Below are 66992 nucleotides of genomic sequence, written 5' to 3'. Positions count from 1 at the left end.
TAGACGCCGACTTCTGCTGGTACTGGTGGGTGCTCGACCTCCCTCTGCCCCGACTCCGCCACTGCCCCTCCCGCCCCCTTCCAACCCCTTCCCCAAATCCCCACCCCGGCCCCGCCTCCTCCCCTGAGCGTGCTGCATTCCTGCTCCTCCCCGCTCCCTCCTGGAGCTTGTTAGGCCACGAAAGGGCGGTTTTGCTGTGGCAAACGCTGGCAGGAGAAGCAGGGCTGCGGCGCGCTCAGGGGAAGAGGGGGTGTGGAGAGGGGAGCTTGGCTGCCAGTGGCTGCAGAGCACCCACGAATTTTTCCCCGTGGGTGCTCCAGCCCCGGACCACCCACGAAGTTGGTGCCTATGGTGAGCAGCCCCCCATCAGCTCCGCTCCCACTCCCAGCGCCTCCCACCCACTGCCGATCAACGCCTCTCCCTCTCCCCCCCCCCCCCCCGCATCTCCTGATCAGCTGTTTTGTGGCGTGCAGGAGGCTCTGGGAGGGGAGAAGGGGAGCGAGGGCAGGCAGGCTCAGGGGAGGGGGCGGGAAGTGGTGGAGTGGGGGCAGGGCCTGTGGCAGAGCCAGGGATTGAGCAGTGAGCACCCCCCGGCACATTGGAAAGTTGGCGCCTGTAGCTCCAGCCCCGGAGTAGGTGCCTGTACAAGGAACTGCATATTAACTTCTGAAGAGCCGCATGTGGCTCCGGAGCCACAGGTTTCCCCCCCCCCTCCCCGATCTACTGCAGGGTGTGTACCCATAGGGGCTGCCTCTACCAAGCAGTGCGGGTACAGAGGCTGCACTGTGCTGGCAACACTGCACAAGGCCCGGACCCGAAGCCTCTTGCAATTCGAGCAGTGACTTACTCAGCGGGGGTAAGGAAGCCAGCCGAGGCTGCTCTCTGCTACGGTGCAAGGTACCTGGGCGCCCTCATGGCTAGTCATGAATCCGGGCTTTGGGCCTGATTCTCAGTTACACCAAGGCCTCTTCCCCCCCACCAGCAACCTCAGGGGGCCTTAAAGCGTCATTACACCCGCAGCCCGAGTGGCTTTAGACTCGCTGAGATTGAGGCCTGTATCTGCCGATGGTTTGGGGCATCCGTTCAGCACAAACCAGAGGGGAAAGCGCCACCTCCCACGGCACCTGGCTTTTCCCTGGAGGTCTCCCATCCAGTCCCCTCACCGCCCCCATCCCGTGGAGGTTGAGCTCAGCGCAGTCTGACTGCAGCATGACCGGCCTTCGCTTTCAACCCGTCCCTCTGCCAGGCCTCTGATGAGCTGAGAGTAGGTCAGTGACGTTTGACATGGCCGCACTCTTCACATGTCCCTTTTCCAGGTGCACCCTGCCCTTTTCACCTCTGTTCCGGTGCAGACAGCTCACTGACAGACAATGATTGCACACCCCGTGGCTTGGCTGCTGGTTAATTTCCCTTGCTCTTAATCGACCCGGAGTTGCTTTGTTTTTTCCTTTTCCTCCAAAAGACACAAGCCATCTGCCATTTAACGCCCTTCGAGTCTGTCTTTACAAGTGTGCAGTTTTGCGCTAATTAAGAGATTTGCACCTGTGGCTAATAACACCAGCGGCTCCGCTTCCGATTGGCCTTAGATACTGCCTAGGCTTCTAGGTGGGTTAATGAGAGATGAGTCCTGCTTCTTGGGATTCGAAAAAGGGATCCGACCCTGAGAGAACAAGACTATGCACAGACACAATAGTGAGCATTCTGGAAGGGGATCTACATACTCATGCTTCAGGGCTTAAACCTACCTCTAATAGTGGGGGTCAGGAGGAAATGTTTCCCGGGGCAGATTATTCCGTAACTGGCTACTACAAGGTTTCTGGAATCTGCCTCTGAATCAGCTAATATTGGCTCAATGGATTCCTGGTCTGATCCAGAGGACAGTTCCTCTCTCATAATCAGCGGGTTAACCCCTCCCATCATGACCAGCAGTGGGCGCACTGAGTCTGCAGGCGTGTCAGAAACTGGTTAGGAGAGGCTGGTTAGAAACCGAGCTGTAGGATGCGGCTGCTCCTTGCCCTTGCCCTTGCCTGGGGAGAGCAGGTTGCCAGCGTGGTGCTTACAGACGAGAAGCTGAGTGCCTGAGAATCACGGTCTGCTCCTCAGCTGTGCAAGCAGCCGTGCGTGTGTTGCAGCCGGGTGCATGGAGATCTGAGTGATGGAGGCTGTTGTTCCATTTGTTCCTTTGCTGGAGTGTTTGAGTGCAGGGGGGGGGGGGAGGCTGCAGATGCCAGCCAGGAGCCGGAGCTCAGCATCTCAGCAGGCTGCACTGAAATGGGAGCCGCGGATGACTGTGCTGGATGCAATCAGCGTGAATCTTGGGGGCGGAGGGGGGATGCATGAGGAAATTAAGGGAAAGCACAGCTGTCGGCATGGAGGTGGTAGGAGAAGCCGGCTGGAGGGTAGTCGTGGGCCTCTCCCTTTCCGTTCTATGGAGAAAGGTTAAAGATAGTGGTGGGGGACCAACTCCCAAATCTCTCCCCCCCCCCCCCCCCCCGAAGGGTGTGTGACTGAGCACATCTCCTCTCCCAAGGGTATTTATGCGTCTGGCTGACCGCCCTCCCCAGCTGAGTGACGCAAGCCCTTCGCCGGCCGCAGCCCTGCTTGGGCACGTTCGCGGCTGGCACGGATCCCTCCCTCCTCTGCCCTGGGGCCATGGTAGCGGGATGCAGAGTTATCGCTTCTCAGCCAGCTGCTTGAACTTGGCCGGGGGCAGTCGTGGCCGCTGTGGGATACGGCTTCGATGCTCTGGGTTGCAGCGAGCTGGGGGGCTCTTTAGGCCGTGGGGATCTATGTCGCACCCCCTAGCTTGGTTAGCAGCCTCAGCAGCGGGGACTAAACATCCCCAGTCAAGAGCGACCAGGGGTTAGGCCCCAAAGCCCTTGGAAGTCATTGGAAAGTCTCCAGCTGATCAGGCCCGTAGGCAGGAAGCTGTATGGGGCGAGGGGAGCGCCTGCTGCGGGGGCGGCGAAGACTTTCTCACGCTCTCCCTCCTAGCGTAGCAGCCTCGTTGCTCTTTGCACCTTGGAAATGGGCCTTTTCCAGGGCTGATCCCAAAGCCGAGCCAAGGGACCGGGATCTGCCAGGAACCCATTGTGAGGGTTTTTTTTCCTTGAAGCAGTCGGCTCTGATTCCATGCCCAGCAGCCCTTATCGTGTGGCTGTGAATTGGGGAGGGGAAGTTGCAGGCTTGGGTTTAATTGTATCCATTTGGGGACCCTCACACCGCCTGGGCTCCAGCCCAATCCCCTGGACGTGTGCCCTGCAATGAAACAGCCCCTTAGTCTTCAGCAGCAGCGGAGACATGCCCTCCATGTCACTTTGGGTCCCACAGGGCCCTACCAAATTCACAGGCCATTGTGGTCAATTTCATGGCCATAGGATTTTAAAAGTCATAAATTTCATGATTTCAGCTATTTAAATCTGAAATGTCGCGGTGTTGTAATTATAGGGGTCCGGACCCAATAAAGAATTGTGGGGGAGCAGGGGGTCGCAAGGTGATTGTGTGTGGGGGGGTCACAGTACTGCTACCCTTACTTCTGTGGCGCTGCCTTCAGAGCTGGGCTCCCAGCCAGCCGCTGCCGCTCTCCAGCCGCCCAGCTTTGAAGTCGGCCCAGAAGTAAGGTTGGCAATACTGCAGCCCCCCTAAAATAACCTTGTGACACCCCCCCCTCACAACTCCCTTTTGGGTCAGGACCCCCAATTTGAGAAACGCTGGTCTCCCCTGTGAACTCTGTAGAGTAAGGGGTAAAAGCACACAAAAGACCAGATTTCATGGTCGTGACTTTGGTAGGGCCCTACCCATATCATCTCCCTTCTTCCCAGGGGGGGTTGCGAGGCGAAAACGCATTGCTGACGGTGCGCAGCTCACTCCTGTGATGGTAGGGGCCAGATCAGCACCTCGGTAAGCAGCAGGAGCAAAGCCTCTTGGAACAAGCTCTGTGTTTGGCAAGGGCGGTGCCCTTCCAACCCTCATGTATTACCCTGCTGGGTACATGACTGGCTCTCTAGCGCCTCCTTTCTCTGCAGCGGCCCCCGGCGGGGCAGGATCTGGTGTCAATGACTAAACCTGTGAGTTGATGAGACGATGCAAGCAAGGTCGCCGCCTTCCTGAAATGCTCCTTGTTCGTGTATCTGACAAACAAAGTGAAGTGTTAATTATTTACGGTGCTTCGGCATCTCCCGGCAAGCGTTTTGTAGCCTGTTTTGTCACAGGAAGGGAGATGAAACCTCCCTGTCGCGCGCTCTTGTTCAGTCGTAGCGCACACAGGTGGCGGGAGGCAGCTGATGAACTGAGCAAGATTCTGCTGCAGTGGGAAGGAAAGCGACTAGTGAAACTCCGTCTGTCTTCTGTCCCCGCTCCCCAGGGATGGGGTGCTGAAGGGAGACAAGTTTTGGGTGTAGTGATGACTAGGACTCTAAATTGTGGTTAATTACCCTGTGGTCCCCCCCCCCGAGAATTGTTCCCTTGCCACACAAGTCAGTATCACTGTCTCCATATTACAGGTGGGGAAACTGAGGCACAGCAGCCCCGTGCCTTGCCCAAGGAGTCAGTACTAGAGTGGGGGAATTGACCCTGGATCGTCTGAATGCTGGCTCAGTGCCTTAACCGCACAGCCATCTTGCCTCTCCGTAGCTGGCGGCTTTAATTCAAAGCTGATTGTTCGAGCTGCAAACTCCAGCTGGGATCTGACAGTCCGGCTGTGGCCCGGTCATGTTCTGCTTCTAAGAGCTGCAGCCAGGCCGTAGTTCTGAGCGGCGTGAGCTCTGCGCCGCTAGCAGGAGACAGGGGGATGGGTGTATCAGTACAGCCGGCTGGATAGGAGGTGAGGAGGTGGAGTAAGACGGTGAGATGGTTTTATATTTGTCACTTTTCTGGCTGGAACTGCCTCTTGAAAGGAAAACGCCCCCATTTAAATCTCTTCTGAGCTGAGCTGGTACCTGTGAGTCACACCGGTCCACCTACCCACCCAGGCTCAGCGCCGCAGTGCTACTGAGTCATGCTTTTCCCTGCCACGCTCCTGCGCTGGGAGCGACTCCCCATCCATAGCTAGAGCCTCTCGGTACCAGGTACCAATGAATCTTTTCTCTCCCCCCCCCCCCCCCGCTGCCCTCTGGGAGGCAGAGTAGAACCTTGCTAATCCCTGCGCCCCCTAATTCCCACACAGACTGACCAGCAACCAGGAGAGTGTGTGTTCTCCATTACAGCCCCTTTTGCATTGCTCTGGGCCCTTAACGTGGGTGGAAATGACCCCCTGAGATGATCCCATGCCCAGAAGGCATCCCCAGCTGACCCAGAACAGGTGCCGGCCCTACGCCCAGGCTCTGGTGTAGCGGGTGTGTTGGGGACATGGGCAGAGGCTGTGGACTGTGGTTATTCTCTGCTTCCCAGGGGAACATAGGCCGCAGATTGCAGCAGCCCCAAGGCTGCTCTGGTTTACGCTAGGGGCTGGGTAGAGACCTGCCCAGCTCCAGAAGATGGGGAGCACAAAGGAGGCTTAAAGATATCGAACCGTCCCCCAGCTCCTGTTCAGGGACCGGGTCACTGAGACTAGGCCGTAGGCCTCCACTGCTCTTGGGGGAGACTGGATTTGTCAGGTCTCAGCTCGCAGTGTTCAGAGCCGAGCCCACAGTGCCTGATCCACTACCCAGGAGACAGGTTGTTTGCTCGGGATGTGGGGAAGAGTGAAACGAACCTGCGCTCGCCAAATAACTGAACAAAGTACATTCCAGGCTGCATTAGTCCGGCTGTTCTTTTCTAATGGCTCGCGTGCTCTAGCCCGGTCGAGCGCAGTGGTGCGCCTGTTCGGTAGCGGGCGCTAGCTACGGTTTTCTGTTTGTTTCTTCCCAAATCCCCAGACGGTGTCGGCTGTCGGGCCCTGCTGCTGCTCTGAAGTGCTGCCCCTGCCCTCGCTGGCGCCTCACAGGCTGGGACGCAGAGCTGGGGGGCTTTGGACGCGCTGCCCCCGCCCTCGCTGGCGCCTCACGGGCTGGGACGCGGAGCTGGGGGGCTTTGGACGCGCTGCCCCCGCCCTCGCTGGCGCCTCACGGGCTGGGACGCGGAGCTGGGGGGCTTTGGACGCGCTGCCCCTGCCCTCGCTGGCGCCTCACGGGCTGGGATGCAGCGCTGGGGGGCTTTGGACGCGCTGCCCCTGCCCTCGCTGGCGCCTCACGGGCTGGGATGCAGCGCTGGGGGGCTTTGGACGCGCTGCCCCTGCCCTCGCTGGCGCCTCACGGGCTGGGATGCAGAGCTGGGGGGGCTTTGGAAGTTCCCAGCTCAAATGTGTTTGCTGAAAAGCATCTCACCATGATGCCTTACAGAGATGGGCCTAGAGCCTCAAAGGTTCTTTAGGTGCCTAACCCACATTTATGTCCATGGGAGTTGGGCACCTAAATTCTTAATTGCTTCACCAAGTGCAAAGGGGGGGGATCTCAGAGCTGATCACTCAGCGCTGGGGTTTTTTAAGGTAGAGTCCAGGCCACGTGGATCAGCTGCTGCTGAGGATGGCTTGTGGCCGGGCTGTATCTTCGAGGGGGGAGATTAGCAGCAGGTGCTGACCATTCTAACAGGCCTAGCCTGGCTATGCATCTTAAGCGGCTCTGAGAGAACCTCGGGGGTGGGTGGCCAGGGTTTTTTTTGTTACTCGCTGACCAAGTTCACAGGCAATGTCTGTTGTTCTCTTCCGAGGAGAGACTGTTGTGGGGGTCGCAGAGCTCATGTGAGCGGAATCCTTTGCACGGCCAGAAGGGAACGTCTCTCATGCAGCGTTCACCGGGCCTGAGCACAGAGACGGAGACCTGAGTAAGGGCTTTGTGTGGGGCCGGGGCCCAACCTTTCCACCTCCTCCTATGGGCTACAGAGCGACATCTTGTTCAGCAGGAGCCCCTTGCTCTCCTTCACACAGGATGAATGGGTTTGTACAGCACCTAGCGCGATCCTAGTCCAGGACAGGGGCACCACCGTGCTACTGCAATATACATTATAAACCGCATTCCTGCTGCCGGCGTCGCCGGTGCTGCTCCCCCCTGCCCGCCGCTGCAGCCTTTGCCAGCTTATCTGCATGTTTGCATGGGGCGGCCTTGGCACTTCAGCACCCCTCCTGCTGCGGGAAATGTGTGTGGCCTGGGGGTGGGGGAACCAAGACTGGAAATAAATGTTTAAGGGTGAGAGTAATTAACCCCTGGGACCATGGGGTGGGGTGGATTTGCCGTCTCTGCTGCTTTTCAGCTCAAGATTGGCTGGTTTTCTAAAAGCTCTGCTCCAGGCGTTGTGTGGGGGCTGGTCTCTGGTCTGGGCCATGCAGGAGGTCAGACTAGATGAGCACAATGGTCCCTTCTGGCCTTGGATGCTATGTGGCACCCTCTGCCATATTTGGGGGAGCAGGGGTGTGGTCTACTAGGAAAGGGGGAGAAGTGGGAGTCAGGACTCCTGGGTTCTGTTCCTGACACTGAGGGTGTGGGGGAATGGGAGCTGGTTTATCTATTCCCAGCTGCGTGTCCTAATTTAGAGACCTTGAGCAAGATATGTCCCCTTCTTCGTCCTGCCTTGAGGTAGGGGACTGGCCTAGATGACCTAGGGAGGTGCCTTCCACGCCTACATTTCTGTGAGGCTCCATCTGCAACATGGGGATAAAAACCTTGTGAACTGTCATTAACCCTGGGGAAACATGTTGGCCTTCTATGGCAGGTGCTGGAGAAGGGGCGGACGTTGTGTGACAGGATGGCTGGGGGCTACAGTAAGAAGCCCTTGGCTGGGGCCAGCCCAGCATGGAACAGCCTGGTCTGCTTCACCATTGCGGGGGCGGGAAGCTGTGAGATAGTGTCTCTTCTGCAGCCCGGGAGGATGGCGACTCATCGGCCAGGGTGTGGCTGGCCCTTCAGGTGATCAACCAAAGGCCTGAATAGCTTCTGAAGAGGGGGTCCCATTTCCCAGCACTCCGTGAGTGTTGCGGGGGGGGGAAGGAAAATGGTGGGGTGGCTTGTTCCACCGCGCTGTCGTCTCCCTGGCTGCGTGCCCCATGCGGCAGGAGAGGTGTTAGCATTCTGCGCAGCACAGCGCTGCCCTTGGAACGACCTTGCAGCTGAGCCGCATGGAGGCTGTTGCGGCCTCTGACACGTTCTGCGCACTGATGCGGCTCCTGCAGCTGGCTGGACTCGGCTGAGGGAGGGGGAATATTCAAACACAGAACTGCATGGATCCCGCGAGCTGGGAGGAGCGGGGAGAGCCGTGTGCTGGGACAGGATTGGATATGAATTACCTTCCCGGGCAGAGATAACACAGCCTGCTAAAAGCTTGGTTGAGCAGAGATGGGGGGGGGAGATAAAGGACCCACCAAAGCAAGTGGGTGTTAATAAGCCCGAGAAGCCATTAGGAACAAGAGCCCCGTTAATCACCCTTCGCTTCCTCAGGCCAGAGATTGCAGCTGCTGCTTTGCGATGTTTTTTTCCTGTCCTGCTGGAAGAACCAAATTGAACAAGCTGGGAGGAGGGTCAGACTAGTCCCTCAGCTTTTCTTAAGGGGGGGCGGACGGGGGGAAAGGGGCTCGCATCGCTGGGCTCCCCGCTGGAGACGGGGGCATTTGTCTTCGGAGAGCCACGCCCAGGAGTTAAGGCTCAACTTTCCGTTGCACTGGCGAAGCCATGGCCTCCCCCCGCCAACGGGCTGCTGCCTTCACGCTGGTTGGCGTTACCCCGGGGGGAGCCTGCCCAACAGGGCCGGCTCTGGCGTTTTTGCCGCCCCAGGCAAAAAAGCCTCCCGCCGCCCCCCGGCGGGGAGGGCGGCGAGCCTGCCATGGCCCCGCTCTCCCCAGCTGGCCAGAGCGCTCTCCCCGACCGGCCGGAGCGCCGGGAGGAGGGTGGCGAGCCCGGCCGCGGCCCTGCTCTCCCCGGGTGAGTGCCGCCCCCCTCCAGGTGCTGCCCCAAGCACATGCTTGGAGGGCTGGTGCCTGGAGTCGGCCCTGCTGCCCAACCTCCCAAGAGGCTGCTGGAAGTAGGGAGGTGGCTGCCATTCTAGACAGGGTTTAGTTTGGTTCAGTGGCTCTCAGCACTCCCATGCTACAAATAGTTCCTGCCCCCCGGGACGTAGGTGCCCAGGTCATAGAATCTGAGACAAGACTTGGCAGGGAAGCATGTCTGGCCTGGGCTTTGGAGGAGGTCAGACTAGGCATTGCATCTGGCCTTGGCATCTAGGAGCCGCGGTCTATAGGAGGGGTGAGACTGGCCTGCGTAGCATGGAGTTGTGTGCCGGGGGGGGGGGGGGCAGTGCCCCCCTGTGCGGGAGGAGGCTAAAGATGGTCTTGGACCAGTGGGGACTAAAACAAATGACACATTGGAATGGGCTGGGCGGCTCGGTCACGTACCACGGCTGCACGAGCCGCCCTGGGGCTTTCTTCAGCTACAAAAATCCTCAACATGAGTCTGTTTAACATCTCCACCTGGCAACAGAGCTGGAGAGAAATGCAGAGGGACAGACCCAGCTGCCACTGGCTTCTGACAGCAGGCCCTACCGTGCCGGTGCCAGGACTGGAGTAGCTAGGAGCTCCTTCCCTACCCCCTACAGCACCTCCTGCTGGGAAAGACGCCTCCTCTCCAGAGCCAGCACCCCCTGGTGGGAGAGGAACCACTGTGAGCACCCTACCGGGCTGGGAGTGATGGCCTTGATGTTTCTGAGCTGCACTTGGAGGTGGGCGGGGTGGGGACGTGATCATTCCTCTCTATTTGACATTGGTGAGGCTCATCTGGAGTACTGTGTCCAGTTTTGGGCCCCACACTACAAGAAGGATGTGGAAAAATTGGAGAGAGTTCAGTGGAGGGCATCAAAAATGATTAGGGGGCTGGAGCACATGATTTATGAGGAGAGGCTGAGGGAACTGGGATTGTTTAGTCTGCAGAAGAGAAGAATGAGGGGGGTTTGATAGCTGCTTTCAACTACCTGAAGGGGGGTTCCAAAGAGGATGGATCTAGACTGTTCTCAGTGGTGGCAGATGACAGAACAAGGAGCAATGGTCTCAAGTTGCAGTGGGGGAGGTCTAGGTTGGATATTAGGAAAAACTATTTCACTAGGAGGGTGGTGAAGCACTGGAATGGGTTATTTAGGGTGGTGGAATCTCCACCCTTAAAGGTTTTTAAGGCCTGGCTTGACAAAGCCCTGGCTGGGATGATTTAGGTGGGGTTGGTCCTGCTTTGAGCGGGGGGGTTGGACTAGATATCTCCTGAGGTCCCTTCCAGCCCTGAGATTCTATGAACCGTTGCAGCAAGCCTGGGGTGAGGAGAGGAAGTAGAAGATAGAAAGAAACCGGGGCAGCCGGCCGGAGTGGAGACAAGGCGAGGCAGGGGAGGAGAAGGCCCATGGGAACGTGACAGGCGGCAGTGAAAAGAGACGGACGCCGGCGTAGCTCTGCCAGTGCTGCCATGTTTATTGCACAGGATGGTCTGGATGAAAAAAAGGTGGATTCTCCGACGGAAACAGGCGCCAGTGACACAATCCCGCCGTCTCCATAGCGCCGGGGCGCTTTGATTGGCTTGTGTCACCCCGAGTTCCGTTATCGGTTATACATTCAACATGAAAGGCGCAAGGATGCTAGGAATACAGGCGTTAGCACACACAGCTCACCTGCCTCTGCCTTAGAAAAGGTACCGGTTACACGTTAGCGTAATAAGGAGATTAGTAAGTAGTATCGATAATAAACACGTTGACCGTTTGCCCGCTCTTTGCCTTGTCCGCGGTGGATAGACGTCGAGGATTAAAGCAAGAACGCCTCATCGCCGGCCAGGCGTGACACAAATACTACTCACCAGGCCAAGGGGTTGTGCTGCCCCCCAGCCAGCTTTTCTCTCCCTGTCCCCCATCTCATCAGTGCCAGGACAGGGCTGGCTTTCCAACAAGCCTCTGCCAGGAGGTCCCAGCCCCCACGGGCTGGAGCGTGCCGCGCCAGCTTTTAAAAACGCTTACGAATCGCCGCCAGTGCCCCCCGCCCCAGGGAACCGTGCATAAAAAATTCACGCACGAAGCACTAATGCACCCGTGCGACAAACTCAAATCGAAGGCGAGAAAAGCACTAAAAGGAGCGTCCCCTTCCTAAAAGCTCCACTCCTGCTGGACTAGAAAAACAGACGCTCTTCCTACAACCCCAAAGTCAGTCCCAGCACGTTGCCCCGGACGTTAAGAAACCTCCCGGGACTGTGCTCTTCAGATCCCCTTTAAGGGGAGAAAAATGATCACCTGCTTCTGCTCAGGTGAACCAACCTGAGTCTGAGATTTCAGGGAACATGTACCGTAGGGAGCCGTCACAAAATGCAGGAGGATGGGGACCCCCGGCTCTTTCCGGTCTCTCGAAAGCTTATGTTCAAATAAATTTGTTAGTCTCTAAGGTGCCACAAGTCCTCCTGTTCTTCTTAAGGAGGGGAATGGGCTGGTTACTGGGCAACCTGGCTGCAAGTCCAAGTGCAGCTGCACCAAGCAGTGTTTGCTCCCCTCCCCACAGTGTCTTACCTGGGAGGAATCCAGGTAACACAAGAGATCGGGGGGCAGGATCCCTTTCGCCCCTAGGCTCAGCTGGCTTTGGCAGTCTGGCCCCTACCTCAGCGGTGCTGTTTAGACCCCCATCAGGGTGGCAGAACACGTTTAGGGGCCCTCGCAGCAGGGGAGCGGGTGGGGCAAGGGCTGATGCCTGCACTGTTGGGAGCCAGATATAGGCTGATCGATCACACACCTCTGTGAGTGGCACCTTCAGTCAGTTCTGCCTCTGCTAGGGAGACCAGGCTGGAGAAAGGAGCAGTCCGGATACCTCTCAGGGTGGGAAATCAGTGAGCGTGAGATCTTCCCCCTACCAGCCCCAAGCTGGGGCAGCTGAATTCCAGCCCTGTACATGGAAAGCAGGAGGGAGAAACACCCCCCTTCACACGCCCAGGGCTAATTCTCCCCCCGCCCCGGCCCTCAAGCAGCTTCTTCTGCCCCCCCCCCCGCCCCAACAACAAGCCCTGTCTTCCAGATGCAGACAATGCGGCACCTCCCCACATAGGCAGACGCACACGGGACGAAAGACGCACACAGCAGGCCCAACGGCGAGACAGACACACACATGCAGACACCACAGACGCTGGGGGGCGCTAAACACTGCGAGGCGGCTGGAAGGGTTGGGGCAGCCGGTCCTGGCAAGACGTGGTAACCCCCCTGCCCTACACTCCTGGCGCTTCAGCTACAGCGATAGGCCCCCGCTGCCAAGTTCAGACCCAAGCTCTCCCCAGTTGGGCGTTTGGCTGTGGAGGGAAGGAGGGCGGGGTCATTTGACCCGGCCTCTAATGCTGTCCCCTTGGCTGGTGTAGCCCCCAAATCGAGGGGCTGATGGGAAGTGGGGCCCCACTGCCAACCCGCTCTGGATTCATCAACCACAAAGCCCTCGCCCCATTTCTTTTCTTACTAAGCTAATGGGGATTTTGCCCCCCCCCCCCCCCCAGCACGACGGAAGCTCGCTTAGGAATTAGCTTTTGTAGGACAAAGCAGGAGCCCCCGGGGAAAGGGGTTTTGCTCGTGCACCCCACACACAGCCCCGGCGGCCTGCGGGCCAGGGGCCGGGCTAGAGGCGGAGTCGTCTTTGTGTCCGCTGGCTTATTGCAGTGATGAGGGTGGCAGGAGGGAATGGACGACGCTCGCCGAGCCCAGCGCTTTCCGTTTCAATATTGCACTTGAAAACCGAACAGCCGCCCAGGTTGCAAAGTGCCAATGTCAAGAGGGGGCAGCCACCCCCGGAGACGGTGCCCAGCTGCCTCCTGGAGCCTACCTGCTCTGCCAGGAGTCCCCAAAGCCAACCCTCTCCTCGTCGCATCCCCGACCCCCTCATCCCCGACACTTACCTTCAGTGTCACCTATGTGAATTGATGGCACTGCAGGGACGGCAGGGAAGGGATCCAGATACAGGTTCTGAGCACACGACTCTCCTGCCAATGAGAGCTGTTGTGCCAGCATCCCGGAGGGGGCGTGTGGGGCCCACCGACAGAGAGAGATCAGAGCAAGTTTTCCCTAGGACCCTGGACCCTCCCATGGGAGAGGGGGTGTCAGTGCCCACGAGGGCTGGCTCCAGGCTTTCAAATGTTCTCAGTGCGCGTCCTGGTGTCTGCAGGCGCCCGCTGGGATGGGGTGCCAGGCAGGTGTGCCCTGGGAAGGTGAGGAGACGGGACAGCAGAGCGCAGGGATGCTAATAATAATAATACTTTGCCCATCTCTGTTGCAAGGCTCGCAAAGCACTTTGGTTCCCAACCCCTCATGCTGTCACGTAGGTAAGTATTATTATCCCCATTTTACAGATGGGAAAACCGAGGCACAGAGAGGTGAGGCGACTTGCCCAAAGCCACACAGCGAGTCGGGCCAGAGCCAGGAACTAGACCGCCTGGTCCCTTGCTCTGCCCGTTAAACTATGTGGGGGGAGGATGGGAGAAGAGGAGGATGCGGGGGGGGGAGGTGTTGAGCAGCTTGACATTGATTTTTCTATTTAAAACATAGAAAACATTCAGCAAGCGAGATGGGAACTGGGGCCTCCTGGCCCGGGCCCCCCTCCCCAGGCCCCCGGGCCAGGCAGCAGGGGCTGGAGGCCGCTCCTTGGAACAGAGCGAGGGAGGTGTACACAAAGGCAATTGGGGGGGGGGGCAGGCTGGAAGTGGGGCTAGGGATTGCACTAGCCCCTGGGGAAGAGATCCCCTCCTCTCTGCCTCTGATGCCAAGGGGGTGGGGATGAGGCGACGCGCTGAGGGGGAGCAGAGAGCGGGGGGAGGGGGACGAGACGAGGCGAGGCGGTGGGGGGAGCAGAGAGCGGGGGGAGGGGGACGAGGCGAGGCGCTGGGGGGGAGCAGAGAGCGGGGGAGGGGGCAGGCAAGGCGCTGGGGGGAGCGGAGAGCGGGGGGGCGAGGCGCTGGGGGGAGCGGAGAGTGAGGGTGGGGACGAGGCGACACGCTGGAGGGGAGGGGGATGAGGTGACGCGCTGGGGGGAGCAGAGAGTGGGGCGGGAGGGGGACGAGGCGAGGCGCTGGGGGGGAGCAGAGAGCGGGGGGAGGGGGGATGCAAGGCGTTGGGGGGGAGCAGAGAGTGAGGGTGGGGACGAGGCGACACGCTGGAGGGGAGGGGGATGAGGTGACGCGCTGGGGGGAGCAGAGAGCGGGGGGGAGGGGGACGAGGTGAGGTGCTGGGGGGAGCGGAGAGACGAGGCGAGGCGCTGGGGGGGAGCAGAGAGCGGGGGGAGGGGGACGAGGCGACGCGCTGGGGGGAGCAGAGAGGAGCCAGGGCACGAGGCAGGGGCAGGATGAGGTTTGCGGGGGGGAGGGGGGGGAGGGGCAGAAGCGTCCAGCCCCACAGGCTAGCCCAGCAAGGGCAGAGGAAGTGGCAGCCCCAGGAAGCGCCCGTCCTCAGGGGCCTTTGCAGACAGAACCACTCAGCCAAGGCGCCCGTCCCCTTCCAAATCCCCCCCCCCCAAACACATCCCCACATGTGGCACAGGGCTCGGGTTGCGCACAGGCCAGTGCCAGGAGGCAGAACACGTTGGGTGGGGAACTTGGCAGGGCCTGGCAGGGGCTCAGCCCCCTCTGGCTACTCCTCACTCGCCCGCCAGGCCCCGGGGTGGGCGACCCGCTCCACAGAGCCCTGCGCCGTCGCGGCGCCTGGCTATACGGTGCGTGTGGGCTCCCGTGGGCGGCCCTACGAGGGGGGCCCTGTGCACACAGCTATAGTCATATATATATATATATATAATATACAGATTTCATAATCAAGAGATTAACTAGTTATGGCTTCTATGGTGCAGTCAGTGGGTTCGGATGGACGATGCTCTTCACACGGGCGGTGGCAGCGGGCGATGGGGCTGGACTTTGGTCATAGATGATTCATCGGGGCGCGTGTGGGAGGCTCGACTGGACCTCCCCCGGCCCAGGGAACGGCAGGGGCCTCTGTCCACGCCCCTCCTACCCTGGCCTCTCCGGGCAAAGCGTGTGGAAGCGACGCCCGGCTGCTGTGCTCTGTACAGAAGGGGGCAGGCCCCCGCTGGGTCACAAGCCCCGGCCGCAGGTTTAGAGTCAGGTGGTGGCGACCCCCACGGTCGGCTCTGGGGCTCATTAACCCTTTGATTTCCACTCCCCTAGGGAGCGGGCCAGGGTGAGGCCTTCGCCAGTTGGAAACAAGCAGGCGGGAGCGTGGAGACGGTGCAACTTGCTGCTGCTTGGCAGCCCCACCGTTACCCCCCCTGCCCGGGATCAGCGGGCAAGAAGCAAAGGTCACAAGTTGGAAGAGAGCCTGGATTTGGCTGGGTCCGTGTCGGGGGCACTGACCACCGAATCCTTCCGGGCGCCGCTCGAGTCCTGCTGGCTGCCGGCTGCCCCCGCGTAGACAGAGCCCGTGGACATCTGGTGGGATAGGGCCATGTGGGGCGGCACCGCCCCTCTGAACCCGGCCTGGGGGCCCGAGCCAGGGGAGGCCGAAGCCTGGACCCCGGCGACGGAGGTGCTGGACTCGTGGGCCGAGGGCGGAGGGCTCTGGGTCATGGTCTGCGAGACCCCGTGAGGCAGGGAGGGCTGCGAGGCTGACAAAGGCCTCGACTCCTCGCTCAGGCTGCTCGTGTGCAGGGCCTGTGTGCTTTTGTGGACGGCCAGCCGCTGGGGCGAGCCAGGAGCCGTCTGCTGAGTCAGGGACAGCTGGGAGCCCGACTGACCCTGGGCGGCGTAAGGGAACGTCCGGCTGGCTCGGGGGCTTTGGGTCGGAGGGCTGGACACCACCGAGGCGAAGGTGCCGGCGGAGGTGGGCCGGGGCGGCAGCTGCTGCTGGAGCAGCACCGGGGAGACGGAGAAGGGGCCAGGGACGCCCTGGGCGTACTGCAGGCGCCGCATCATCCTGGGCGAACCGAGGGCCACGGAGCTCACCAGGGGGCTGGCCATCTGGGGGCAGAAGCTCATGGCGACGGCCTGCTGCAGGGTGGCGATGGCCGAGGTCACCTGGGGCTGGACGGGCGCGTATATGGCCGTGTGGTGCCGCAGCTCCGCCTGCTGCACCATCTCCCGGTCGTACTTGACGATCTCCTGGATGATCTCGTTCTCCTGGTTGTTGAAGACCCCGGAGTTCAGGTCGTGCTGGACCTTGTGCAGCAGGATGGAATTCTTCTTCCCTGGGGGGTGGGGAAGGGGAAAAAAAAGGGGGGGGGTTAGTCACAGCCCCATCATTGTCCTCCTGCATGCGGTCCCCCAGCCCGACTCTTTATCCCGCCCTGGCACAGCACCGACCCCCCTCCATGCCTCGCGCGTGCCTCCCTGTGTCCAGACCTTCTCCCCGTGACGTGTTTGACCGTCGTAACTGGGTAACTTTAGCAGCTCCCCGGCCACGGCAGACGCCGGAGTCCTGGCACCCGACGCGGCATGATACTTTTCAGACAGTTTATTCGATGGAAAGTGCGGTTTGGGTCGACCCCAAACTGGTCGCGAATTTGCTGTGAATAGTTCGGCCGATGACAAAAGGGAGGAGTGGAGAGGGTGCGGCTGCGGCAGCTTCCCCCCCCATACCCTTTAGCCCAGGGAACCCATCGGGGATGTGCGAGAGCCAGGTTCAAATCCCTGCTCTGGGCACAGACCCAAAACGAACCTTTTCGATGGACCGAAACGTCTGGAAAATGGCAGAAGTGTCACCGAACAAAAGAATCATTATTGACCCAGCTCTGGCCTATACATGGTCGGCTCGTCCTCCCCGGGCTGTTCCTTACCGCCTAGGTTTTAAATGCCCCAGTGACCATAAATCAGCCTTCACTGACAGCCCCTCTCGCATCCTCTGGCTCCCTCGCTAGCTGATGGGCACTCCGCCCCCGGCAAAGGGAAAATGCCCCACTCCCTCCTCCTGCTCCTCCGATTGGCAGCAGCTGGCTGCAGGGAAGGGCCCCCCGTGCGATGGAGCATGGGGGAGTCTCGGCGAGCCAGGACTCCCCCGGGAAGGGCGGGACAGCGAGGACTGGGGCAGGCGGTGAGCTTGAAGAGGGATTTGTGGGAGCGAAAAGGAAACTGATGAGCAGGTGTGGATGGCTGCAGCTAGGCCTCTCCCTGCCTCCTTAGTGCTCGGGTACCAGGGGCCGCCAATGCCCGAGCTGCCAGCTCTGCAGGAGGATGCGGGGCTGCCCCTGGGGTCCCAAAGAGGGGAAGGAGGCGGCAGGGGAGGAGGGAAATTGGAGGCAGGCAGAGGAGGCTCTCCAAGCCCAGCCTCTGGGAGGAGCTGACCGACCCCATCTCAGCACACAGGGGAGGGAGCGAATCTAACTGGCCATTCCCAGCAGGATTTGTGGGGCACGTGGGAAACCTCGTGGGGCGCTTTTAAAGAGGGGACAAGGCCCCGAGGTCCAACGCCTGACTGAGATCCAGAGAGGAAACCACCCGTCCCCTGTCCTGGGGAGAGAACCCGGCACAGATAGCAAGGACTGCCCCCTGCAGCCCACACGCTACACTCTCCCTATTAACATCTAGTGTCCTCTATCCATCCCCCTCGCCTCCCGTTATCTTTGCTCCTCTGATGCTATCAGCGCCTCTTCCCACTTCAACTGCTGCCCGGGACATTCTGGTTACGGGGCAGCCAAACTTCTGCACAGCTCCTGAAACTCAGATCCTCAGCAGCAACTGGACCTCAGGAGTCAGCCCAGAGGCTGTCCCCCAGGTGGGTCCCCTTTGCATCGGAGGCCTGAGCCCAGGAATGATCGCAGGGGGCCTGTGCGAGCCAGCGTGAGAGGGGATGGGCCCTGGGAGTGTCCCCAGCTCGTGGATCGGACCAGCGTCCCTGCCCCCCAGTACCTATGCGGTCGAGGCGGTCGATGGCGACGGTCTCGAAGGCCCGTCTCATCATGGGGTGCTCCTCCAGCACTTCGTTGAAGTTATCCACCGAGAGCGAGTAGAGGCGGCAGTAGGTGTCGGCCCGGACGCTGGCCGTGCGGCGGCCCCGCGTCAGCAAACAGATTTCTGGCGGGGGGGGGGGGGGGGGAAGAGAGGGACCCAGATGTTACAATAAAACGGTGCCCGCGCTAGTGCCCGCCATCAGGAGACATCACACGCTAACCCAGCCAGCCTCACAACCCTCCCAGGAGACACAGAACAGGCACAGAGAAGGAGCGACCTGGCCAAGTCTATGGCCCAGCCAGGAATAGAAGCCAGGAGTTTTGGCTCCTGGTCACAGCTTTAAACACTAGCCCACAGCCCCCTCCCGTGGGAACCAAGCGCTGTCCTAGTGGGACTTGCACAGAAGGTGTCACAGAATGTGGGGAGACAAGGCCCTGCACCCCCGGCTTCCTGGGATTCACCATGACTCTCAGCCAGCCAGTAAAGCGGCAGGTTTATTTAGACGACAGGAACACAGTCCAAGACAGGTCTTGCAGGTACAGACAACAGGACCCCCCCAGTTAGGTCCATCTTGGGGTCTCAGGGGCACCACAGCCCCATTGGGGGGGTCAGAGCCCCATCTGGGCTCCCCTCCATTACACCAGCCAGCTCCTGAAAACCTAACTCTCTCCAGCGTCTCTCACCCAGCCTCTCCCCGGCTCCTCCCCCAGCCTTTGTCCAGTTTCCCGGGCAGAGGTGTCACCTGGCCTCCAACCCCCTTCCTGGGTTCTCAGTTACATGCTCAGGTATCTTCCCTCAAGGCCAGTCTCCCATCCCCCCAATGCAGACCGTCCCAGCCAACCTCCCCACTCAGCATTCAAAGGCCACATTAAGAACAGTCCCAGTTCGTCACAGAAGGTCGCTCCCACTTACCAGGGACGCAGCATCCAACCTGGAGAACGGCAGGGCCAGCCCGACGCTTACCATCCCCCTGCAGCCGTGTCCACGGAATAAGGCCAGCGAGCACGGGGGCCTCCCGTGGGCACTCACCTCCGAAGTAGGAGCCATCAGAGAGCTTCATCTCCTTGTTGCCCTTGGTGAGGACGCTCACCACGCCGTGCTGGATGAAGTACATCTTCTTGCCGATGGTGCCTTCGCGGATGATGTAGTCGCCCGGCTGGAAGACCTCGAACTTCAGCTTGGTGAGCATGGCCGTGACGAAGTTGGGGTCCGCGTTGGCGAAGAGGGGCATGGAGGCCACCAACTTGCGGCAATTGAAGTTCACAATCTCCTACGGGGGAGGAGGGGAAGGGGGTGAGCGGGGGAAGAGGCAGGTGGACAGGAGGCGGGGAGAAGGGGGACCCTCGTTTCCCTCGGGTTCCTCCCCCCAGCCTGGCTCTTGGGGTAGGGCAGCCCCCGCCTCACTCTAGGGGTGACACCTGCCCCCCGGGGAGGGCTCCTCACCTCCCGCAGGGGCTCGTTCAGCTCGCCCAGGATGCTGTCCTCGTCGAACATCTTGCCCTGGTAGCGGTGTTCGTAGTAGTCGTGGATCTTCTGCCGGAAGTCGGCGGGCAGCTTGTGGAAGGACATGTACTGCTCCACTTGCTTGTACTGTCGGGGGGGGGACAAAACCAATCACAGGCGTTAGCTGCAGACCAGCCAGAGCCCAAACGTCCCAAGCGTTTGGGTCGGCCCATCGCAGAGAGCGGGGCTATAGCGGGATGTCCCAGCAGCCTGGCGGTGTCTGGAGATGGGGCTCGGGGTCAGGGCCTCTCAGTTATTCAAACAGTGCGGGTGGGAGCTCTGTCATCTGGGGCCTTTAACAGAGATTGGTGCGATCTCAGATCCCCCCCCCCCCGCCACCCCTGCCCCGCAAACCCAGGTGTAGCTCAGGCCGATCCCTACCTGCGCCTGCATCGCAGCGTCACCCATGGGCGCCAAACCACTGGCACCCGGGGAGCTCTGTGTGTGCTGCTGGGTGCCCTTGGGGCCCTCATCCCTTTGCTGTCAGCTCCAGCCCCGAGCCCCATCCCAACAGCCACCCGCAGATCTCCCCCTCCCCAGAGAGAGCCACAAACAGAGCTGCTCGTCTTTGCCCAGCTGCGCTCACTCCCAGCCAGTGACAGGCTCCCGCTCCAAGGACTCCAGCCAGCCGTTGGCAGGTCTCTCTGCCCGCCTGACACTCTCCGCGGCTGTCTGGCTCCTCCACCCCCCATGACCTGTCAAAGTCCCCAGCACATGAGTTCTCAGCCCAGTGGCGGGGGGAAGTTGCTGCTTTTCACCAGTTCACCTTCATCAGAGACACAGCGACCTGAGCGCCCCCCAGTGAACAGCATCGAAGGGGATCATAGATAGCTGGAAAGCTACGGATGCAGGAAAGCGAGGGGCGGGCAGCTGAGGAAGGGAAAGGCCAGGGGAGCAGGGTCCGCTCGGAGAATCAAGGGGTCTTGATCGAGGCTGATGTGCTCAATCAGCCAGTCATTCTGGCTCTAGAGCAGCAGATCGTTCTAGCTCAGCGAGATGTTTTACTTCTAGAGCAGCAGGTCGTTCTGGATCAGGAAGGTGGTTCTGGGGGTTCCAGCTGGGTAAGGCTCTGATCAGGGCTTCATTTGCAAGGAAAGAGGGGCCAGGGCTCAAGCAACCTTTTTTTACTTTCACATCCTATGCGGCAAACAGAAGCGCCGGGGCTCCGAACGGCCAGGCCCGGAGGCGCCGGGGCTCCGAACGGCCAGGCCCGGAGGCGCCGGGGCTCCGAACGGCCAGGCCCGGAGGCGCCGGGGCTCCGAACGGCCAGGCCCGGAGGCGCCGGGGCTCAGCCTTGGCCAGCTCTAGCACAAATCAAGCCTGGGCTGTGATAAAGCAGGAGGTCTCAGCTGCTGGGTGCCAATTTCTTTGACTCAGCACCAGAGCAGGGCTCACTTTCAGCAAGACTCTGATTGTTTGCCCAACATCAGGGTCCCAACGAGCTGGGAGTACGAGGCCTGATCTCACCTCCCCCCATTTCTGAATATCTCCCCCCGGGCTTTTGGGGGTTTGAATCCCAACTTGGAGCTGCACCCCAATCTCCCAGCTTGGCCCCTCTTTCTGTTATGGGCTGTGACCCCCATTGTAGAGATGGGGGAAATGAAGGCACAGAGAGCCCCACGGTTAGACAGTGGGTCAGTGGCACAGCCAGGAACGGAACCCAGGTGTCCTGCCTCCCGCTGGTGAGGAGGGGGGAGAATATGGGGGGAAGAAAGGTGGATGGATGTGGGGAGTAGGAGATGGGGCAACTGCTTGGGGAGTGCAAGGGAGCATGGGGGGGAAGATGGGGGGGTGATAGGAGGAGTTTGTATCCACAGCGGAGCTCTGTCGCCGTCACACGCTGCAGGTCTCTAACTGCTGCCCGTGAATTCACTCCCCTCCCTGCCACGCTCCAGCCAAGCCCCTTGGCTGCTCCCTGGCGCTTGGCACAGCTCCCTGGGCAGCCTCACTCCATTGCAGCAATTTGCCAGTGTCGCTTTCCCAGCTCCAGGGGTGGAGCGGGGAGGTCACCTTGCAGGGAAGAGCACAGCAGCTCCCAGCCACACCGGCCTTGCAGCCCGCTCCCTTTGGCAGCTGCTCCAATCACTAGCATCCCCGGACCCCCGTCTCTCCCAACAGCAGACACCCATGCAGCGAGGGAGCTTGGTCAGGATGGCGACAAAAGGATCGAGTGAGCTGGAAACACCCTCTGGCAGAGGGTTCAGAAGAGGCGCTCTCAGTGGGCAAGATCCTGGAGTCCTCACTAAGGAGCTCAGGCTCTGGCCCTTTCTAGAGGGCGCTCTGCCTATGGTGCAAGGCTCCTGGGGCGCTCGCCATACAAATGCCAGCCCTCCCAACGAGGGAGGGGTCTGAGCCGTGAGCAGGGCGGTCCGTCTGCTTGAGCAATGGGGGCTGGGCAGGCTCCTCCGATGAGAATCTCTCCCCCACCCCAGGACCCAAGAAGCAGCTGCAGCCCTGGCTGGTGGAGGAGCGATTGCCACGCGCACACAACCCCACGGGAGCCCTCAGGATTCCAGGCCTGTCTTGATGAGCTCCCCGAATGCTCCCCGGGGAGGCGCATATGGAGCAGGCCGCGTTCCGGCAGCGCAGGCTCCCCCGGGACACCGGCTAATGGAGGGAAACGGCAATCTGGTGAGGATGTAAACTCCGGGGTTGCAGCTCACAGACCTCCTGCCTCTCCTGCCAGGATGGGCCAGTCCCCTGCTACAGCCGGAGCCAAGGGGGATGCAAGTTTCCAAAGCCAAGCTCCGTCCCCAAAAATGCCATGCAGCCAAAATTCTCCTGCCTGAACCATGGGCCCGTTTGCCTAAATCTTAGGCCCTGTTAATCCCTCTCTCTAACACCAGGCTGCCTTCAGCCTGGCACACAGCCTGCCCCACCCACCCCTGCAATACGACAGTACAGCTCACAGACCCCATGCTTGCCCTGGTTCATCTTGCGTGGCCCTGGCTTTGATCAGGATGCCCCGTTGCACACTGGGATCTGAAGTCTCCAGGGGTTATGCCCGTGTTTTAAAGATAACGGGAGACGCACCTGCTCTGTGTTATTTAAAAGAGTGGCGTCCCTCGGGGGTCTGGTCAATTGCACTGTTCCAACAGGCCTCTTGGTTCCCCCTTAATAGAACAGCTCAGTTCCTGCACTCGGGGGCTGTGTCGAAGTGGGACTGTTCTTAATGTTTTCCTCAGTTTCCCCTATGCAGTTCTTAAGTATCTAGGGGGTGGGATAAGGGTGTATGGTTGCTGCAGAGCAAAGGGCCAGGGTACATAAATGCCCGACACTCTGTCTCCTGGCAACTGATGGCCTGGGCCCCTCCTCTGCAAAGGTGCCAACTGAAGGTGTTGGAGACAAAGGGATCAGGTGACCAGCAGTTCCAGAGCATCGCCCGGGGACTCCATGACAGGGTCATGATTCTGAAGATGGCTGGGGCTCGCGTCTCCGTGTGCAGGTCTGAATCCCCCTTGAGCGCTTGAGCCTAGTCTGTCCATGGTCCTGGACTCACCGCTATTAAGTGGAGGGGATTTGAAAGTCTCCCTGTCCAAGGTTCTCAGTTCTACCTCAGACAGAGTGTTGTCCAAGTGTCATGAAAACCCTCGCTTGGCACATTCTCCGAAGACAAGGGTCGCTCATTTACAGGGGACTTGAACAGAGTCAAAGTCTATCCACAGCGCAGTAGGACCAAGCCCCAGTTTGCGTCCATGCCCAGATTGCTGTCACAGCAATAAAATACATAATATCCCGTCTCCCGAAATGGTGAACAAAGGACACCTAGGGATTCAGTTCGCCTCCCCATGCAATGCAGCCACCTCTGGGGTGGAATGGGGCAGCTGTTTAACAGCTGCACTGAACATCTGCTTAGGTCAGGGCTGGAAATGATGGAAAAAACCCTGTACCCAGCTGAAACTGCAGAGGGGGATTTCAGGGGGCAGAAGGTAATCATCCAAGCAGGAATTCAGCCCAGGCACATGGGCTAACATCCCTGGTCGCTCAGAATTCCCAGGACCTGGGATCAAGTGAGCAGGGCCTCGATGGGACATTTCCATGGGTAGATAGTGCCCCCAGGGCACAGCATCCCCCACGCCCCAACATGTGCTTTTGGGGCCAATGCTGAACAACCTGGACTCCCCTTGAGGCCAGCTCAGGAGATGCTCACAGGATCGGGCCCAGCAGAGCACTCGTTCTGCAATCAACACGTCCTCCTCCCATGATCCCAGTACCCCACAAACAAAGCGCCCCGCTCAGTCACGCAGCTTCCCAGCAGCCCGCAGGCCTGCACCATCTCCAGTGTCAAAAATCTTCCAGGCTTCCCACTCGAACGCAAGCCACAACCCCCGCCTCGGCGTGACACGCTGCTCCTCCCTACCTTTTCCTGGTACTGGCGCCGGGAGGAGTCCAGCGACTGGATGAGGGCGGTGGCGTGGCCAATGAACATGGCATAGCAGGTAGCGCCGACGATCATACTGAGCATGGTGAGCCAGATATCCGTCATGCTCTCGGGGGCCTGCTTCCCGTACCCGATGCAGAGCATATGGCTCATCGACATGAACAGGGCAAAGGAGTACAGCTCGCTCCACGAGTCGTTCTGCAAAGACAACATCAGCAGTGACGAACCACTCGCATCACATGCATCACTTGGGGTGCGCACACGTGCGTGGAAGGAGCTGCCCAGACCCACCGCGCAGCTTCCTGGGGAGCGTGTGTGTGTGTGTGTGTGTGTGTGTGTGTGTGTGTGTGTGTGTGTGTGTGTGAGAGAGAGAGAGAGAGAGAGAGAGAGACCTGGAGAGCAGCTGATAAAAGACAACTGGTGTGTGTGTGTGTGTGTGTGTGTGTGAGAGTGAGAGAGAGAGAGACCTGGAGAGCAGCTGATAAAAGACAACTGGTGTGTGTGTGTGTGTGAGTGAGAGAGAGAGAGACCTGGAGAGCAGCTAATAAAAGACAACTGGTGTGTGTGTGTGTGAGCGAGAGACCTGGAGAGCAGCTGATAAAAGACAACTGGTGTGTGTGTGTGTGTGTGTGTGTGTGTGAGTGTGAGTGAGAGTGAGAGTGAGAGAGAGAGAGACCTGGAGAGCAGCTGATAAAAGACAACTGGTGTGTGTGTGTGTGTGTGTGTGTGTGTGTGTGTGTGTGTGTGTGTGTGTGTGTGAGTGAGAGAGAGAGACCTGGAGAGCAGCTGATAAAAGACAACTGGTGTGTGTGTGTGTGTGTGTGAGAGAGACCTGGAGAGCAGCTGATAAAAGACAACTGGTGTGTGTGTGTGTGTGTGTGTGTGTGTGTGTGTGTGTGTGTGTGAGTGAGAGAGACCTGGAGAGCAGCTGATAAAAGACAACTGGTGTGTGTGTGTGTGTGTGTGTGAGAGAGACCTGGAGAGCAGCTGATAAAAGACAACTGGTGTGTGTGTGTGTGTGTGTGTGTGTGTGTGTGTGTGTGTGTGTGTGTGTGTGTGTGTGTGTGTGTGTGTGTGTGTGTGTGTGTGTGTGTGTGTGGCTGCTCAGATCCAGCTCTGATCTTCCTCGGGACCAGCTTTTAAAACACAACCACTCTGCTAGAGTCTTGCTGGGGCGCCGGGAGACATGATTTTTGACACAGCATCATGAAGAAATAAACACAAGGCAGCTGAAGGTGTATTTCCAACGGTGCCCATAGCAAATGCTGCCTCTCTCCACGTCTTTCCTAGTATCAATGGACACAAAGCACAAGCAGTCCTGCCCTCCCCCACCCCGTTTGAGTTATTTGGTTGTTTTTACGGGTTGATGAAAACGCCTGGATCCCCGAGCGCATTTTACAAAAATTAAAATATTATCCATAATTGATTAACGACCCGTCATCACCGCTCGATAGCAAACACTAGCTTTTGGAAAATGACGCTTCCTCCTAGAATACCGCAATTCCGCGTCATCAGCCAAACAGATGGGGCCTTATCCTATTCTGGGTGACCGAGGAACGGAACAGAGCATAGAGGGGAGGGCTGGGCAGAGAGGGTGAGCAGCCCAAGGTCTAGGCACCACTACGAGGGGGATCCACAACGGTAGTTAGGGGCCTAAGGCCCATTGATCTCAATGCGATTTAAGCACTGAAATACCTTTGTGAATTCCACCCCAAGTCCCAGTTACGCCCCACAGAGTAGCATCTTCCCTTCCACGCCAAGGGCCTGATCCTGCAGCCCTGCCTCAGGCACGACTCTCCTGAAGAGCATCTCGCGAGATGGCAGGATCGGGCCCAAGGCGCTAACCCAAGTCCCAGCTGCATGGGAGGGGCGGGAGTCTCCTCCTCTGATGGCTGGAAATGGGAGGGGCCACCAAGCCATGAGCCATAAACGCCAGGGCTGCCCAGCTTAAAAGAAGGAGAAAAAAGAACCCGTCTGTGTGTAGATTCAAATAAACCGGCTGGGTTGAAATCAAAGGGAAGCGGCAACCCCGTGGGCCGGGGTGGGAGGGGAGAGGGCAGCAGTTAGAGGCACCGCGCTGCGGGTGCAGTTGATTGAATAACACACCGATCATTCCTGACTCTTCCAGATTGGCTGGGGAACGCACACACCCGCACAGACACCAGTCACACCCGCACCGCCCTCACAACTCTCACACACTCACCATCAGCAGCTTGAACCCCCACTGTTACCCCCCCCCCCAGTATCTATACACAGATTGCAATAACAACTCTCCCACAATTAGCATTGGCATACACAGCTTAGTCACCACACACGTACACAACCATTACCACATGCACACACAGACACCCCCAAATTACCATGCACAGGCTCTTCCATACACCCGCCTCCCCAAGGGCAAGGCGGCATCTCTACACCCGCCCCAGTGTTTGTGTCCGAGCAGCAGGGTGGAATCCTATGAGCACCCACATTCACGTGCAGACAGATCTGTGCATCACATTACCACGCACGCATCCCTGATAGTAACGGGGCCAATGGGGGGCACTGCTTTGCATCGGCAGCTGTCGGAGCTACATCTTAGCCAGGGGCAGTGCTCTAAATGGGCAGGCAGCCTGCTCCAAACGCATAGGCCAGCTTGCAAAAGAACTGCTCAGTACATTTTTCCAGAGATTGTCCAGTTCCCAATCTCCGGTCTCCCTCTCTCCCCCACATAGATCCACCCCTGGCTTGGGAGCGTTTTGTCTTGACTCTGCCTGTCACGTGGCTCCCAGAACCAGGCCGACGTGACAAGGGCAGGTTTAGATCATCTGTCAGTCAGCTGGGACCCTGCCAAATCCTACTGATGGATGAGGAGCTAACAGAAGCCAGTTTGGTTGGGAGGGAGGAGTGAACGAAATGAACTCAGACAGTCTGGAAAGCACCGAGTTTATTCAAGTACTTGTGCTGGGATACTCAGCTTGTGTGGCAGGAGAGAGAGAGAAGGCAAGAAATGAAAAGCTACCGGTGTGTAAGGATAGGGGGGTGTACAGGGACACCCGTAAGCGGACACCAGTAATGCTGCTCTGGGGAAGGTGTGTTGTAATGGTCGGAGCACAGGTTTGGGAGGCAGCAATTCCTGAGTTCCATGCCCAGCTCTGTGCCTCAGTTTCCCTCTCTGTAAAACAGGCAGAACACCTGACCTGCTTCACAGAACGGTGTGATGCTCAATTAGTGCACTCCTCTACGAGGAGACGTACGTGGAATTAAAGCTTTGCACCAAACTATTGCTGCCGGTAGCGACATCTGTGATGGGTCCGTGAAGGATAGAGAGATCCCCTCGAAGACGGGAAAGCGTTATATTCCTTTTCTCTGTGATTACACAGTGCCACAGAGAGGACAAGCGACTTGCCCAAGGTGACACAGCAAGTCAGTGACAGAGCTGGAAAAAGAACCCAGGAGTCCTGACTCCCAGTCCCCAGACTGCATGCACTTCATCCCATTCACTGTAATGGAACCTGGAACCCGGAGCCTGAGAGCAACCCACACCTGCCAGCCTTACCTTGCCTTGCATATTCTATTCTGTTCTCACTAAAGTCTTATCTTGTGCCCATGAACGTAGTATCTGAGTCCCTTCCAATGGGGCATTAAGCTACTGGGCTAGCATCTGTCCCATGTGGTTTGTTCTCTCATCCTCTCCCACAGGGGAGCAACGTGCATGGGAGTGTCTTGGTTTGGATATTTTAATCCACAGGTTGTTCCATGTTGAGGTGAGAGAAGGCAGGTCAAAGAACACTCGGATTAGAAGGTGGGGAGGTTTGGGATGGTCCTCGTTTCTTGGAGGAGTTCGCCCCACAGTCTCAAACCAGACCCCAGACAGCTCCGTCCTCCGCACAGATGCACTTTCCCCTTATGGCAGGAAGATGAGCTTTCCCCTTATGGCAGCCACTAAAGCCCCAACCTTCACCCCATGATGACCTGGCATTATCTCTCTGCTGATCGCTGGACTTTCCTAACCCCAGAAATGCATCAGAGGCAACGGCAAAACTACCCTCGACCAACTGGGCCCCGATCTCGGTTGGGCCTCTTGTTAATTCTCACGCTGTCATGGACAGTGTAGGGGCCACCGACCGTGTTATATGCCTCCATGATGTTCTGTCCTACGCCCAGTCTGGCACGTGATGAGGTAGGATGACTGTGATGGACAGGCATCTATCAACACCATCCAGCCATTGTGTTTCAGGTCTTCCGCGGGGTCTTCTCCATCCTTCTTGCATTAGGTAAAAGTCCAAGGTGGTTCTCGCCGGGAAGTTGATAGGCATTCGGAGAAACGGCCGTACCACCTGAGAGCGCTGGATGACCATTGGAGAGAGCGGGAGCTGTTTAGTTAGAAGCTGGATCTCTTCATTTGACTTGAATTCGAACCATTAGACGTTTTTGATCCTTCGGCGATGCTTCCCTTGGACGGTGTTCAACTTCTTTCCAATCTAGGCGTTATAGTAATTCATCTAACAACTGCTCCTTGCATTGGCCAGCCAGCATCTCTGCACACACCCAAACGTTTGTCTCCGGGCAGCGGGGTGGGATCCTATGTGCACCCGCATTCATGTGCAGAAACTTACGTGCATCACAATCCCACTGCACAACACACACACACACACACACACACACTAACACAGAGGTATGTACCCCCCCATCAATAACACAGACAGGGCATGACACTCCCATATGTGATACGCCCCAAGACACACACAGGGCTTGTTGCGCTATTGGGTTTCGGTTTCAGGTCGATCCTCAAGGTCATGGGTCCTGCTAAGGAAATACCTTTCCCTCCCTCGAATTCCTGCTTGGGTTGGAAAAGCTTTACTTGTCTCTCAGTCATTGCAAGGAACGGGGGTGGTGGTGGAGGGGAGAGGGAAGGAAACAGAAAGACATGGAGGAATGAAAGAGGAGGAGGTAAACAGAGAGGGGAGGAAGAGAGGGAAGGAAACAGTCAGAAAAAGAGGAAGGCAAGCGAGGACAGGGGAGAAAGACCTAGATGGAGAGAGGAAAACACAAGGAGAGAGAGAGGAGGAGCTGCAGACCGGCGAAAGCGGGTAGATGGAAAGAGAGGAAGGAAATTGTGAGGCGGGAGGGGGAGCTCTGTTAATGACGCTGCTGCAGGGCCGAGGTAGTGCAATTAAAAGCACGTCCCATTATTTATTAATAGCAGTTTTGTTGCTAAATGAGAAATGGAGGAGAAAGTGGGGGGGAGGGGAGGAAGCAGAGAGATGCCACAACATCTCTGCTCTGCCTGCTGTTGCTCCGAGGAGGGAAGGGGCCGTGTACTTCCAAGCCAGAGCTCTCTGCCAGCGGGACAGGGCCCGGCCTCATGCCATGGATTTGGCTTCCAGCCCCTTTGGCGAATGACGCACCCGAAAGAGAGAGGAACAAGCCCTGCTCCTGTGTCCATGACCGAGATGTATCCTCCTGCCTCCCTCAGCCAGGAGACTGGCTCTGCTCCCCGCTGCACCTGCTGGCTGGGGGGGGCGGGAGGGGGGTCCCGGCAGATTACAGCCAGGACTCCGGGAGCTGCCCCCACAGCAGTGGGGAGGGAGCGTCCTCCGGGAGGTTTGAGACTGCCATATGGAGTTGCTGGAAGGGGGCAGGGATGGCAGAAGGCGAGTCTCTGCCCATTGCCTTAGCAGGGAGGAGAGGGGTTCTGAATGGGTCTTGGCTTCGGGAGATCCAGCTCCCAGCACCCCTTGGAGCCGATGCGACTCCACCCAGGGCTGCCTAACGGAGCCCGAGAGCACCCAGATGCCTGTGCGCAGTGCCCCTCGGGGACGAAACCGGAGGGAGCTCAGGATAAAAAGGCTTCGGACACAACGAAGAGGTTTGCCGGGACTGTAGGACTGGACAGATCGAGGCTGGCTAAGCGAGGGGGACAGGACATACCCATCTACACACATGGGCGGGGTTAGGAGCCACTGGGGGGCGCTGGCCAGAAGTCCCGGGATGAAACCGACCAAAGGAAATTTTAGGCTGAAGGCATAAGGCTGGGGGAAAACCCAGCCCCAGGGGAACCGGCCTGCCCTGGCCGGGGAAGGGACCAGCACCGTGTTCTAGCTCTGTTTGCTCACCCCCCGGAGCAGGAGACGGCTCTCCCCCGGCACTCACCACCATGCCGTTGATGGAGACCCAGCAGTTGCTGGGGAAGTCCTGGAGCATGGGCACGAGGAACTGGAGGCAGCCGTCCCAGTGACACAGCAGCAGCATCATGCCGATGAGGTTAATGATCCTCATCACCGCGCTGGCCAGGTCGTAGGTCATGTGGAAGATCTGCCGGGGGGGGAAACAAACGGCGTTAGACCGCGGGTGCCCAGGACCAGCCAGTCCTCCCGCTGCTGTGCCAGCCTGCACCGGCCCACCTCCAGGGGAGCTGAAAAGCAATGCCCTGTATCGGGCGCACGGTAGCAGCTTCCCTAGCGGAGGTGAGTTGCAGGGTTTGATTGGGGCCTTTCACTCCACTCTGACCTGGGAGATTTGCAACCCCCGTCCCTGAGTGTCCTGCTCATCACCCTCGTGTGTCACCGGATTCCAAGCCAAACCTTGTGTTCTCCAAGGGTTCCCGAACCCGGGCAAGCTCCGCAGGGCACCGGCAGCAAAGCGCCGCACGGCTCCAGGCCCAGCTGTCCGGCATTAGGGAATCATCTGCTGCATGTTAACAGAGAGGGCTGCTTTCCTTCTGCCCCTTCTCCCTCCCCCCTCACACGCAGGACCAGAATCAGGGGGTCACACACCATGGGCAAACTGGTGCCTTGCGAGCCTGCAGCCACCTGGCTAAAGCGCTAGGGACATTTAGCTGCTCTCAGTGACGATCTGTACTGTCTCCATACGCCCGATAGCAATGCTGGGTCTCTGTCACTCACTCTCTCCCTCTCACACACACACCTCTCGCTTGTTATTTCCCCGGTACAAAGAAAGCCATTTCACGTGGGTTCTGATTCACAGCTGCTCGTGATGCTAACGAGCCAAAACGGCTGCTAAGCCAAAGAAGCATCCGCTTTGAAATGACTAGATGCTCAGGAACCGTGGGTTCAAATCCCAGCTGGGCACATTTTGAAGGGGAATACATTGACTTCGGCACAGTACGCCGTGAGTGAATCTTGAGAAGGAGACTTTAAAGCGCAGGGTTTCCGCATGGACATTAAAGACACCAGAGCCCTTTCTTTATGGGGATACTGGCGAACCGCTTGGGCCAATGGGGCAACAGATTCCTTTGACATGAGCGGCACTGTTTATATACAGGACAGGCCCAGCGCTGGACTATTTTTCTTTTCATGAATAAGAGCAGTAACTCTCCAGCCACCGGCCGCTGTGGGAGGCCCATCTCTTCACTGACATCTGTTCGTCTGAAAACGGTCTCTATTCCCGGCAGGGGCCTGCGGTTATTTTAGGGACCTGGGCTTCCCCTGCCTCCTTTGTCTACACTGGCCCAGTCTGGCGACACGTTCTTTGCGTTTATTCTTCCTGCTCTTGGGCTCCGATCCAGCGAAGCTTTAATAACAACGATCCCTAGCTCTCCTCGGCAGACCTCAAAGTGCGGGCGGTATCATTACCCCCATTTTACAGATGGGGAAACCGAGGCACGGAGCAGGAAGGGACTTGCCCAAGGCCACCCAGAGCCTGAAACAGAGCCCAGGTGTCCTGAGTCTCAGCCACTGGGCCACCCTGCCTCTCTCTCCAGCCTGTAAACGCGGCTGCCTAGAAGGGATGAATGGCAGGGTTTATGGAAGAAGTGCTCTCTTGTGGCCACTTCCCCTTCCGGTAACCTGGGCTCCTGATGGATTAAAGGTGTGCGGGCAGCACAGGATTAAATACATCGGTCTCTCAGCACTTTACAAAGGAGGGTCGTTACTCCCATTGTATGGATGGAGAAACTGAGGCATGGGGAGACGGGACTTGCCAAAGGTCAGCCAGCAGGAATAGAATCCAGGTGCCCCAGTCCAGGGAGTCACATCGCTGCTCTACTACTAACAACCACTCCAATGACTCCATTTGAGTTACGCTAGGGATGGATTTACGCCCCCCCCCCCGACCACCCAGAACCCCCCCAAACTGAACAGCACACAAAGCACTTGGATCTCCCCCCAGTTCCAACCCCATTTTAACGCGCTTTTCACCCCTTAGGCCTGGCAGCAGGCGGCGTCAGTCTTGGCCCTCCCCAAATCAGAGGAGCCCATCCACCAAAACACCAGACCGACCCTTTCCTCTCCATCCCCCACCCCCGCGGCCAGGTAACGGTGCTCACAGCCACCCTGAAATCAGGGCATGGGGGAGAGGGAGGGGAGAAAATGATACCATCCGAGTACCAGCCTCATTGACAGCAGAGATGGTGCAAAATTCAGAGCCAGATTTCCACCCTCAGGGCGGTTAGGAGCCTATTTGGCCTGTTAGACACACGGGGCTGAAAGGCGAGCGGCCTGTCTGGCTCCGGGTTCGAATCCTGAAAGCCCCAAAGCACAGGGATGTTTGGTTTGGAGGGTGGCGGCTGGGGAAGCTCTAACAGAATAGGCCAGCAAGGGACACGGACATGGAGGCGGGTTCTCAGCGCTGAGCTAGAGTCATTCCTGGTGTCGCTCCTGGAACATAACCAGGTGTGACCTATTCGGCATTGGTGAGGCCTCATCTGGAGTACTGTGTCCAGTTTTGGGCCCCACACTACAAGAAGGATGTGGAAAAATTGGAGAGAGTTCAGCGGAGCGCAACAAAAATGATTAGGGGGCTGGAGCACATGACTTATGAGGAGAGGCTGAGGGAACTGGGATTGTTTAGTCTGCCGAAGAGAAGAATGAGGGGGGATTTGATAGCAGCCTTCAACTACCTGAAGGGGGGTTCCAAAGAGGATGGATCTAGACTGTTCTCAGTGGTGGCAGATGACAGAACAAGGAGTAATGGTCTCAAGTTGCAGTGGGGGAGGTTTAGGTTGGATATTAGGAAAAACTTTTTCACTAGGAGGGTGGTGAAGCACTGGAATGGGGTTCCCTAGTGAGGTGGTGGAATCTACTTCCTTGGGGGTTTTTAAGGCCAGGCTTGACAAAGCCCTGATTTAGTTGGGGGTTGGTCCTGCTTTGAGCGGGGGTTGGACTAGATGACCTCCTGAGGTCCCTTCCAACCCTGAGATTCTATGATTCTATGACGGGGACCAGGAAGGAATCAGGCCTCTGGCGTGGAAATCCAACTGGTTAATTTCGGTCCTGGGGGGTAACAGGGCTGGTGATGAGAATGTCCAAGTCTCCCCACCCCCAGGACCTCTGCTAGGAGCCCCCACGGGCTGCGGTTAGCAAGCTGCTGTGGGTACAAGTCCCAGCAAGTTAATCCCACACCAAAGCTCCCCCTGCCAGATCATTGGAACAGGGGGGGAAAAGCCAGGAGGCCAAATTTCCCCTCCCAGGTGAGCCGGAAGGTGGGTGGCTGGGAACTGGGGAAGGGGGCTCATTGTAGCAGGTCTCAGGAGACAAGGAAGCAGTTCTTTGCAATGCTGGCATAATCCAGTAGTGTAGACGCAACCGATAGTGATAAAGGAGGTCGTGCTATAACCACACAACCTCTCCGAGCGATGGATTTTTCTCACCCCTGAGCGCCGTAACTATCAACCTAACCTGAGACCAGCCGAAATCTGCACCTTCCACAGACAGATCTTATGTTACTGCCCCGTTAGGGATGGTTAATGCAGAGCCCACAGCATTACCGGCCACCCTCGGCTGCGCACAATTTTTAACCTGAGCGCGAGGCAGGGGCCAGCGGTGTGAGCAGACCCGGGGTGCTGGGATCCTCTGTTGTAACACAACAGCGCCCCCCCCACTTTGGAGACCTGGGGCACAGCATTTCAGCCACCGCTTTCCACCGCCGCCTTCCACTTGGGAATCCAGGCCGAGCGAGGGCCCGATTTTAAGGCATTGCGCTGAGCTGCCCCAGAAGTCGCCAGGAGTTGCAGGCGCACTGAAAATCAGCCCCTCAAGTTGGGCACTAAAAACATTTACCACTTTCCGGAGTGTGGCCACTAGCCTGCCTCAGTTTCCCCCCCCCCCCCACACACACACACAGGGATAACAGCATCTCCTGCCTTGCCAGGGCTCTGCGAGAATGAGGTCGCATTTGCCAAGCACGTGGAGAGGTAATTAGCACAATTTTATCAATGAGGGCGACAAACAGAGCCACGCCCATGAATGGGCATCCTTGGACTTGCCAGGTGCCCAAACCTGCGTTTGCTAAAGAGCAGTTGTGAGCAGGTTGATGGGGCAGCAGCCAGACATGCATCCGAAGAAGTAGGTATTCACCCACGAAAGCTCATGCTCCTATACGTCTGTTAGTCTATAAGGTGCCACAGGACTCTTTGCCACATGGCGAGTCACTTTGGGAGAGCTGAGCAGGCTAGAAGAGGAAAGGAGGGGACCAACCTTGCGCACTGTGCAGGGACAGAGCCTGCATCCTGCAGAGCTCAGAGGATAAATCCTGTCCCAGGCTGACTGGGGGATCACTGGGTAGGACCGAGGCCCCCAGCCGGCTCCACACAGGTGCCTGACCACATGGATCAGGACCTCAGACTGACTGGGGGTCTCACACCCAAGGGCTGCATCTAGGGTGCAGCTCACAGGTGTTAACGCATTGATCGGCACAGCAGCCCCGGGAGTAGGGAAGGGCTGTTAACCCCATTTCACAGATGGGGGCTCCGACCTGCAAAGGGATTTAGGCACCTAGCGATTTTGGAGCACTCGGCCTTCAGTGACTTGCCCAAGGAAGCCTGGGGCAGAGCAGAGAATTGGACCCGGGTCTCCCAGGGGCTAGCCTGAGCCGCCCTTCCTCTCTCGTGCCCATACCTAGGTTTAAGACGTGATGCATCACAGAGGGTTTTAGCCTCTCGTCTGAGCCACTCAAACGAACAGATCTGTGGCTCTCTCAGCCAAACTGCTTTGCGTTTCACTCTCAGGAGCCGCTCGGCTTCCCCCCACTATCAAACACCAGGGGCTGGGCCGGGCGACTCCCTCTGGACAGCGGATCCAGCCATCGCCAGGTCGGGCAGCAGCCCTTTCCCACTGGTGGCCGGACTCCCTCCTCCCGAGTGGAGCGGACGGGACAGAGACGCATTGGGGATGCCACTCCGAGGGGCGCAAGGATCTGCAGCTCACCCGTCGCCCAGAGCACCCCAGCAAAGTGAAAACTCAAAGCAGCTGCCTGGCTCCTGAATCCCACGGGGCTTCTGTTTCCAATGGCAATGAGACATGCTCCTCTCCTGCCTGGGGCTTTTCTAACACGGGACACTTTGTACAGCACCGCCCGGCTGAGGAGCTCAAAGCAATTGACCAACAGGGCGCAATTAAGCTTCCCAATACCCCTCCCCCAATTTTAGCCCTGTTCCACAGATCGGGAAACTGAGGCACAGAGCAAGGACGTGCCCAAGGTCACATAGTGAGTCAGTGGCAACTGGCAGAAAATCAGCTGGGAATGGAACCCAGGAGTCCTGCCTACCAGCCTTGTGCTGTAGTCACCAGACCATCCTCTTCCTCTTTCTCGTACTACAGAGGGGGTGCAGAGCAGGGGATGCAACGCATCTGAGATCAAGCAGCGCGTCCGGGGCTGAGCTGAGAATCGAAGCCAGAACTCTTGGGCTGGTGCTGTGAACACTTACCCCTGTTCCTCCCCAGCATTAGGTGCATCCTAGCAATTCCTACATGCTTCCTCTGCTGGATCAAGCACTGCCCCTGCCTGAATCAGGATCCGGGACAGGACTGTCCATAGCCACACGACAATACACAGTACATGAAAACATGCATGTCAATAAACTCAGAAGATAGGAGCCAGGAGGCAACAAAGGGGCAGGAACACACACGTGTGTGTGGGGGGGGTGGGGGGTTATGGGTGTTTCATAGCACTGTCTCCCCGCAGCTTGAGGGTAAAACTCTCCCGTCTCCAGGATCCGCAAGGAGGATCCCGCAGCTGAGATCTAAGATTGGGCTTTTCCATAGCACGCCCAGGTGCAGGGGATTTCTGCGTCACTTCCCAGCCCAGCTGTGCCCTGCACCCAGGATCTTGCACTGTTTCAAAGACCCCAGGAGGGAGATATTATTAAACGTGGTTCAAATCTTCTCACTCGCCTCTAACTGGTTTAATGCCCAGACCAAGGCAGCCCTTTTACACACACACACACACACACACACACACACGATATCGCTAGTGAGCGATCCTGGCACCCCCAGCCCACTGCTGCAGGGCTGGACTCTGGAGCCATCCCCTCCTCAGCTGGCCCTGCGATCTCTCATCAGCTGCTTGCTACAGCCTTTTAACAGCCACGTATGAAATATTAACAGCGGGAGACGCCAGCCTCCAGGGCAGCCGCCTGGCGGGCCTGGGCACAGCGGTACATGGACCACTCTGAAACCGGTGCCAGCCATGCCCCACAAGGGCACCTCCGGGAGAAGCCAGAGGAGACACATTTTAAATCTAGCTTCTTATACCACCGCCCATCACTGTGGTATCTGAGCCCGCCCACACGCTGGCAGGACTGGCGGGAGCTGCACTGTGAGATGAGACCATCCAGGGGGTCTTTGACAACATGGGATGCAGAGATACCTCTGAGCGTCCAAAGCAGGGCCTGGGGTAGGCCAGCATGTCCTAATGGGGGTGTGTTTAAACGGGAGGGCGGGGGGCAAGGACAAACCTCTCAATTGTTGGCCATCATCCAAACTTTCAGTAAAACCCCCCAAGTCTCTACCTGTTACAGCAAACCTTGCAAACACGAGCCACGGGGGACCAATGCAGCAGCATCTGCCTGAGTCTGCAGAGAGCCTGAAACAATTGCTCTGAGGTGGGAATGGTCCTATGTGTTTCCAGGGGTGACGACGATACTGTAAACGTCAACACGTCATGACGGCACTGGGTCATCCCAGGAGAGGAAGGAGGAGTCCGGGCGGGGAGAGAGACAGGAGGGGAGAGGGATGAATGAAGGCCTTGAACACAGCACGGGGCGGGGAGGGGTCATTCTCCGGTTGTCGAGGCTCAGCTTTCAGAACAGTGAGACGGACACACTTGGTCACACAGCGCGCAGGGGATTGACTTCTCTGCCGAAGGACATAGGTACACTGCAGGTAACCCCCCCCCCCCCCCACACACACACACGGCAGCGTGTCTCAGAGCCTGGGAACGCCTACCCTACTTGTAGCCTCCCAGCACAAACTACATTACTTGACCCTCAGCTCTGAGACTTGCTGCCCCAGGGTGGTTTTTTTTTTTTTTTTTGCAGTGCAGACATCCCCTCCCTTTTCCATGCAATGTCCCTGGCCGCCCACAGGACGGGGCCAGGCCAGCACTCGCCCATCTGGCACATTCCCGCCTCCCCCTTTGTAGGGGTGGCGTTATTCCAGCAGGCCCGTTCTGCGGAAGGAAGCAGGCGGCATGAAATTAAACCGTTTATTCCGAATGGCCGCCGTGGTTATTAATAGGAGCTATCTGCCAGGGAGGGAGCTGGCCACAGGCAGGGCTGCTCCGTCCACGCACGGCCCTGACAGGAGCGGAAGGAATTATAGACGGAAGAGATGGAAAAGAACGAGCGGAGCAGCGAGTCCTGCCGGCCGAGGCTGGTTTCCTGCCATCATGCTCCTGACAGGTGAAGGAACAGGGATCCAGGAGGTGGGGATTCATTCCCAGCTCGGACACCAACTCCCTTGGGCCAGTCACTTTCTCTCTCTGGGCCTCAGCTGTAAGCAGAGATAACGAGTCTTCCTTTCTCCTGTTTCAGCTCATTAGCTGGGGGCTTGAAGTAGGGGAAAGCCCCACTTGAGGGCTCCCAAACTAGTGAAAGGGATATTACCCAATTCCTATGTACTACGGCGTGGTTCTCAACCAGGGTACACAAACCCCAGGCGGTGCGCAGAGATCTTCCAGGGGGTACATCCACTCAGCTAGAGATGTGTCTAGTCTTGCAACAGGCTACATAAAAAGCACCCACAAAGTCAGCACCAATTAAAATGTCAACCAATGACTTGTTCACACTGCTCTGTAGCCTGTACACAGAAATGGAAGTACGGTATTTACATTCCGGATCGACGTCGGCCATGGTTCAGTAACCATTTGCTGTGACACTTTTGTATTTTTATGGTGGATTTTGTCAGCGAGTCGTTTTGCAGTGAGGTGAAAGACGAATCGGACTCCTGAAAGGGGGACGGGAGTCTGGGAAGGTTGAGAGCCCCTGTACTACACCCCCCTGAGCCTCCACGCAGGGACTCAGGTGGAGGGGCAGGATGGGAGAGACAGGGGATGGTGACACAAAAGCGAGGCCCAAAGCAAGAATCTGAATCCACTCTCCAGCCCTGAATGTGTCAGCCCCAACTCCCCTGCCAGGCAGGTGCAGGGAAGCAGCTCCCCGGAGCTCTGGGCACCAGGGGGTCCCTGTGCTTATGCCGAAGGAGCCTCCCGCATCCGCGGAGCCAAGGGAACGACAGCGCTGTGCTCTCCCCCTCCTGAGTTGGGTCGCGGCGCAGGGCCACGCTCCTCGCTGACGGCTCCACGGCGGTGAGCGGCTGTCAGCTCTGATCCAGTGTGAGCGGCGCTTCCCTGGCGCGATTCCTCACAGCATGGGGCAGCTTCTTGGCGGGGCAGCACGGGCTTTTTGGGGTCCCCTGCCGAGCGTTCCAGCAGCAACCCGACTCAGGGCCCCGCACGTGGGCCAGGTTCAGCGGGAAGCAAACCCAGAAGCCCATGCTGCCCTCAAAGCTGGGTGTGACCCCCAAATCCCAACCTCCCCTTAGGGATCCCAATCCCTGCCCAGCCCCAGTAAGGAATCACCAGGGGAATCACCAGGAGTGTGCCAGTGACCTCCCTCGGGCAAGGGTCGGGTGAGACTGCCCCTGCTCCTGACATTGTCACACCCACAGCCTGTGACGTCACGCTTGTGACATCAGAGGAAGATGGTCTCTGCAGCCCCAATCACTCCAAAGTTCCCTCGGATTCAAAGGCCCCAGAGTGCTGACGTCTCAGCCTCTGCTCTGCAATGTGTCGGGGAAGGAATCTAAGTGCCCGATCCCTTGTCCCCATTGACACCCAGAGAGGGTTTAAGGATTAGGTAAATGCCATCCCTATATTACAGGTGGGGAAACTGAGGCACATAAACGTGGCGCAACTGATGCAGTTTGGCCCTGGAGTTGGGTCAGAGTCAGGTTTAGAACCTGGCAGCTCCTTGCTCTGGTCTCTGACCATCGGCCCCTCACTGGCCCCCGTTCCAACTCCCTTTAGACCCACATCCCATTGCCAGGAAATCCCCAGTTCAGATGCCACTGTGAACGTGGAGCATAAGCACCGACCCCGGTGAGAGGCAGACGGATGTGCGTGAAAACACGACTGGATGTGCACAGATGTGCACAGACACATCCGCTGCTCTGATGGAGTTTAAATGCCTGGGCCATGCTAACCAGCCACTGACAGCCAGTCTCAGTGAGGCTGGGGGGGGGGGGCATGGGTGTGTGTGGGGGAGCATTTGGGGTCACCTAGGCAGAAGACAGCCAGGCATAGCATAGGTGGCACCATCCGTAGGACTTTGCCAAGGCTCCCTTCCCAGAGCCAAGCGTCGAGCGTCCGTGGAGCAGAGCTGAGAGCGGGTGGCAGGCTCTGGGTCATGGGAAAACTCCTCCTAAAGTCTGGGATGAGGCCCGGCAAACCTGTCTCTCCACAAGGCGATCAGGAGCTGGGCAGGGAGCCCGGAAGAGAACGGAGAGTCAGGGGCGACAGAGGCAGGCCCCCGCCGAGGAGCCCGGGTCGCTCGCTCCCCTTCCTGCTAGCGGCGAGGCAGCTGGGGATGGTTTTGAGAGGCCATCTTCAGACGGGAGGAGACGAGGGCATTTAGAGACAAAGCAGCCGCCTCTCACGGCCTCTCCCAGGCCCCCCGCCCACCCCATGCACGGAGATTTGAGGGGTGAAGCAAGGGGGCTGGGCTGAGCAGCTGGAGGGCTTCAGAAATCAGCCCCAAGAACCAGGAACTCCCAAGTCCAAACCATTTATTAGCACGCCCTCCCCCTGCCAAAACAACCACCCAGCAGGGGCAGAGATAAGGGCACCCACCGGGTGGCGCTACCCCATCAGTTGGCCCCTGTTTAGATAGGCCGAGGCTGGCGGTTGGCAGCCCTGGATGGCCGTGACCTTCAAAGCTCAGTCTGGTCGGCTTCTCTGTGCTAGACGCAGCCTCAGGCCCTGGAGTTTCCAGCTGCAAAACGCCAGCCCAGAGCCCCCCGAGCTCACCAGGCTGGACTGTGGAGGAGAGGAGCGGCCGGCGGGGAGAGCCCAGAGACCTCCCGGGCTGATGTCGCCGTGCTCAGCCGCCGCACTGCAGACCGTCTCAGAGCTGCCTGGGTGGCAGAGCCATTACTCAATCCCATCCCCTCTGCCGCTCGGAGCCGGGCGCTGGCGCTGCCTTCGCACCCAGCCTCCCCTCGCCCGCAGACAGCGAGAGACGCCAGGGAGCCGCAGGCAGTTCATGGCCCATCGCGGTCCTGGGGCAGCTCAGGGAGCAGCGGGTGACGGGCCCTGCTCCCGTGCCACAGACGGCGCTCCCAACACGGCCAACAGCGCCTGCAACGCGGTCAGGAAACTAACTGACACACGCCGGCAACTGGTACACACCCCGCCACACACACAGAGGCTACCGCTACGCACGCCAGCAACAGTACACGCCACACACGCTGGCAACTGGTACACACCCCGCCACACACACAGAGAGGCTACCGATACACACACCAGCAACAGTACACACCACACACGCCGGCAACTGGTACACACCCCACCACACACACAGAGGCTACTGATACACACACCAGCAACAGTACACACCACACACGCAGGCAACTGGTACACACCCCACCACACACACAGAGGCTACCGCTACGCACACCAGCAACAGTACACAACACACACGCCGGCAACTGGTACATACCCCGTCACACACAGAGAGCCTACCACTACACACGCCAGCAATAGTACACAGACCACACATACCGGCAACCGGTACACACACACACACACACACACACACACCACACACAGAGGCTACCGCTACGCACACCAGCAACAGTACACTCCAGTAACCGGTACACACACCACACAAAGGCAACTGATATACACCCCACCACACACACACACAGGCTACCACCAGGCACACCAGCAAACAGTACACACACCACACACAAAGGTAATCGGTACACACAATCACAAAGGCAACTGGTACACACATCACACACACACAGGCAACTGATACACCACACACACACACAGGCAACTGGCACACACACCGGCAACTGGGTACACACACCACACACAGAGGCAACCACTACACACACCGCACATGCAGGCAGAGGGACATCCCAGCTCACCCGCACAGCTCCGGGTGTACATAACACCCCCCAATGCCCCATGCAGCGTAGTTGAGGGTAAGGGAATTTTCCTACTTCTCATGTGGGGACTTCGGGGTTTAATGCAGTTTACCCACTTCTTTTTTTACCGCTACACCCATCTACACAGTTACACGCCCAACCCTCACCTGCCCCATAGCGCGTTCCTTAGCGCTTCGCGTGTCCTTAAGTGCCTTGGAGGTAAGAAAACACGACAATGAATCCTCCCAGCCGTCCTTGTGAGACGGCCTGTTTTACAGAAGGGGAAACTGAGGCAGGGGGCGGGAAGGGATTTGCTCAAAGTCGAGTCAGTGGCAGTGGTGCTCCGGGCTCCAGTTCACTAGTTCACACTGTCTCTGCGCACGAGGGTGTGAATGTGCATACACAAACGCCCGTGCCTAGACATACGCACTGATGTCCACTCACATTTCTAGGCATACAAATGGACAGCGCACACTTATCAGACACACAATCCCGGAGGCACTCAAGTCTCTCCGTGTGCGCACACAGCACACTGAATCCACACACACGCCGCAGACACCTGCGTATTAGACTGACACTTCTCTGGGGCAGGGACTGGCTTTTGGTTCTGTCTGTACAGCGCCTAGCGCAACGGAGCCTTGATCCATGACCCGGGCTGCGGGATGCGATCCCCTCCCAGGGCTGACCCAGGGCTGCCCTCCATTGGAAGGACCGGCCTGCCCAATTCAAAGGGAGCCTCAAAAGACACCACCCCCAAACACACACACACACACACACACACAGTTGCAACGTACGCCTCAGGTAACCACGTCCCAACTCCCTCCTGCTCCGGACACAGATACGGATCCACACAGGCGGGTGCCTGCGGTCTTAGTCTCCTGCTCAGCTGGGCGACGCTCAGTCCGGGGTGGGGGTGACGATACACACCCTAACCGACCCCCGTCACCCGCCTCTCCAGCTGGGGAGGAGCTGGCTATTCAGGCTGGCACCAAGGGGAAAGGGGACTGGCACAGAGGGGGCGGGGAGCTAAATCCAGGGGAGGGTTCGTGGGGTGAGACCCTGGCTCAGTGGCCAGGCTGGCACCCTTCATAGACTGGTGTCCCCAACCATGCCATCTCTGGGGTGCAGGAGGAGATGCAGGGGTAATACACGGGTGGCGTGGGAGGGGCTTAACAATAATCCCGGCTGGCCACAAACTGAATGAAGGCGGGAGTGTGGACTAGCGGTTAGTGCAGGAGACTGGCAGGCAGGATCCCTGGGTTCAATTCCCAGCTCTGACCAGGTCTTCCTTGGATGACCTCGAGCAAGTCATTCAGTGCATGTGCCTCGGTGTCCCCAGCTCTGGGATCCCAGGAGACTTAGTTTAGGGTTGTAAAGCGCTCTGAGCCAGCGAGACAATACGTTAGACGCGATCCCATTATTACTAGGATGACAGGAAAATCCAGGCCAGGCCAGTTGTACTAGGGGCAGCCAGTCATCACCAGGTGATGGCCTGTGTGAAATGAGTTTGCCAGGTCTCATCCATTCCTAGCGGGCAGGGGCCCCTATCAGCAAAACCCAGTGCACGTCTGGGAGCAAGAACCTGCTTTGCAGAGGGGCCGATGGCACAGGACTCTTTGGCGGGAGTTCTAAGCAACCAGCACCTTTGGCTACTGAGCCATAACCCGCCCCTGCTTAGCCATCTCCTCGAGCTGTGGGGCCTGAACTCATCCATCTCAGCCCTTTGGACTCTGGGCCAGAGCACCAGAAGAAGCTGCCTGTGCTCTGATGGAGGACGGGAACGCAGCCCAGCCGGCCTCAGGGGCAGGCAGGTGCCCAAAGGCCAACGGGCCGAGAGACGTCCCTTACCTCTTCCCACTGGTGGATGTAGCGGATGAGCCGGGAAAGGCGCAACAAACGCAACAGACTGAGGATCTTGGTGAAGCGGACGATGCGGAGGGCCCGGGCTGTTTTGTACACCTCCGAGTCGATGCCCTTCTCCACGATGAGAAAAATATAATCCACGGGGATGGAGGAGACAAAATCCACCACGAACCAGGTCTTCAGGTACTTCTTCTTAATCCTCTCCGGGTCCAGGATGATATCCGTGTTGTCCTCGATGATTATCCCTGTGCGGAAGTTCAGCACCAGGTCCATGAGGAAGAACGTGTCAGAGACCACATTGAAGACGATCCAGGGGGCCGTGGTCTCCTCCTTAAAGAAGGTGATGCCCACCGGGATGATGATGAGGTTGCCCACCATGAAGAGAAGCATCGTGAAGTCCCAGTAGAACCTGGAGAGGCAGAGCAGATGGAGACATCACCGACAAGCCCTCCGCATTCCCTCTTGGTTTACTGTGCTCCCGCCCCTGCCCATCCTCACAACGGCCTCCTGCAGGCGGGACCCTCCTGGGAAGCTGGGGTGGGAAATAGAGCTCCGTGTGGGGCTCCGAGCAGCGCAGGGTGGAGTCACCCCGTAACGGGTCGATTCGCCAGCTCTACCCCGGAGGGGCGGTGTGGCAGCAGCATTTAGGCACAATGGCCAACATGCCATGTGGCGCCTTGATGCCAGATAATCCCTTGTCCCACTTCCCTCTCCTCCCCATCCCTGCCTCACACCTGCTGCCGGGAAAAGCTTCCCCGTGTGTCCGGTCCCTCCTCCCCCAAACCCAGCTCTCTGGAACCTGCCCCCCGTTCTCCTTCCTTCCTTCACCCTCCTCCTCGTGGGGCTCTGTGCTTGTCTGGAGTAGGGCCTGACTGCAAACACGTGCAGTCCAATGGCTGGATGAGGTCACCCATGGTGGGGGTGTCTGCAGGGCCCCACGCTCTGCGAGGCAGGGGATTTTCTAATGCTAGGTCTGTGCACGTTCAAGGTGCCGGATCAGCATCGGGCTGGACGATAAAACGGGAGCTAAGGAGACGGAACAGCAGGAAATGTAGCGAGCTCCATCAGCCTGAGCGATCTGCAACCCCCCATCGCTTGGGACAAACAACCAGGCTGGGGGAGGCACTGCTGGGACAAGGGGCATGGACCCCAATTCAGCAACCCGGGGCCTACTGGCCACCCAACTGCCTGAGCTTCTCACGGCTCCCTCGTCCTTCCTGGTCATGCCGGGAAGGCAGCACTGGAGCTGGGAACAGAATACAGGAGTCCTGACTCCCCGTCTCCTGCTCTAACCCCTTGAGAGCGCTTCCCTTCCGAGAACAAGCCGGATCGGTGTCCTCTGACCCGGAGCCATTCAGGGCCCAGAGGTGGAAATCTGTCCTGGGAAGGGACAGAGCACTGACCCCAGGAACCCCGTCTCCCCAGAGGCTCCACGTGGAACAGGGGAGGGGGGAAGGGAGCCTGCCTCTCTCTCTCTCAGGGATTGCCTCCAGAGAGAGGCTGGGTTTGAATCACGTACAACTGCAGCTTAAGCCCGTGCTTCCTGCAACCTCCGTTAGACAGAGGGAGGGGGGGTGGATTAAGGTTTGGGGGTCTACTCTCGCCTCCCCAGTGTGTTTTCCACCCGGCCCCAACTCCCCTGGCCCTTCCCCGCCCCTTCCGGGCCAGCAACGACCTTTCCCAAGCGCCTGCAAGGTCGAAGCAGAGCCCCACGGCCCCATCCTAACATCAGCATGCTGCTCCCGTCTCCTCGTTAACATGGTGCTCACCCTCTCCGGGAACACACCAACCCCTTGCAGCAGAGCAGTCATGTGTCCACGCGGGTGTGTGTGTGTGTGGGGGGGGACGACACACGGAGAGAACGCTGCGGGTTTAACAGCCCGATGCTAAAGAAAAACACGTGCACCCCCTCCTCTCGCCGTAGCCAGGAACGCAGCCAGTGCGCCCCTTGCATCCCCCCGGGGTCCCTCTGTCTAACCTCCGGGTGTCTCTGAGCAATTGGCTGGGGCGGCTCATTCCCAGCCTCTCGTCCCCGTGCACCAGATACCCTGCTGGATAAGATAACGACACGGGGCCGGGATGCGGTTTTTGTAAGCACTGGGTGATGCCGCTGCTCCGAAGAGCCTCATTTTCTACATGGGTGGGTGTTTCATCGCTTACTCTAATGATGGCAATGTATTCGTGCAGTTCCTGGGGGCACCTCGTCGCATAAAAGGTCTCAAAGCCGCAGGACCGAAGCAAAGGCAGGTGCAAGCCACAGAAAACCCAGAGAGGGGAAGCAGACAGATATACGTGGTCACTCCTGGCTAAGGAGCTGGTATATATTTGGGCGGGGGGGAGGTTGGCTGTCCTCTCCCCCCTGCATTCTCTCCCCCCATAAAGGCCGCACATGAATAGAATTAAACCTGCATCTTTCAAAAGGAAACGCAGCTCTCCCTTTGCAGCCAGCCTCCTGACCTTTCTCCAGTGACAGCCTGCACCTGAGACGTTTCCACGGCAACAGCTAGTGATGTCACAGCTGCACAATTATGACTTCAGAGCACAGCACGGGGTGCGTCTCCAAGGTACCCTTCAATTATCCCCCGAGGATGCAGAGGGAACATTCGCAGCTGAGAGGAGAGAGAAGCAGTATGGTCTAGTGGCTTTGTATTGAGGGCCTGGGGTCTATTCCCAGCTCCGCCACAGCCTTCCTGTATGACCTTGAGCAAGTCACCTAATCGCTTTGTGTCTTAGGGTCCCCCTCTAGCCGGGCAAGGAGGCAGCAACGGGTAGCAAGAGAGCTCCACTGGGACCTCCTCAGGGAGCGAGTAGGTGGTGGGGATTCCACCTACCCAGACGTCACAGTAATCTGAGTGCCTCACCTGTATTAGTCAAGCAAGTCCTGTGACTCAAGTATTATCCCCATTCTACCAGCAGACACCTGAGGCAGAGAGAGGGAATCGAACCCAGGTCTCCCACGGTCCCCTGTCGCACCTTAACCACAAGACCACTCCCCTTCCCTTTCAAAGTCGCGGGGGGGGGGCTTAGAGTTCAAGGAACGCTGGAGTAGGGGGAGACTGACAGAGGAGAAAGGCCCCCAAATCTATTAACAACTGCACAAGCCATCTTGCCCCAAATTCAACAAGCTAGATCCCAAAACACCCCTAAGACTCTCGAGGGTAGCTCTGCCCGACTCAGGGTTCCAGGGGCCCGGCCGAAGCAAAACTTTCTGTCCTTGCCTCCGCTACGGGGTCTGCCAATGTCAGTGTAACTTCCTTACCACTATTTCCTGAGAACTTGTCCCAGACGCTTAAGAGTTCTAAACTCCCTCAGCGCAGAAGCCTGCTGCAGAAGTTTGCACTAATCCTTTTAAATGTTAACACTGGAATTTCAAGACTGCAGATGCAACAACAGGGCAAACAATCAGATCAACCCCATTCCTCCTAGAAACACTACTTCTAGGATGTATTAGCAGGCGTGTCGTAAGCAAGACACGAGAAGTAATTCTTCCGCTCCACTCCTTGCTGATTAGGCCTCAACTGGAGTCTTGTGGCCCGTTCTGCGCGCCACATTTCAGGAAAGATGTGGACAAATTGGAGAAAGTCCAGAGAAGAGCAACAAAAATGATTAAAGGTCTAGAAAACATGATCTAGGGGGGAAGATTGAAAAAAATGGGGTTTGTTTAATCTGGAAAAGAGAAGACTCAGAGGGGACATGATAACCTTTTATGTACTTGAAAACTGTTGTTGCAAGGAGAAGCAGGGGAAATTGTTCTTCTTAACCTCTGAGGATAGGACAAGAAGCAACAGGCTTAAACTGCAGCAAGGGCGGTTTAGGTTGGACATTAGGAAAAACTTCCTAACTGTCAGGGTGGTTAAGCACTGGAATAAATTGCCTAGGGAGGTTGTGGAATCTCCATCATTGGAGATTTTTAAGAGCAGGTTGGACAAACACCTGTCAGGGATGGTCTAGATAATACTTAGCCCTGCCATGATGGTAGGGGACTGGATTAGATGACCTTTCGAGGTGCCTTCCAATCTTACGATTCTATGATATGATTCCTCCTAGGCTGAAATCTTGAGTTCATTTGAATTCAGCACCATGGACAGCTCACCACGGTCAGTGATTCAGAGCAGAGAACATTTGTAAACTAATCCCCAGCAACAGAATGCCAGAGAAAACGAAACAGTGCAACCATCAAATATTTTTCTATCCCAGCCTAGAATATGCTTCATTACCAGAGTGCAGAAAGCAGAAAATTTAGGGTGAGTAAACAAGCAACACATGACTCGTGTAATAGCAGGGAAGGAACCGGCATCCCCCCTACCATTAACCAATTCCACATTTAATTAGTCATGATGCTGCTTGAAGGTTAATAGCCATTGGGATAAATAAGGATTTAAAGACACAAAGAGCAAGGCCCTGATTTCCACATTCTACACTGCCACCCACTGGCTTTGTGGGTGCTCAGCACCTTTTAGACCAGGCCCTAAGGCCAAAAGTGTCATACCGAGTTGTCTAAGGTTAGGCTCCTAAATCAAGATTGAGACACCTAAGTATAAACAACCTGGTTTTCAGAAAAGCTGCACACCCACATATCCACCGGAAGATCACGGGAGCAGTGGGCCATCACTGCTTTTGAAAAAAGGGATCGGGCCACTTATTTAAGTGGGTTTGGGAGCCTAACGGTACAAACCAGGTTTGAAAAGTTTGGCCCAAGTGTTTAAGATCCAGTGAGACCTACATTATTGAACCCAATCTCAAATAGTCAAGTACGCAAGGATTCCAGCACAGCTGTGTGTGCCGTGGCCACCAAGGATTCCAACACAGCTGTGTGTGCCGTGGCCACCAATGTCCTGTATGGATCCTTTGGGGGACTGCTTTGCAGCATTCTTAGCAGTCATCCAAAAAGATTCCCAAACCCTTAAACCATGTCCCTGAAGCAGCAGTTGCTAGTTTATGTTCCTGATGAACAAACTACCAAGTCTGTCTCCCATCTATCAAATATGAGCACTTTGCATTAATGCCCTAGCAAGGAAGAATCACCAAAGATATCAGTAATAACCAGTTCATCAGAGCGGTCTCTCCGCTCGCAGAGAGAGGGCATCAGATAAATACGGAGCTAAGGTGTCATTTTAAAAAACCACCCCCAGAAACAACAGGCCAGACATCCCAGGGAAGCAATACAAATTCTGGTAAAACGACTAGAGTAGCAGCTGCATGCGTTGCAACATCAAAAGCCACATGGGCAACTTGCCATGGGTCTAAAGGCTTCAGCTAAGTGGCACAAAAGTGTTTATCGAAACCACACACCTGCCATAACACTTGCTTTGACATATCCCTGCCTGGTAGCTCAGCAGCCATTGCTTCACCAGAAATAAAAACCTGCACTTGCCCGGGTTTATTTCCCATCTGTAGTTGCAGGGAAATGGAGCCTTTGAGTCAGATTACAGGACTCCCGGTCATTCCTTAGGCACGTTTTGATCCTCAGCCTGAACTCTGAGTTTCTCAGTCCCAAAGCAAATACACAGAGACACACACACATTTGCAGCCGCAACGAACTGACTCATCCAAAGTGTGTTGCTCTAGTTTCTAACGTTCCCGGGTCGTGTGCATGCTTCAGGGCTTAAACCAAGCTCTATCTACTAGAAATCAGGATGCATCCTAACGTGGGGACAGATTATTCCACATCTGTCTACTGTGGGGTTTCCTGCACCTTCCTCTGTAGCATCTGGCACTAGCCCCTGTCAGAAACAGGCTACAGTACTAGATGGACCTTGTGTCTGCCCAGTACATTTGTTCCTATCAGCTGGAAGTAAAACTCTTTTATAACAACACTTTGTGCTATTCTAGTGACTTATATTCACAGATCTCAAAGCATTTCACAACCATGTTTTGGTGTATTACATCTCCTCACCCTTCTATGTCTCAATTTTACAGAGGGATAAACTGGGGCTTAGAGAAATTAAGCAATTTGCCCAAGGCCACTGCCGAACTGGGAAAAGAACCCATGAGTCCTGACTCTTAGTTATCTGTCTCATCTTAGCTTTAAAGTTTAGCTTCAACCGGGGATAAAAGCGCTAACCAGACATTTTTAAAAAGGCACCAGGAACAGGAAATAAATGGAGTGGGTAACAGAAGACAGCTCATCACTGGGTGGGTCAATTCTGCATCGTATGTTTCAACATGTCATTTATAAGGTTTTTATCAGATTTGCAACTAGTGATACGAAACAGTCACCCTGTTGCCTCCCAGTAATTCAATATTTGTGTAAATAGGGACTTTAGCTCCTCCAGCATATCTCCCCCTTGCATTTTGCATGAATAATTATAGTGCTCTGCCTGTGATGAGATACATTCTGCAAATGGGTGCGATTATGAAGTGATGTCACATATGCAGATGGGCATGATTTTATCTTAAACTGAGAAAATGGATCTTGCAAGGAAAACATTGCTGGAAACACATTCCATTATCCTGATCAGATTTTGGGATGAGAAATATCATTTGGCATAAGCATTAACATGTAGAGTGGAAATCAAATAAAGCCAAATCCGTATGCACCTTGATACGATTTCTGAGATAAATTCTTCCCGGATTTTGCTCTCTGTGTGTATGTATTAAATCTGTGAATGTAACAGGATGGATTTGTTATGAATTCTTTTTATTCTGCACCTAAATGCCCCAGGTGATACTAGCAAATGAGTCCCTGTCTGCAAAGGGTTTATAGCCTAAATAAACAAAACAGTCAAAGGATGGGAGTGGGGGGAAAAACACAGAGAGGAAGTGACGTGCCCATGGTCGCACAGCAGGTTGGTGGCAGAACTGGGGACAGAACCCAGGGCTGTTGCCATCTAGTTCTTTGCCCTCGCTGCTGCCTACCAGATGACCTTGTGATTGAAGCCCATCACAACGAATAACGCATGGATTTTGATTCCCAGTTCTAACACCGACTCACTGCGTAATCTTGGGCAAATCTCTTAGTCCCCAATTCTGCCAGGCGCTCTGAAAGAGCAGAGCCTGGTGCCCGGGCAAAACTCCACTGGCATCAGGAGTGTCTGTAACCAGCACATGGAGTTGCTGACACAGAACCTATTGCAGAATCGGGGACGTCAGTGTCTTGTCTGCTGTAAAACAGGATAGAGGAGGAGGAGACGTTTCACAGGGGAGTAGCGACGCACAATGGATAGCGTTTGCAGAGCCCTGAACGAACGCACCACAAAAGTGCAAGGCACTGTCTGGTCTCGTCTCTTGTTACAACACAATTTAAAAGAAAGGCTTTGAAATGGTCCCACTGTCTGTCTGCGAGAAGTAGCTCCTGGCCCTGGTAATTCCTAATTCTCTTAAACACAGCCCAAGCATTGCCACCGTGATCTCATTATGACAAGGTCAAGACAGACAATGGAGATGACACTACAATGTCAAGATGAAACAAACAGATGTCAATGCAAGTTACGCTCTAATACCATTTAAACGCACCACCCCAGATAACGTTAGAACAAAGCGACGACAAATGGAATGAAGAGGGGGCGGGGGAGACACATTCGGGGCAGATTCTGACCTGAAACCACTGGGACTGAATTGATTTCTATGGAGCGGATCCTTCCTTTCTACGCTGGTGTGAATCACGCTCTTTATGCTAGCTGCTTATTCCGCATTAATGCCTCAGGACAAATGATGTGTGGTGGTAATTGACAGGGAGGGGAAAGGTAGAGCTGGCTACACCAGAGACTCATAGAAAAAGATTAACGACCCTACAGGTTGTTAGAATGGGATAGCTCAGTGGTTTGAGCATTGGCCTGCTAAACCCAGGGTTGCGAGTTCAATCCTTGAGGGGGCCACTTAGGGATCTGGGGCAAAAATCAGTACTTGGTCCTGCTAGTGAAGGCAGGGGGCTGGACTCTATGACCTTTCAGGGTCCCTTCCAGCTCTATGAGATAGGAATATCTCCATATATTATATTATATATCAGGGAGCCTTGCCTCTGAGTCTCGGTCATGTTTCAGCCCTGCAGCATATATGGCCTTCCCTGAGAGGGACCCACACCATGGGGAGCGGGGGAAGGAGATCCACTGGATGGGACCCGCTGGAGAATTCCTGTAAGGAATCGCCATCAGCGGACAGGAACTAGAGTCTTCTGAACTGGGGAAACACTACAGAACCATTGACACGCGCTCCCGCAAGCATGCAACCAGAGGTTACCTACCCAGACAGCCTGTTCCTCCAATAAACACAGCCCGAGCCAATGGAGAGAGGGCACTGGGCTGGGAGTCAGGAGACCCCTCTTCTGACACTGACCTGCTGTGTGACCTCGGCCAAACCATTTCCCCCGGATTTGCCTCCCACCCCTTGTCTGGTCTATCTTTGGGGGCAAGGACAATCTCTCACTACATGTTTGTACAGCCCCTAGTACCACGGGGCCCTGATCTTGTAGGTGCTGTTTGGATACAGATAAGTAAGATTCCCCCAAATTCCCCACACACCGCTTTGGAATTCAGTTCAATCCTCTATTGAAATGCCCATATAAACGGACAGAAAGCAGCAGCAAAAGCCATCAAGGGAATAAAACAGCCCATTGGTTCAGGACACAAGGTTAAGTGGCTACCACAACAGAGGGGCTGGAACTAACTGCAAGACTTTCTGTCCGCCGCATGGGTGCTCTGCATCTCCTACTCTCCAGCGGGGGAGACAGCCTGCATTGCTCCTTGCAAAACGCTGCCGGAGAGAGAGAGACGCAGGTAGAGCAGGAAGAAGGGAAGGAGGAAGAAAATGGTACCCAAGCGGGCTTGAGCACCCAGATGTCTGGTGACAGCTGCATCTTCTGCACAGTCTCTTGCCTTGGAGAGTGTGAGTGATGGGCAATCTTTCAGCCCCCAATAATCACCACAAAACCCCCCAAAGCTGTACCAGATTTGATCAGATCACACGCCTCCCCCCAGCAGTTTGCATTTAACTCTGCAAACACTGGGACCAGTCAAAGCTCTCCCGAGGGCTTGGCAGAGGAGGTTGGGGCGGCGGGGACGACAGACTACCGTGTGACACGCCAGATGGAAAGGACACAGACGCCACCGCAGTAGCTTGCGTTCTGCTTGGTGAGTCCCAAGGGGCGCTAGTCCCATGGTGCCGGATGAAAATCTTGCTGGGAACCCTCAGCGCCGAGGACCTGGCTTCACCCACCCTGGAGAATTAAAGCTAGTAACACAATCTGGCCTCATTAAAACATCCTGTAGTGCAGGAGGGGAGAGAGACGCACATAAAGCTGCTGCATCACTGATGTTTAAATAAGGGGAGAGACCAGAGCCGCGGCCGCTGTTATGCCCACCCCACTTTCCACCGGTCTGTTTACATGGCCAGCCCCGTGCTGGTGGCAGGGAGAAGCCGATTGCTGTGGAATGTTAGACTGAGGGGAGGGGGGCACCATTGCCCACTGGGCTGGGCCATATTTTATTCCCGCTCCTTGCAGCTGCCTTCCCATTTCTGCCTCTCTGGGAGTGACCCCCCGACAAAGCCGGGTCTCTGAACACTGCTGGGTCACTGTGATGGCTTCCTGTTTGGTTACAGGCACCTTGGTGGGAGGGCTAAGGGGTTCAGAGGCCTCCTAGGTGGAGGAAACGCCCAGCCCTGGGGAAAGGCTAAGGGATGCCCTTGTCAAAGGCACCCAGCTTGGGTTCCTCACTCCCTGTCCCCAAGGGAAGCCGGAGGCCTGGTGCCTGCTCAGATGGGGCTGCTGCTTCAGCTGGGGATCAGGGCTCCCGCGCCCCCAGGGCCAGACGGGAGGGGAAGGTGTAAGACAGAACCTGGGCTCCTCTCAGCCCCTCCATTCTCCAGGGACAGCTCAAGGTGCCCTCTTGCCAAAGCATCGCCCGGCCTCTCCCCATGGCACTCAGCCTCCTCCCCACCCTGGAGGGGCTGATCAGTGGGATAGGGGTGGGGAGGGGGGGGGAAGATGAGCTAAGTTCCCCTGCCCCTCTGAACTGGGGAAACACTGGCTCCCCCAGAACCTGAAGTCGCTGTAGGGGGGGATGGTCCTGCTCCCTCCTCCAACCTGGGCTCCGTGCCCCTCTCTTCCCCCCACCCATCCTGGGCTCACACGCACCCCCCTGGGCTCCCTGCCCCTCTCTTCCCCCCCATCCTGGGCTCACCCCCCATCCCGGGCTCCCTGCCCCCTCTTCCCCCCATCCTGGGCTCACCCCCCATCCCGGGCTCCCTGCCCCCTCTTCCCCCCATCCTGGGCTCACCCCCCATCCCGGGCTCCCTGCCCTCCTCTTTCCCCCCATCCTGGGCTCACCCCCCATCCCGGGCTCCCTGCCCCCCTCTTTCCCCCCATCCTGGGCTCACCCCCCATCCCGGGCTCCCTGCCCCCCTCTTCCCCCCCATCCTGGGCTCACCCCCCATCCCGGGCTCCCTGCCCCCCTCTTCCCCCCCATCCTGGGCTCACCCCCCATCCCAGGTTCCCTGCTCCTCTCTCCCCCCCATCCCGGGCTCACTCCCCCCCGGGGCTCCCTGCCCCTCTCTTCCCCCCCATCCCGGGCTCACCCCCCCCCCCGGGGCTCCCTGCCCCTCTCCCCCCGTGTTTGAGGTCGCTGAAGGGGTGATCTAGCCCCCCCGGGGTCCGGCACCTGAAGTCGCTGTAGGGGTGGATGATCCAGGCCCCCGCCGACTTGACCCGCTCCTGCTCCCGCTCCACCGCCTTCTGGGAGCCGAACATCCGCAGCGAGAACTTGTTGACCCCGGGCTGGAGCATGGCCCCGAGCTGGCGCTGCATGAAGCTCGCCTGGCTGCCGCGGGGCTCGCCGCCCTCCTCCCCGCCGGCCCCGTCCGGCCCCCCGGGGGAGCCGCTCTCGGTCTCGGCCCCGCTGCACGAGAAGGAGACCTTGGGCTCCCGGGGGGGCTGGGGCTCGGCCTCCGGCTCCCCCCGCCGGCACTCCCCGTTCGGGGAGCCCTTCCCGGCCCGCCCGCTCATGCTACCGCCCCGCAGCTGCCGCTGCCCGCGCTTGGCCCCTTGGCCCGGCCGCTCCTCCGGGCCCGGCGCCCCGCCGCCGCCGGCCGCCGCCTCCCCGCCGCTGCCCGTCCGCATGCTGCAGCCGCCGCCTCCCTCGCCCGGCCCGCCCGAGAGCCGCAGCCGGCGAGTGGCGAGCCCAGCCCGGCCGGGGGGCGGGGAGAGGGGCGGGGAGAGCGAGCGAGCCTGGAGAACCGGGGGGGGCGGATGGAGGAAGGGGGGAGAGGGAGACAGAGACTGGGAGAAGAAGGGGAAGAGGCAGGAGGGATGGAGGGGGCAAGGATGGGGAGAGAGGGAAGGAGATAGAAGGAATGGAGGGAGAGACAGCGATTGGGAGAAGAGGGGGGATGTGGCAGGAGGGATGGAGGGGGGACGGATGGGGAGAGAGGGAAGGAGGGAGAGCGGGAAGGAGATAGAAGGAATGGAGGGAGAGACAGCGATTGGGAGAAGAGGGGGGATGTGGCAGGAGGGATGGAGGGGGGACGGATGGGGAGAGAGGGAAGAAGGGAGAGAGGGAATGAGAAAGAAGGAATGGAGGGAGAGACAGAGACTGGGAGAAGAGGGGGGATGTGGCAGGAGGGATGGAGGGGGGACGGATGGGGAGAGAGGGAAGGAGGGAGAGCGGGAAGGAGATAGAAGGAATGGAGGGAGAGACAGAGATTGGGAGAAGAGGGGGGATGTGGCAGGAGGGATGGAGGGGGGACGGATGGGGAGAGAGGGAAGGAGGGAGAGAGGGAAGGAGATAGAAGGAATGGAGGGAGAGACAGCGATTGGGAGAAGAGGGGGGATGTGGCAGGAGGGATGGAGGGGGGGGACGGATGGGGAGAGAGGGAAGGAGGGAGAGAGGGAATGAGATAGAAGGAATGGAGGGAGAGGGAGAGATTGGGAGAAGAGGGGGAATGAGGCAGGAGGGATGGAGGGGGGACGGATGGGGAGAGAGGGAAGGAGGGAGAGAGGGAATGAGATAGAAGGAATGGAGGGAGAGACAGAGACAAGGAGAAGAGGGAGAGAGGAGGGGGGAAGGATGGGAAGAGTGGGAATGAGATAGAAGGAATGGAGGGAGAGACAGACTGGGAGAAGAGGGGAATGAGGCAGGAGAGATGGAGGGAGAGAGACAAGGAGAAGAGGGGGAAGGAGGCAGGAGGGATGGAGGGAGGGGTGAAGAATGGGGAGGGGGTAGAGTAAGGCAGGAGAAGGGGGTAACACAAGGGGAGAGGGAGATGGATCAGACTGAAGAAAGGAACGGAGAGAGGGACAGAGACAGGAGAAAGGGAAATCAAGGAGGGGGGCAGGTGGAGAGAAAGGAAAAGAGAAAGGGAATGCTGGAGGGAGAAAGAAAGGAGAGAGAGGAGGATATAAAAGAAGCATGCGACAGTGAAATGAGGGCAGGGGAAGCGTAAGGCAAGACAGGAGGGATGGGCAGAGGGGATAGAAGAGAGAAAAGGGGGAGGGAAATGTGAGAGGCAGAAGTTCCACTGGGAAAAAGAATTCAGGTTTGAGCCTTCAGTCCCCCCTGGAGTCCCATCTTGCTGCCGGGTCTTAGCAATGCAGCACAGCCCCCTCCCCGCCCCCAGCAAGCAGCGGAGGTGTTGTGCATGAGTCCCAAACTCCGGTGGAGGCCTAGAATGCCATCAGTGTCAGAGCCCAGGATGGCCAGGTCCGGGGGTGCTAAGGATGACACCCCCCACCCCCACGCCTGCTGAGTTGCAAGGGTCTCAGCGGCAGGCTGGGGGATTATGGAATTGCTGTCTGTGCCTCAACAAAGTGCATTAGCCTTGGCCCGTTCGTGCCGTACCTCACAGCGACTATGTTTGATTTTCTCTCCTGAATGTTTGTTTAAAACAACAGCTACATCATGGCAGTACAGGACGCCTGAGAGGAGCTGCAGGGGCCGGAGGCTGTGCATTCTGTACCCAGTGTCTAGGTGATGGAAATATTCAGAGGAAAAGTACTTACAGGGAAATGTACTTACTCTGCACGAGTAATAGCTTCCTATCTGGTCTTGCAGCTAAAACACTAGACTGGGATGCAGGAAATCTGGATTCAGTTCCTGGCTCTGCCACAGTCTCCCTGGGCAGGTCACTTAATCGCCAAAGAGTTGATATCTTCTTACCTTTGCCATTTAAAACAAAAAACAAACCCAGTTTTGCAATCCATCAACCCAGAAAATTATAAAAATGACTCTCTGAACACCACCATGCTGTGGGAGTCCCATACAGTCTCTCTAGGCTGTATTTTCCTCCATTTAGCAACCCTACATTACCTTTATACCCTGCAAACTCAGCCTGAAACCTGGAGACTCTGCAGTGTTTGACCTCACTGCCATGAGGAACAGACAATTCTGCAGCCAGACTTTAGGTGACAAGTTTTCTTGATGGTGCATGAAGCAAAAAATAATGTTTTCCAGCCCTGATAAAGTGTTCATCTGTCATCTCGCAGCGCTTTACAAAGGAGGTCAGCATCACTCTCCCCATTTTACGGATGGGGAAACTGAGGCACAGAGCAGGAAATGGAAATGACGTGCTCATGACCACACAGGAAGTTTGTGACAGCCCAAGAGTCCTGTATCCTAGTGCAGTGCACGGTTCACTGCCTCTCTCCCTCTGCTCTGCAGGGCCAACAGGATTAGCAGCCAGTTCACGCTAAGAACTAACCATCTCTGGCGCACACACACAAACAGGGAGCCAATGTGGTCTACACTTTCATAGATAGATACACACCCTATATTGACCTTCCCCTTGTTTGACACCCTCGATGACTTAAAACCAGCCAAATCAGCCGGGGGCTGGGACTTCATTCACCATCACGTCAATTTTGGCAGCTGAGACCCTGACCCATAAAATCCGGGTCTCATAATGGAAGCCATTCACAGATCCTTAGGCACTGCCTGATGGTGCTCTACTACACCAAGTTAATCAGAGCACCTGGGAAACAGCTAAGACTTGGGAAAAGGGTGACACTGGGGGAAGATTTCCTCTTCCGACAGCTGGTGTTTTCCATGAATCCTTTGCCCATCTTTGCATGTGCACTGAGTGGATCCAGTTCAGAAGAAAAGTGCATTTTATGGAGGATTGCTGCCATTTTGGGGTTGAACACAGAACGATGGGCATTAATCATCCACTTTATAACTCCCTGGGGAATCTGACTGTAGACAATACTCCTGATCTCACAGCCTTGAAATTGACAGCCCCACCTTCCGCTGCAGGTTCCCAACCTGGCCTGGGCTGGAAGGGAATAGAGATGAATAGCTTTCTTTGTGGTGCAATGTTCCTTAAAGGTTACAGACATTTTAAGAACTAGTAGGCCAATTTTCCCTTTCTCTAGATGGCTAGGAATAGGCAGGGTGAGGAGTCAAACTGGGCAGATCACTAGATATGCATGCATATCTGTTTCCGGAACGCTATAGTCTTCTCATTTGTTTGTTACAGAATTATGTCTGGGTTGACACAGCTTCGTATCCACAATACTAAAGTCAAAGCATTCATAGGAATTGCCTCACACCCACCATGGAAATACAGTTGCTTTCATGGTGGGATGTAGCAATTCCCAAGCACAGCCTCCCACTGGGAATTAGAACAAGGAAGGAAGAAAAATACTGTCTGCTTGAAACTGCCATGGTGGGGGTGGGTAGTTAGAGATCAGGGGATCACGCTGGAATATTCAGAGCCAGAGCCTGATTTTGAACCCTCTGAAGATTGGCTAGGCCTGTCTCATGTTAAGGAGGCAGGCACCAGAATGGACTCAAGTGGTCAGGATCTTTGTTTTTACGTCTCATCTGAAAGACTCCAAATTCTCGTTCGGGTTTGGTTTGTGGAAAGAGTCTGAGCTTCCGAGAGGTTTGGACAGAGCAGTGGGGACAGCGGCTTGAGGATTTCAGCTCCTCTCCTGGGATCGAGGCCCAGGCATGGAAGCTCAGGGGTCCATCAGCCAAGAGAAAGGAAGCCAAGTTGTGGCAGCATGTGGGAAGCCCTAGGGAGCTGCCTTTGCTAGACAGGGAAGGCTGAAAATGACTCGACACAGAGCAGGATCCCTGGTGTCTCAGGGCATGGCTAGTTCGCCCACCACCGTGGCACCTAGACACCAGCCTGCCTGGCCCTTGCATCACACAGAGACACAAAACCAGACTGGAAGCTGTGTGACAAAGTGGGAATAGTTTTGTGAGTCCTATGCGTGCCTCAGTTTCCCCTCTGGGCGGCATTGTTACCCAGTGGGTGGCTGGGGACTGCTCTCAGGGAAGGCTAGGAGACATAGGTGGGTGTCGCCTAGCTCCCTGGGCCTTAGTGTCCATATCAGTGGAGTACCTGAGAAGACAGTGGCAAATCCAAACGCTAGGACATTGGCACCTAGCAACCAAGGACCTAGAGAGAGATGGAGATCAAAGGACTGTCAGGTGTGAGGTGGGGGATAAGATCTGATTTCTGGAAGGACCCAGAGCTCTCCCTGGAGTCTGATGAAGGTCAGATGGCACCAAGGGGTTCACTGCAGCTTGGCTGGGCTCTGGGCCAACCAGAATGGATTATGCTTTAACCTTCAGTTCTTGGTGCTACCCTAAGGACTTCCTATGCTGGGTTCCAGGTGACTAGCAAGCCCGTGCGAATGCTGGGTGAGCTGCTTTAATCGCTGACGAGTGGACAAATCTGTCTCAGTTGGAGTGGCTGAACGGAGCTCGCGGTGTGAAGCAGGGGCGCTGAAGGCCCAGAGGTCCAGTCCAAGGAAGTGGTGAAGCCGCACGGCTTACCCTGGAGGAAGAGGGACGCTCTTTGGGTGTCTGGCCCACTGAAGGGGTTCCTCCTAGAGACTGTTCCAAAGCTGGGGCTGTAGCACCGATCCTGTGGATCTGGGACAAGCTGCATTTCACACCAACACTGCCACCTGCATGGCAAGGAGAGACTCTGCCAGCTTGTCATACCCCCTCCCCATATATTACACTTCCCCCTACGTCACACACAGATACAGTTACACACAGCACCAGGCATGACCCCAAATGCATGCTCATGCATAGACCCCCATGCTACACCCTGCATCACCCCATTATGGTCATACCCCGTGCTACACCCTGCATCTCCCCACTACAGTCATCTCCCATGCTACACCCTGCATCTCCCCACTACAGCCATCCCCCGTGCTACACCCTGCATCTCCCCACTACAGTCATCCCCCGTGCTACACCCTGCATCTCCCCACTACAGTCATCCCCCGTGCTACACCCTGCATCTCCCCACTACAGTCATCTCCCATGCTACACCCTGCATCTCCCCACTACAGCCATCCCCCGTGCTACACCCTGCATCTCCCCACTACAGTCATCCCCCGTGCTACATCCTGCATCTCCCCACTACAGTCATCCCCCGTGCTACACCCTGCATCTCCCCACTACAGTCATCCCCCGTGCTACACCCTGCATCTCCCCACTACAGTCATCCCCCGTGCTACATCCTGCATCTCCCCACTACAGTCATCTCCTTTGCTACATCCTGCATCACCCCAGTATGGCCATCCCCCATGCTACACCCTGCATCTCCCCACTACAGTCATCCCCCATGCTACACCCTGCATGACCCCACTACACTCATCCCCCTTGCTACACCCTCCATCACCCGACTACGGTCATCTCCCGTGCTACACCCTGCATCACCCCACTATGGCCATTCCCCATGCTACACCCTGCATCACCCCACTACAGTCATCCCCCGTGCTACACCCTGCATCTCCCCACTACAGTCATCCCCCGTGCTATACCCTGCATCTCCCCACTACAGTCATCCCCCGTGCTACACCCTGCATCTCCCCACTACAGTCATCCCCCGTGCTACATCCTGCATCTCCCCACTACAGTCATCTCCCTTGCTACATCCTGCATCTTCCCACTACAGTCATCCCCCATGCTACACCCTGCATCTCCCCACTACAGTCATCCCCTGTGCTACACCCTGCATCTCCCCACTACAGTCATCCCCCATGCTACACCCTGCATCTCCCCACTACAGTCATCCCCTGTGCTATACCATGCATCTCCCCACTACAGTCATCCCCCATGCTACACTCTGCATTACCCCACTACAGCCATCCCCTGTGCTACACCCTGCATCTCCCCACTACAGTCATCCCCCGTGCTATACCCTGCATCTCCCCACTACAGTCATCCCCCGTGCTACACCCTGCATCTCCCCACTACAGTCATCTCCCTTGCTACATCCTGCATCTTCCCACTACAGTCATCCCCCATGCTACACCCTGCATCTCCCCACTACAGTCATCCCCTGTGCTACACCCTGCATCTCCCCACTACAGTCATCCCCCATGCTACACTCTGCATTACCCCACTACAGCCATCCCCTGTGCTACACCCTGCATCTCCCCACTACAGTCATCCCCCGTGCTATACCCTGCATCTCCCCACTACAGTCATCCCCCGTGCTACACCCTGCATCTCCCCACTACAGTCATCCCCCGTGCTATACCCTGCATCTCCCCACTACAGTCATCCCCCGTGCTACACCCTGCATCTCCCCACTACAGTCATCCCCCGTGCTACACCCTGCATCTCCCCACTACAGTCATCCCCCATGCTACACCCTCCATCTCCCCACTACAGTCATCCCCTGTGCTACACCCTGCATCTCCCCACTACAGTCATCCCCCATGCTACACTCTGCATCTCCCCACTACAGCCATCCCCTGTGCTACACCCTGCATCTCCCCACTACAGTCATCCCCCGTGCTATACCCTGCATCTCCCCACTACAGTCATCCCCCGTGCTATACCCTGCATCTCCCCACTACAGTCATCCCCCGTGCTACACCCTGCATCTCCCCACTACAGTCATCCCCCGTGCTACACCCTGCATCTCCCCACTACAGTCATCCCCCATGCTACACCCTGCATCTCCCCACTACAGTCATCCCCCATGCTACACCCTGCATCTCCCCAGTACAGTCATCCCCCATGCTACACCCCAGCTACACACATATACACTCACTATATGCTACAGCCAGTGTTACCCCCCCCCCAGCTCTACACACACACACTGCAACTTGCACGACTCCCTCTCTCTCTCTCTCGCACACCAGTCTACTACCTGCACCACGTACACAAGGATAAACACACACCCGCGAGCAGCAGGTTGCCATCTCCATCACACACGCAGGGCTCACATGTGCCAGCCGCATCCTCTGTTTACAGGCTCATTATCAGGCCTGCCAACAAACACATTCCAGGGACAGACAGCCAAAGCAAACCAGACAGCAGGACACGCCACGCCGAGAAAACCATCCAAGGCTCAACGCTGCACTGCGAAGCATCTTTCGGACTGAACTCTGCATCCACCTCATTAGCCATCTGGTGCGTGTGTGTTTGTGAGATGGAGGGGAAGGGAGGGGGAGGAGACCCTGAAGGTGATTTGATTTTATGGAGACTTTTTTGGGGTCAGTTGTCCCTTCTGGCAGCTGCAGATAGCTGTGTGTGTGTGTCACAAGACGACAGCCGGCCAAGGGCCCCCATGGGCTCAGCCCCTAGTGCCAGTGGTGGCTTGTGGACCTGGGTGTTTGCCTAGCAAAGAGATTCGCAAAGGATCACTGCAGACAGCCCTTGCTGAGACAGTTTGCATGGAGCAAAACATCCTACCTCTGCATGTGGCAGTCTGGAGGGGTTTGGAATCATCTGACCTTTCCAGAGACAGGCCAGGTGAGGAGGGGGCAGGTTAGACAGCAAGGTGAGAGTCATTAAAGAGAGATACCTTAATCAGAGCCCTCCAGAATAAAGGAGAAGGAAAGGTAGGAGAAAGAGTGAGTGTGAGGAAGGATGGTCCAGAGATTAGGGCACTAGCCTAGGACTTCTGGGTTCCTTTCTCTGCTCTGTTTGATCTGGGGCAAGTCACTCAGTCTCTCTGTGCCTCAGTTTCCCATCTATAAAATGGGGATCATAGCCCTGCTGTACCTCACAGGAGTGTTGTGAGATGCTCAGTGCATCACCATGCTGATGGGGATCATATAAGACTGATGTGCCTGGGTGGGGGAGTGGTGGGGAAGTGGGCGGTGTCACGGTACGTGGAGCCACAGGAGGCATTTAGTAAAGAAAACCACAACAGCCACAAACAGGCTTCCACACAGCTTGAGTGCCAGTTTTGTCTCCCTTGTGTACCAGGGACCATTGTCTGGAATTCTACACAGCACGCAGAGACATCTAGTGGCTGAACAATGTACTACAGGCAAGCCTCTTGTGGCAGGTGAGAGCACAGAGAAGAGTGTGCACAGGTGTACATAAGAGGAAAAAGGAGAAACATGCACACATGTTCCTGAGGGGCGTAGGAGACACACTTTGTCTCTCAGCCCATCCCCTGACACTGCCAGCCTGGCTGGTCTTCTGGACACAGATTCACAGCTGACGGAGCCTCCTGCCTCCTCCTGCCCCGTTTCCTTCCAATTCCAGCAAAGGTGGGCTCTTGTCCAGACCGAGGTCTCTGGGCACTACCGCAATATATGGACCAGAGAGACAGAGAGTCCCGTTTGCTGACGACCGTCTGAAGCTGTGGGGAGAGTTGGGCTTGCGGTAATTCTTTGTTCCCCTCCCTCCAGCTGAAATCAGAATCTTTTAGCGGTAGATCCACCAGCACCAGCATCTCCCTGGGGAGTGCCCGGTCAGCTGAGCGGGAAAGAGGGGACTGGCTGCGTGTGGCATGGGGTCAGAGCTGCCATCCCTCCCTCCTAGCTGACGCTGACTCTGCACCTAAGCGCAGCCTTCTGCTCATGAGAGGGTGCAAGCCCGAGCCCATCCTATGGGAGAAGAGACTCATTCTCCCCCATCACACCCGGAACTCCCTGCAGTGTGAGACAAGAGGATCCCATCTCTCAGGACAGTCAGGCCTGTTTCGAGCAGGCTGGGTGGAGAGAGGGCAAGGATCAGAGTCCGTTTCCCCCAGGGCTGACACTACAGCCATAGGCCAGGGCACAGCTGAGCGGGGAGTGGGACCATCACTAGCTTTAGCTGCTAGTGGTACGAGCAGAGAGACTTCTAGTGCCGGAGATCGTCTCTCGACTTGGCCCCCATTGGTGGGTACCTGAGCCCCTCCTGCTCGTGTATGGGTTTGTGAGCAGTGCTATTGTACAGAGTGGGAAACAGGCCTGGAGAAATGGATTAACTTCGCCAGGCAGTCTTCAGCAGAACAGGGAACTGAACCCGGATCTCTCAGGTCAGTGCCCTAACCACTAGTCCAGCCTCTCTCTCACCATCACCTGCATCAACACTGCAGACGGATGCAACGTTCATCCCCCTTGGGCAGGGGCCTTGGTGCCACTTGCTCCTCTCTTGGTTCCCTGAGCTCTAGACCTGGCTGCTTCCCCCGCTTCCTGGGATCCACCTCCAGTGCCCATGTCAAAGCCCAGCCCCTTTGAATCCACCACTTGGGTTTCTCCCCTGCGACGATTCATGCGGAAGAATTCCACTCCGCCCCACCCCAGGAGCATCCGAATGACTGACCCGATCTAACAGCCTGTTGGCTTTATCCTGTCCCTTCCAGCACTGCCTGGACCTCAGGAGATTCCCCTCCCCTCCTTATGTCTCGCCTTAGTCTGTTACAAAGGAGAAAACTGGCGGATCTAACCCCAGTCCCCCACCGCCCACACAGAGCGTAGCAACAGTTATAAAGGCAAATCTGGCTAATCTAACCCTCCTTCCCTACACACACACACACACACAGCCAACAGCATTTTGCAGCAGAGCTTTCATTATGCTGAGATGTCTGCTGGGCCCTCCGTGTCCTCGCATGGCTCTCTCCTGGGCATATCACATGTTAGCATAAAGGGTAGACAAGGCGGGGGGCACTGCTTGCTCGCTCCATAACAAGAGGGCTGGAACAGCACAAGATTAGGCAGAGTACAAGGGGGATGCCAGGGGACCAGGGGGTCCAGACCAAGATAACTAGCCTGCTTTGGTGCTGGGTGCATACAGAAGGCCTGGCATGAAGTTCATGTCAGTTACCTGGTAGGAGTTTTTTCAGAAGATCTTTAGCGAGTTAAGAGTTCCGGCCCAGCCTGCACCTTCCTAAGCCGGATCGGGTGTAAACATGAGACAAATCCCCTCCTTGATTTCCGTGGGGCTATGCAGAGGATCTAGCCCCAGAGCACTGAGAGACTGAGTCTCCCAGGCCCTGCACCTTGTGTCAGTTACCCTGGTGTGAAATGTTACCATCAATGCAAGAGACCATTCTACACAGGTGGAAATGAGAACACAAAGTGGGGAACTTGGATCCTGGACTTCATAGGCAATGAAGAGGTCTTATTCCTGCTTCTGCCGCTGGCTCACTGGGTGACCGTGGGCGAGTCACGCCCCTACCCCCGCTTCCGTGCCTCAGTTTCCTCACCTGTACCATGTGGATGATGACATGACCTTTTGTGAAGCGCTTTGCTATCTCTGGCTGAAGAAGGCTGGGTGATGACGATGTCTCTCTGGATGATGAAGCATGTATCGAGTTAAACTTTCAGTGTTTTATTATTTCCATTTGTCACGGAGTGTGGGGAACTCAGGGCCCTGCACCCCTCTTCCTGAGATTCACCGTGACCCTCAGCCAGCCAGTAAAACGGAAGGTTTATTGGACAACAGGAACACAGTCTACAGCAGAGCTCGTAGATACAACCAGGACCCCTCAATCAAGTCCTTTTGGGGAGTGCAGGGAGCTTAGACCCCAGCTTGGGGTTCCCTGAGTTGCACCTCCCAGCCCAAAACTGAAAAAAAACTCCCAAATCCCTCCAGCAGCTCTCTCCCCCCTTCCCTCTGCTCCTCCTCTCCTTTGTTCCGTCTCCCGGGCAGAAGGAGTCACCTCTCCCACCCCCCTTCCTGGCCCAGGTTCAACTCAGGTAGCTCAATGTAACTCCCAGGCTACATTCCCAGGTCAAATCCGCCTCGCTCCCTGCTCCATCACACCATGACTACAGGGCCAGAGACCCCAGCTGAGAGCAGAGCCCTGGAGGGAGAGACACCTCCTGTGCTGAGCAACTCTGGCAAGACAGACAGACGTGGATGGGAGAGAGGAAAACAGAGACACAGAGAAGTGACTTGCCCAAAGTCAAACAGCAGGGCCATAAAAGAGGTCCTGCATGAGCACGCACTGGCCTTTTCTGCCGAGCTCTGCACAGATGGCATCAGTTGGAGTGCGCGACACACCATCACACCCAAGACTGTTTCCTGGCCTCTTGGGGATATTTCTGTCCCTTCCACTTTACCTCCGTGCTCGGGAGTGGAAGCAGCTTCCAAGAGGAACAGTCACTAGGTTATAGGAAACCTCCTTCCAGCCCGGGCTGTTTCTTTCCCGTCCTCCCTGATCTTTTCTCTCTTCTGGGCTGCAACCGCAGCAGGGCTAAATGGACACAGTTCTTCTATTTTAAAACCAGTCGGGGGCTGACAGAGGAGCCCTGAGCACAAGGCGGTTTCTCCACCTCCCAGCTCCGCGGGCTGAACCTGAAACCTGGGTTATAAATATCCACTTATTGTTTCCCTATTTAGCCCCGTTGCAGGATCCGGGCTCGCTGCTGGCAGGTGGGGCGGACAGAGGGCAGGCGGCGTCTGCAGAGCAGGAAATGGAGAAAAGAAGAGGAGGAGGAGGACGGAGGGGATGAAGGCCCAGTACAAATGCACGTGACACAGGAGATGGGGCCCAGTCCTGCTTCCACATTCAAGTGGAGACCAGCAGAGGGGACGTTGGCCGGGCTCGTGGCTGGGCTGGGATTGTGCGAAAGCACATTGGAGTTTCACAGAGAAGTATCGGAGACACTGGCTGATAACGAGTGTTTGCAGGTCTCAGCACAAGGGGGTGAGGGGAGGGGCAGGAGAATCGGTGGGGGGATTCGGTGCCTCCAAACAGAATCCCGATCTATGGACAGACATAGCGTGGCCTAGCGCTCTGAGCACAGCCATGGGAGGCCTGAATTCCACACCTCTAGCACAATGTGTCCCAGCTCTGTGCCTCAGTTTCCCCACCTGTAAAATGGGGGCGATCCCGCTTTGCCACCTGTGGGGTTGTGAGGCTGGGCTTGCTGGCGGCCACAGGGGGCCAAGCACCGAACAGCTCCAAGAAATGCTTGGATGAGCTGAAGGCAAAGATAACAGGGGACTGATTGGCAGCCTCTTCCTTTGCCCGGGCTCCTGGTAACAGACTTGAGCAGAGCATGAAGAGGGGCAGCTCCCACAAGTCCGCCTTGTGCCCGGGCAGCCGCAGGAGCCTGATGGCTGGGTGAGATCCAGGAGGGTACAGGAGACTCAACAGAAGCTCCTCCATCATTTGCCTTTGCCCAGCATCTGCAGGAGAGCAGTGCCCTCTGCTGCCCAGCATGTGGATTCACAGACGGGTGGAAATTCGAATTTGCACTGAGTAAGGGTGATATTCCCTGTAACCACACCGTCTTGTACTGCCAGCCCTGGAGTTCCCCCAAGCTAGACTTGGGTGCGGAGGGTCAAGTCTCCAATGCCCCGCGCTGGTGCTAGGGGGTACCGGGCTGTTGGCGTCACCGTCTTTCCCATCAACCTGAGTTCCTGACCACTGCGCCTCCTTTCAAACCCCCAAGGCGCAGTTTGGGGAAGGAACCGTTGCCCTTACCATGGCAATCAGACCTGAGTCCCAGCCCAGCTCCTCAGCGGCAAGGCCGGCCACCTCCCTAAAATGGTCCCAAGGATCTGAAGAGAGCCCTCTGCCCCCGCAGTGTCCACTCGGCCAGAGATTTCACTGCAGCAGCCATCAGAGAGAGACCAGAGATACTGGGCCAAGGGACATCCCGGGCATCAGGCCTTTCAAACCATCCTAGTGCTGTCAGGTAAAGCGAAACTTAGCCAATGTCACCAAGCGGCTGAAGAAAGAGCCTTCAGCCCTGGCATCCTATTGTAGAAAGGGCTAAGAGGAGAAGAGACACCAGGCCTCCATCCAGAGCTTGAAAGTGACATCCTGGCTCCACTTAAGCCAATGGCAAACTCCCATGGTCTTCCGTGGGGTCTAGATTTCACTTTTAGTCTGGTTTATCTGAAGTGGGCACGGACCGCAGGGCAGCGCTGAGACCTTGAAACTTGCTGCATGCAACAG

At 57.0% G+C, this 66992-nt stretch overlaps 1 protein-coding gene across 2 annotated transcripts; it reads right to left on the bottom strand.

Moving 5' to 3' along the window:
* Positions 1 to 14777: 14777 nt before the first annotated feature.
* HCN2 (hyperpolarization activated cyclic nucleotide gated potassium and sodium channel 2) lies at positions 14778 to 53709 on the bottom strand. 2 transcript variants are annotated; one of them, XM_054013709.1, is made up of 8 exons: positions 53549 to 53709; positions 42939 to 43362; positions 29854 to 30015; positions 23698 to 23916; positions 19278 to 19424; positions 18864 to 19104; positions 17793 to 17957; positions 14778 to 16135 (listed from the first exon to the last, which is right to left on the bottom strand). In XM_054013709.1, exons 1-8 carry the CDS (start codon positions 53692 to 53694, stop codon positions 15252 to 15254), a joined length of 2388 nt encoding a protein of 795 aa, XP_053869684.1. In that variant the 5' UTR covers positions 53695 to 53709; the 3' UTR covers positions 14778 to 15251. The 2 variants fall into 2 exon arrangements, with proteins under 2 accessions (XP_053869684.1, XP_053869683.1); XM_054013708.1 differs by lacking the exon at positions 53549 to 53709 and adding an exon at positions 52931 to 52935.
* Between the last annotated feature and the right edge of the window lie 13283 nt (positions 53710 to 66992).

This window comes from Malaclemys terrapin, chromosome 24 (genome assembly GCF_027887155.1).
Source record: "Malaclemys terrapin pileata isolate rMalTer1 chromosome 24, rMalTer1.hap1, whole genome shotgun sequence".
NCBI classification, from domain to species: Eukaryota; Metazoa; Chordata; order Testudines; family Emydidae; genus Malaclemys; species Malaclemys terrapin.
Note: the sequence above shows the minus strand (reverse complement) of the source record. Positions and strands in the feature narration are given on the sequence as shown.

Bases quoted from the DNA above. Each gene is read 5' to 3' on its own strand.
- HCN2 (XM_054013709.1), bottom strand. From the start codon at position 53,694: ATGCAGCGCCAGCTCGGGGCCATGCTCCAGCCCGGGGTCAACAAGTTC. The intron at 43,363-53,548 runs GTGCCGGACCCC...CTGCCTCTCCAG, and splicing joins CACCCCTACAGCGACTTCAG to GTTCTACTGGGACTTCACGA. The intron at 17,958-18,863 runs GTGAGTGCCCAC...CCCCCCCGCCAG, and splicing joins TGATGGCTCCTACTTCGGAG to AAATCTGTTTGCTGACGCGG.